Raw genomic sequence first — 70949 nt, 5'->3', positions numbered from 1 at the left:
AGCATGACTAAAGTGGAGAGAACTAGCTAGCATGACTGGAATAGCTAGCATGACTGGAGTGGGTAGACCAACTAGCATGACTGAAGTGGAGAGGACTAGCTAGCATGACTGGACTAGCTAGCATGACTGGAGTGGGTAGACCTAGCTGGCGCAACTAGAGTGGGTAGGACTAGCTAGCGTGACTACAGTTGGTAGGCCTAGCCAGCATGAGTGGGTAGGGTTAGAGCAGACTGCTGTGGGAATGTTGCAGGGTGCAACAACCCAGTTCTCATATCCTGTTTCGGGTGCTTTCCACAGAAGTAAATTCTCGTCTTTGGCTTTTGTTCCACCGTCTACACACACACGCGTACACACAGTCTGCACCCCCCCACACACACACCGTCTGCACACACGCATAAATACGCACACATACACACCAACACACAGTCTTATGGAAATGTTTACACTAGCCTACATTATTGTGTAGCTTGCATCATCTTTTTTGCTTCGAGAGAAAGCTACAGTTCCACAGAAGCCCTACTCACATCCCATCTCCACGGTTACAGCAGCATCCTGACCGTGGTGGGGCAGTGTGACTGGTCCCATCATCCTCACATTAGGCCTCACTCTCTCACCTGCTCAGCCTCACCTGCTCAGCCTCACCCTCTCACCTAGGAGGCCTCACTCTCTCACTTGGGAGGCCTCACTCTCTCACTTGGGAGGCCTCACTCTCTCACTTGGGAGGCCTCACTCTCTCACTTGGGAGGCCTCACTCTCTCACCTGCTCAGCCTCACTCTCTCACCTGCTCAGCCTCACCCTCTCACCTGCTCAGCCTCACTCTCTCACTTGGGAGGCCTCACTCTCTCACTTGGGAGGCCTCACTCTCTCACCTGGGAGGCCTCACTCTCTCACTTGGGAGGCCTCACTCTCTCACCTGCTCAGCCTCACTCTCTCACCTGCTCAGCCTCACTCTCTCACCTGCTTAGCCTCACTCTCTCACCTGCTCGGCCTCACTCTCTCACCTGCTCGGCCTCACTCTCTCACCTGGGAGGCCTCACTCTCTCACCTGGGAGGCCTCACTCTCTCACCTGGGAGGCCTCACTCTCTCACCTGGGAGGCTTCACCAGGCCCATACGTAATACGCAGATTTTTTTCCCCATTTTCTGAGGTTATTCAGACTGAAACTCTGCGGAATCTGCCCCCCCCTCCCCCCCTGACGGCAAACCCCACCCAACTACCTTAACTAATACATTTTCTGCGGGAAACCCTGCATCTTCATGAAGATTGCCTGAAAACTCCCTGGCCCTGTCGCTTGCTGTAATTTTGGTCGATAAGCGTTTCTTTTTCAATTCTTAGCATTTTTTGTGTTTTTTGATGTTTTAATAATAGATACGTAATATGAATTTAATCACCATGAAAGTTTGCACAGACAAGGAATTTACTTTGGCAGGAGGGTGCATACATTCAACATATAGGAGTAAATCTAACTGTACTATAAAAAAGGTGCAAAGTCTAATTAACTTATACTAACTAATACTAAGGGGACAGGTATGTAGAATAAAATAAATATAAGTATAAAATAGCTATAATGTATATAATGTATGTTTAGTGCAAATATGACATAGGTGCAAAAATGACAATGGTTTAAAGTCTGTGGTTTAAAGTCAGTGTGAACCCTGGGCCTTGTTGATGAGGCCAGTGGCTGAAGGAAAGAAACTGTTCTTGTGGCGTGAGGTTTTGGTCCTGATGGACCTTCTGCCGGAGGGGAGTGGCTGGAACAGAGTGTGTCCAGGGTGGGAGGAGTCGGCCACAATCTTCCTCTCTCGCCTCAGGGTCCTCAAAGTGTGCAGTAGGGCTTTCCCCACTCAGTAGACTAGTCGATTTTCTGGTCGATATGCTCTTGGTCGACTAAGATTTTTTTAGTCGAGCTGCCGTATGGCAGTGTGAGATCTGATTCCCGCTTGTGTCATCATTGCTGAATTAACTAAATGTTATACAGAAATTGTAGATTATATTATTTAAGACAAATAAAGCAACTCTAAAAATATATAATTTAAAAGAAAAGGTGTTACTGTTTTCTTTTTCGTTAATCTGCGCTTTGTTTTGGTTTGGTATTTTGCACACGGCACGAGCACAATTGGCTGCCGAACTACAAACTCTGCCATAGACTACTTTGTCTTTGTGTTATTAGTCAAAATGACAAAGAAATCTGTGGTATGGCAACATTTCATTAAAGTACATTTACAAAGTACCGGGTGACTCGAAAAACGTTGAATGCAAACTCTGCCAACAACGGTTTATTTTTTATAGTTTGACGTTGAATATGATGTAGCTTACCACCTGAAAAACGTAAGTTGGCCTAGCCCTACTTCTCTCATGCTAACGCGCTGGGTTGAAAAATGAATATGCCTATTATAAGAATCACATCCAAATCGAATGACATTATTTACATTTTTACATTTACATTTTAGGCATTTAGCAGACGCTCTTATCCAGAGCGACTTACAGTAAGTACAGGGACATTCCCCCGAGGCAAGTAGGGTGAAGTGCCTTACCCAAGGACACAACGTCATCTGGCACAGCCGGGAATCAAACTGGCAACCTTCTGATTACATTTACATTTAGTCCTTTAGCAGACGCTCTTATCCAGAGCGACTTACAGTAAGCACAGGGACATTCCCCCGAGGCAAGTAGGGTGAAGTGCCTTGCCCAAGGACACAACGTCACGATTACAAGCCCGCTTCCCTAACCGCTCTGCCACCTGACTCCCTACACTCCCTACATATCTTCTCCAGCCAAGACAACAAAATCTTTCTCTGTTGCACCGTTCCCCACTCATCTTCTACGTAAGTTCGCATGCTGCAAGTTTTCAGACAGTGATAAGCGCGCTCTGATGATTTGCATGTTAAACAAACAATATTTTTAATTTGTAGTACATTGTAAGAGATACTAAATACGATCGGCATTCGGTTACAACAGGACTGGTGATACGAGTCTTATTATTAGTAGGCTATTAGCGGCTGAATCTGCGATGTCCAGCAGCCATTGAGTCAGATCGGGAAAATGTTTGTACTTTCTTTTTTGTAAAAAAAAAAAAAAGGGTTTCAAATTCCGATTAGTCGATTTTCAGACGCTTTAGTCGAGTCTTGGTCGACCAAAGAAAATCTTAGTCGGGGACAGCCCTAGTGTGCAGGTCCTCGAGGGCAGGCAGATTGCAGCCGATCACCTTCTCAGCAGTGCGGATGATACGCTGCAGTCTGCTCTTGTCCTTGGCAGTGGCAGCGGCGTACCAGATGGTGATGGAGGAGGTGAGGATGGACTTAACCCTTGTGTTATCTTCGGGTCATTCTGACCCATCAGTCATTGTGACCCACCGTCGTATTGCGACAACTTTACCGCATACAAAAACAAAGTTAAGCATTTTCTTTTAACCGTTGGGCTGTCTCAGACCCCCCACATTGCGAATGTTAAAAGAAAATAATTTTTGTTTTTGTATTGGGTAAAATTGGGTAAACACAACGATGGTTCGTTATGAGCCTTTGGGTCATGTGACCCGAAGGCAGCACGAGGGTTAATGATGGCTGTGTAGAAGTGCACCATCACTGTCTTTGCCTCGGACAAATGCGTTCTATTTGAAAATCCGCAGGTTTTCGTCTGAATTCTGTGGATTCTTGCCCCTTGCTTGTTTACCGTTCTTTCATGTCGAGAGGGAGAGAGAGGGAGAGAAGGAAGGAGGGAGAGGAAAAAGGGGAGATGGGGGAGGGGGAGAAGGAGAGAGTGAGATAGTGTGGAGGGAATCACCAAGAAGGAGCTGGGAATCAATGCGCTGCTACAATGAAATATTTTTGTGCGATGTTAAACCGTAAAAATACATAAATACAGGAGTAAATAAATAAACGCCACCACAAATAAATAATTGTGTGTGTGAGAGAGAGATGAGGGGTGTAGTGTGTGTGAGAGATGAGGGGTGTAGTGTGAGAGAGTGTGTGTGTGTGTGTGTGTATAGCTCTATACATGGGACCAGAGGACAGCTGGGAGAGTAGTGTTTGGCTGGAGCTCAGAGTCCTAATTCCTCCTCTAACACTAACAACAGCTGTCCTTCCATACACCCCTCCCCCTCTCTCCCTCTCCCTCTCTCTGTCTCCCTCCCAGCTCTCTGTCTCCCTCCCAGCTCTCTGTCTCCCTCCCAGCTCTCTGTCTCCCTCACAGCTCTCTATGTCTCCCTCCCAGCTCTCTATGTCTCCCTCACAGCTCTCTATGTCTCCCTCCCAGCTCTCTGTCTCCCTCCCAGCTCTCTGTCTCCCTCACAGCTCTCTATGTCTCCCTCCCAGCTCTCTATGTCTCCCTCCCAGCTCTCTATGTCTCCCTCCCAGCTCTCTATGTCTCCCTCCCAGCTCTCTATGTCTCCCTCCCAGCTCTCTATGTCTCCCTCCCAGCTCTATGTCTCCCTCCCAGCTCTATGTCTCCCTCCCAGCTCTATGTCTCCCTCCCAGCTCTATGTCTCCCTCCCAGCTTTCTGTCCTCCTCCCAGCTTTCTGTCCTCCCAGCTTTCTGTCTCCCTCACAGCTCTCTATGTCTCCCTCCCAGCTCTCTGTCTCCCTCCCAGCTCTCTGTCTCCCTCACAGCTCTCTATGTCTCCCTCCCAGCTCTCTGTCTCCCTCCCAGCTCTCTGTCTCCCTCCCAGCTCTCTCTGTCTCCCTCCCAGCTCTCTATGTCTCCCTCCCAGCTCTCTGTCTCCCTCCCAGCTTTCTGTCTCCCTCCCAGCTCTCTGTCCTCCTCCCAGCTCTCTCTGTCTCCCTCCCAGCTCTCTGTCTCCCTCCCAGCTCTCTGTCTCCCTCCCAGCTCTCTGTCCTCCTCCCAGCTCTCTCTGTCTCCCTCCCAGCTCTCTGTCTCCCTCCCAGCTCTCTCTGTCTCCCTCCCAGCTTTCTGTCCTCCCAGCTCTCTGTCCTCCTCCCAGCTCTTTCTGTCTCCCTCCCAGCTCTCTGTCCTCCTCCCAGCTCTCTCTGTCTCCCTCCCAGCTCTCTCTGTCTCCCTCCCAGCTCTCTATGTCTCCCTCCCAGCTCTCTATGTCTCCCTCCCAGCTCTCTCTGTCTCCCTCCCAGCTCTCTCTGTCTCCCTCCCAGCTCTCTCTGTCTCCCTCCCAGCTCTCTCTGTCTCCCTCCCAGCTCTCTATGTCTCCCTCCCAGCTCTCTATGTCTCCCTCCCAGCTCTCTATGTCTCCCTCCCAGCTCTCTATGTCTCCCTCCCAGCTTTCTGTCTCCCTCCCAGCTCTCTGTCCTCGTCCCAGCTCTCTGTCTCCCTCCCAGCTCTCTGTCCTCCTCCCAGCTCTCTCTGTCTCCCTCCCAGCTCTCTGTCCTCCTCCCAGCTCTCTCTGTCTCCCTCCCAGCTCTCTCTGTCTCCCTCCCAGCTCTCTATGTCTCCCTCCCAGCTCTCTATGTCTCCCTCCCAGCTCTCTATGTCTCCCTCCCAGCTTTCTGTCCTCCCAGCTCTCTGTCTCCCTCCCAGCTCTCTATGTCTCCCTCCCAGCTCTCTGTCTCCCTCCCAGCTCTCTATGTCTCCCTCCCAGCTCTCTATGTCTCCCTCCCAGCTTTCTGTCCTCCCAGCTCTCTGTCCTCCTCCCAGCTCTCTATGTCTCCCTCCCAGCTCTCTGTCTCCCTCCCAGCTTTCTGTCTCCCTCCCAGCTCTCTGTCCTCCTCCCAGCTCTCTATGTCTCCCTCCCAGCTCTCTGTCTCCCTCCCAGCTCTCTGTCCTCCTCCCAGCTCTCTGTCTCCCTCCCAGCTCTCTGTCCTCCTCCCAGCTCTCTGTCTCCCTCCCAGCTCTCTGTCCTCCTCCCAGCTCTCTCTGTCTCCCTCCCAGCTCTCTGTCTCCCTCCCAGCTCTCTATGTCTCCCTCCCAGCTCTCTGTCTCCCTCTCCCTCCCAGCTCTCTGTCTCCCTCCCAGCTCTCTGTCTCCCTCCCAGCTCTCTGTCCTCCTCCCAGCTCTCTTGGTAGGAAGGCTTTTGAGGTCCTCAGTGTTGGTCAGGAGAGAGAAGCATGGCCAAGAGTGATGACTGGAGGGATGTAGTGCTGGTTAGAGAGAGGGATGAATGCAGGGATGGTTAGAGAGAGGGATGGTTAGAGAGAGGGGTGGATGCAGGGCTGGTTAGAGAGAGGGATGGATGCAGGGCTGGTTAGAGAGAGGGATGGTTAGAGAGAGGGGTGGATGCAGGGCTGGTTAGAGGGATGGATGCAGGGCTGGTTAGAGAGAGGGCTGGTTAGAGAGAGGGCTGGTTAGAGAGAGGGCTGGTTAGAGAGAGGGCTGGTTAGAGAGAGGGCTGGTTAGAGAGAGGGCTGGTTAGAGAGAGGGCTGGTTAGAGAGAGGGATGGATGCAGGGATGGTTAGAGAGAGGGATGGATGCAGATATGGTTAGAGAGAGGGATGGATGCAGGGATGGTTAGAGAGAGGGATGGATGCAGGGATGGTTAGAGAGAGGGATGGATGCAGGGATGGTTAGAGAGAGGGATGGATGCAGGGCTGGTTAGAGAGAGGGATGGATGCAGGGCTGGTTAGAGAGAGGGATGGATGCAGGGCTGGTTAGAGAGAGGGATGGATGCAGGGCTGGTTAGAGAGAGGGATGGATGCAGGGCTGATTAGAGAGAGGGATGGATGCAGGGCTGGTTAGAGAGAGGGATTGATGGTGTTAGGGTTAGAGATGCTCTGTAGTATAAAGCAGCTTTATCTGTCCTCAGATTAATGTATCTGTCCTCAGATTAATGTCCTTTTTCTAGTCTAATCCTCGTCTGCTCCGGTCTTCAATCATGGCACTGCCCCCTGACCTACCTCACTCCTCCATTCTGCCCCCTGACCTACCTCACTCCCCATTCTGCCCCCTGACCTACCTCACTCCTCCATTCTGCCCCCTGACCTACCTCACTCCCCATTCTATTCTGCCCCCTGACCTACCTCACTCCTCCATTCTGCCCCCTGACCTACCTCACTCCTCCATTCTGCCCCCTGACCTACCTCACTCCCCATTCTGCCCCATGACCTACCTCACTCCTCCATTCTGCCCCCTGACCTACCTCACTCCTCCATTCTGCCCCCTGACCTACCTCACTCCTCCATTCTGCCCCCTGACCTACCTCACACATTCCATCTCTCCCTTCTTCAGTTCCATCCAGAGATGGGTGGAGCTCAGTGGTATACCATTTCACTGCAGATCAAGAAGTTGAGGGTTCAAATCCTTCCCTGGATGGATTGAGATAAATGTGTCAGCAAATTAACAGTTTATTACTTCTCTTGTCCCCATCCCCCCTTATCTCATTGTTGGTCTGTCTCCGCTACTTACACTATACTGGTGGAAACCTGTGTGTGTGTTGGTGTGTGTGTGTTGGTGTGTGTGTGTTGGTGTGTGTGTGTGTGTGGTTTGGGTGGAGATAATCCTTTTCTTCAGTCTCTATTGTGCTCAGATTACAAGTTGAAGTGATGGTGTGTGCGTGCGTGCGTGCGCGCGCGCGTGTTTGTGGATGGTGCATCCATTTAGTCTGATGTTAGGGTATGGTTAACTTCTTTCTTTCTCCCCCTCTCTCACTCTCTCTCTCCAGGTATTAAATGAAGAGTGTGATCAGAACTGGTACAAAGCTGAGCTGAATGGAAAAGACGGCTTCATCCCAAAAAACTACATAGAGATGAAGGCCCATCCGTACGTACCTGCCTCACCTGTCTCTCCTCCTACCTGTCTCTCCTCCTACCTGTCTTTCCCCCAAACTCAAAAAATGCATAGAGATGAAGGCCCATCCGTACGTACCTGCCTCACCTCACTCAATGGTGTGTGTGTGTGTGTGTGTGTGTGTAGGTGGTTCTTTGGGAAGATCCCCCGGGCCAAGGCAGAGGAGATGCTGAATAAGCAACGCCACGACGGAGCCTTCCTCATCAGAGAGAGTGAGAGCGCTCCAGGAGACTTCTCTCTCTCAGTCAAGTACGAGCACACTCACATCACCACCATACACATACACTTGTGTTTCCTGTCAGTCATCAACTCTCTCACTTCCTCAGTCTGCTCTGCGGAGTGCTGCCCCCTGCTGGCACTCCGGAGTCTAGCTGTCTGTCTCACTCACCTGACTGTCTGTCTGTCTGAGCTGTTTGTGTGATTATCTGTCTGTCTGACTCACCTGTCTGTCTGTCTCCCTGCCTGTCTCTGGTCCAGGTTTGGTAATGACGTGCAGCACTTCAAGGTTCTGCGTGACGGGGCAGGGAAGTACTTCCTCTGGGTGGTGAAGTTCAACTCCTTGAACGAGCTAGTGGACTACCACCGCTCCACCTCCGTGTCTCGCAACCAGCAGATCTTCCTCCGGGACATAGAGCAGGTCACCCAGGTACGAGGGGGGGGACATAGAGCAGGTCACCCAGGTACGAGGGGGGGGACATAGAGCAGGTCACCCAGGTACGAGGGGGGGGACATAGAGCAGGTCACCCAGGTACGAGGGGGGGGACATAGAGCAGGTCACCCAGGTACGAGGGGGGGGACATGGAGCAGGTCACCCAGGTACGAGGGGGGGACATAGAGCAGGTCACCCAGGTACGAGGGGGGGGACATGGAGCAGGTCACCCAGGTACGAGGGGGGGACATAGAGCAGGTCACCCAGGTACGAGGGGGGGGACATGGAGCAGGTCACCCAGGTACGAGGGGGGGACATAGAGCAGGTCGCCCAGGTACGAGGGGGGGACATAGAGCAGGTCACCCAGGTACGAGGGGGGGGACATAGAGCAGGTCGCCCAGGTACGAGGGGGGGACATAGAGCAGGTCACCCAGGTACGAGGGGGGGGACATAGAGCAGGTCACCCAGGTACGAGGGGGGGGACATGGAGCAGGTCACCCAGGTACGAGGGGGGGGACATGGAGCAGGTCACCCAGGTACGAGGGGGGGGACATAGAGCAGGTCACCCAGGTACGAGGGGGGGGACATGGAGCAGGTCACCCAGGTACGAGGGGGGGACATAGAGCAGGTCACCCAGGTACGAGGGGGGGGACATAGAGCAGGTTGTCTTTAGGATGAAGGATGATACACGTTGTTGACCTGTATTTTGTGGAAGTTTGGAATTAATTCTGAAATTCCAGCACTCAAATGCTAACCCTAAGTGTGTGTGTGTGTGTGTTTCTCCCCGCAGCACCCAACCTATGTGCAGGCGTTGTTTGACTTCGATCCCCAGGAGGACGGGGAGCTTGGCTTTAGGCGTGGAGACTACATCCAGGTCCTGGACAACTCCGACCCCAACTGGTGGAAGGGAGGTTGTCACGGCCTCACCGGCATGTTCCCCCGCAACTACGTCACTCCTGTTAACCGGAACATGTAAACACACGCACACCAGGATAACAAGGACCACCATCTCCACCCCCTCCCAGACATCAGGAGAACGTAGGAAGAGAGGAGGAGGAGAAAGGTGTGTCTCCTAGCAGGGGGGGCAGGTGAAGGGGGTGCTCAGCTGAACCACCTAGAACTTTCTCTGATTGTGTGTTTCCATGGCGATCGTAGACAGTCAGGATTGAACTGTGTCCCTGGGAGGAGAAAAGTTTCCCTCCATCCTTTCCTCCACCTCTTCCAACTCCTCCCCATCCCCTCCTCCTCCCCATCCCCTCCTCCCCCCTCCCCTCCTCCTCCCCATCTCCTCCTCCCCCATCCCCTCCTTCCCCATCCCCTCCTCCCCCCTCCCCTCCTCCTCCCCCATCCCCTCCTCCCCCCTCCCCTCCTCCACCATCCCCCCCCTCCTCCCCCATCCCTTCCACCTCCATCCCCTCCTCCCTCCATACTCTCCTCACCTCCATCCCCTCCTCCCTCCATACTCTCCTCACCTCCATCCTTTCTACCACCTCCTCCCTCTTTCCATCCCCTCCCCCTCAACTTCTAAACATTCTGCCTTTCTTTTGTCTGGTTTATCTTTTGTTGATGCATGTTTTAATCACTTAAATGAAATACCCATTAATCCCCCTAACTCTGTTTTAAAGAAAAGAAAATACTTGTGAAAAAAAAATCTAAGTATTAAAAAAAAGAAATGTAAAAAAACAAAAACAGTTCAAAGTATAAAATAACAAAAATACGAATGTTTATGCAGTTGGCATCAGTCCCAAGCTCCATACATCACCTTGAAACAAAATCCAGTTTTTAAGAATATATATTATATATTTCTATGTGTTTGTCCTGTTTTCCTCCTTTTTTTTTTTTTCTTGTCCATTTGTTGTAAATGATGTTTGCTGGGTATGTGTGAGAGGGCATGAGGGGGGATGTGCACACGAACAGATGCAGGGTATGTGTGAGAGGGCATGAGGGGGGATGTGCACACGAACAGATGCTGGGTATGTGTGAGAGGGCATGAGGGGGATTTGCACACGAACAGATGCAGCTCTGAGAAACAGTTCTAGAATGAACTGTGTTCTTGGTTCGAGAACTTTGAGGGTGGTTTTGTTTTTTGTTTGTCTTATTTTTTAAAGATTGAACAAACTTCAGTCATCTAATGTTCATAAAGCTTCTAAGATCAGGATCTGCAGGAGGTTTGGGTCCTGGGAGGATCTCTGATCAGAATATCTGAATGTAGCACAGCCTGTAGTGTTTGGGTTGGGGGGGTAATGGTGTTGGGGGATAGGGTTAGGTTGTGTCAGGGTTTGGGAGGTCGTCTTTGTAGTGTTAGGGTTAAGGTTAATATGATTAGAGGTTGGGTCTGCAGGGTTAAGTAGTGTTGGGGGTGGGGTCTGCAGGGTAAGGATGCCCAACACATGCTGAATGTGCGACAAGGGGTCCATATTCCTTCTGGAGAGTTGTGAAGACATGCATTCATTCTGTTCACACATACAGTCACACACACACCTTCACACACACACACACTCTTTCTTTCTCACATACAGCCATCCTGCAGGTGAGAAGGATAATCACATGATGTAATCCTGGCCAAGGTGGGGCCAGACCAACCCTGTTGCCAGGGTAACAACCTGAGCCCCCCAGCTGTGTTGGGGTGTATTTGTTTCGTCACTCTGCTCTCTCTGGTTAGTGCCTTCCTCTCTGGTGTCTCCTGCCTGCTGTCTGGGTGGAGCTAGTCAGTCCTGCAGAGGTATTCGTGTGTACATGACCCACCCTCCGCTGCCCCCCTCCCCTGCCCCTCACCCCTCCTCCCCTGCCCCTCACCCCTCCTCCCCTGCCCCTCACCCCTCCTCCCCTGCCCCTCTCCCCTCCTCCTCCCCTGGTTCCCCCCTGTATCTCCCCCCATCATGGACCTCCTTACTGAAGTGTCTCCTCCTGCTCCGTTTTTGTTTTTTGCTCTTTTTTTTTATTTGCATTGTTTTTTTTCTCGTTTTTGTTTCAATTAATAAAATGCAATTATTAAAAAATGACCAAACCATGTGGTGTGGTTTTATTGATTGTGGTCAACTGAATGATTCCTGTGAGGGGAGCGTCTCCTCGTGTATTATAGCCTGACTGTCCTTTTACCAATAAAACACTGTGATGCTCTCCACGCCTCCTGTTTTAACAGCTTCAAACGTCACCATCACAGTCCCCACAATATGACCACAACACGGCCCCCACAGTATAGAGCAGACCTGGGCACCACAACACGGCCCCCACAGTATAGAGCAGACCTGGGCACCACAACACGGCCCCCACAGTATAGAGCAGACCTGGGCACCACAACACGGCCCCTACAGTATAGAGCAGACCTGGGCACCACAACACGGCCCCCACAGTATAGAGCAGACCTGGGCACCACAACACGGCCCCCACAGTATAGAGCAGACCTGGGCACCACAACACGGCCCCTACAGTATAGAGCAGACCTGGGCACCACAACACGGCCCCCACAGTATAGAGCAGACCTGGGCACCACAACACGGCCCCCACAGTATAGAGCAGACCTGGGCACCACAACACGGCCCCCACAGTATAGAGCAGACCTGGGCACCACAACACGGCCCCTACAGTATAGAGCAGACCTGGGCACCACAACACGGCCCCCACAGTATAGAGCAGACCTGGGCACCACAACACGGCCCCCACAGTATAGAGCAGACCTGGGCACCACAACACGGCCCCCACAGTATAGAGCAGACCTGGGCACCACAACACGGCCCCTACAGTATAGAGCAGACCTGGGCACCACAACACGGCCCCCACAGTATAGAGCAGACCTGGGCACCACAACACGGCCCCCACAGTATAGAGCAGACCTGGGCACCACAACACGGCCCCTACAGTATAGAGCAGACCTGGGCACCACAACACGGCCCCCACAGTATAGAGCAGACCTGGGCACCACAACACGGCCCCCACAGTATAGAGCAGACCTGGGCACCACAACACGGCCCCCACAGTATAGAGCAGACCTGGGCATTTTAAGGTCTGTCGCAGTCCGGCGTCCCGCGTGAGGTAAAATAAAAAATAATCTGTAGTCTCTAAAATCTGTAGTCCTGAAAGACTCCAGTGATCAACCCTTTGGTTGTTCACAATGTGTGCTTCATGTTTTGGCTATCTTGTTGTTATGATCAGTGACCTATGCACTTTGTAAAGCTCTCTCTTGGAAGTCGCTTTGGATAAAAGCGTCTGCTAAATGAATAAATGTAAATGTAAATGTGATCAGGCGATGTACGTATGTGTGCTTAAACAGCCTCACCGACAGGAGACACTGAGTTAGCTGTTGGTAATGCTGGGTACAAAAATCTTTAAAAAAAAAAAAAATCCTTCTCTTCTCACATAACTGGTGCTAAAACCCTCTACTTTCTGAACAAAATTAACTCTGCTTCAAACCCCCACAAACTTTTCTCTACCTTCTCCACCCTTCTTAACCCACCTCCCCCACCCCCTCCCTCCACCCTGACAGCAGACGACTTCTCCTCCTTCTTTGAGAAAAAAGTCGCCGACATTAGCAGTCGGTTCCCTAAACCCACCTTTCCTACCCTCTCACCCTCCATGACTGACCCAACTAAATGTCTAAACTCTTTTTCTCCCCTGTCTGAGGCAGAGATCTCTGACCTCATTCTCTCTCATCGCCCCACCTCCTGTCCCCTTGATCCTATACCCTCCCCTCTCTTTCAAACCATCTCCCCCTCCATCATAACTTTTCTTCTCCATGTCCTAAACTCCTCTCTCACCTCTGGCACCTTCCCCTCTGCCTTCAAACAGGCTAGAGTTACCCCTCTACTCAAAAAACCCTCCCTTAACCCTGCCGTTCTCCAGAACTACAGACCGGTATCACTGTTACCCTTCCTTTCAAAAACAATTGAACGTGCTGTATCTAACCAACTGTCTAACTTTCTCTCTCAGAACAACCTGCTTGACCCCAACCAATCGGGCTTCAAGACTGGCCACTCCACAGAGACTGCCCTCCTTTCAGTCACCACTGCCCTCCAGTCTGCCAGAGCGGCTTCCAGGTCATCCGTTATCATTCTGCTGGACCTTTCTGCAGCGTTTGATACGGTTAACCACCAGATCCTGCTCGCCAGACTTTCTGAGATGGGCATCACTGGCACTGCACTCCAGTGGATCTCATCCTACCTGTCGGGAAGATCCTACCAGGTTTCCTGGGGAGGCAAACTGTCGGGCCCTCGCCAGCTCTCCACTGGTGTCCCACAGGGCTCCGTCCTTGGACCCCTCCTCTTCTCTCTGTACACCACCTCACTTGGACCAATCATCACCTCCCATGGCTTCTCCTACCACTGCTACGCTGACGACACGCAGCTGTACCTGTCGTTCCCCCCGACCGATCCGGGGATCTCAGCTAGGATTGAGGCCTGCCTCACAGACATCTCCGCCTGGATGACCGAGCACCACCTCCAGCTGAACCTCGCCAAAACAGAACTTCTCATCATCCCGGCTAAACCCTCCATCTCCCACGATCTCTCAATCACCCTGGGATCTGCGACGGTGACCCCTTCATCCTCTGCCAGGAACCTTGGGGTTACCATGGACGACGAGCTCTCCCTCACGGCCCACATTGCTGCGGTCTCCCGGTCGTGTAGATTCACCCTCTACAACATCCGGAAGATCAGGAGATACCTGTCTGAGCACTCCACCCAGCTGCTAGTCCAAGCACTCGTCCTCTCCAAGTTGGACTATTGCAACTCTCTGCTCGCTGGTCTCCCAGCATGTGCAACCCGCCCTCTTCAGAGGATTCAGAACGCGGCGGCCCGCCTGGTCTACAATCTACCCAGACGCTCCCATGTTACCCCGCTCCTCATCTCTCTCCACTGGCTACCTATCATGGCCCGTATCAGATTCAAGACCCTGGTATTGACCTTCCGAGCAGTGAACGGGACTGCACCCGTCTACATCAAGTCTCTCCTGCAGCCTTACACCCCCACCCGCCACCTACGGTCTTCTTCAGACAACCGCCTGGTGGTCCCACCGCTCAAGACCGCCCGGTCCCAACACAAGCTCTTCTCCTGTCTGGCCCCCCAGTGGTGGAATCAACTCCCCACCTCCATCAGAGACACTGACTGTCTCTCCACCTTCAAGAAAAGGCTCAAGACGCACTTGTTCCGGGAGTACAACGGTACTTAGGAACGGTTCGCTTGACCCGATGTTAGTTTCCTCAAGGATCACAATGACTCTTGCTTAGAGACTTGTTGCTCTTGTGGTTAGTGGTAACTGATTTAAATTTTTGGTTCTCGCTGTGATATATTGTTTTATTACTGTTGCTTGCTTTTTCCCACAGGTACACTTGCACTTATAGCTGTTCATGTTGTTTGGTTGTGACTTGTTTAACTACATGCTCTTATGGTTCTTCCCTTTGGCACTTACTTTGGTTGTTCACAATGTGTGCTTCATGTTTTGGCTACTCGCAATGTTTTTTGGCTATCTTGTTGTTATGATCAGTGACCTATGCACTTAAAGCTCTCTCTTGGAAGTCGCTTTGGATAAAAGCGTCTGCTAAATGAATAAATGTAAATGTAAATGTGGCCTTTCGGGAAAATTAACTGCCCACCCCTGGTCTAGAGTCTATAGTCTAGACCAGTGTTTCCCAACCAGTGTGCCGCGGCACACTAGTATGCCGTGAGAGATCGTCAGGTGTGCCGTGGGAAATTATCTAATATCACCTAATTAACCTATAATAAAGTGTGGCATGTGGCAGATAAAAAAAACGCATTTATTACAAAACAGAAAACAAATATTTCCCCCCAAAAAAGCTCTACATGCTTTGGCTTTTGCCTACTATACACTTTGTGAGTGCTTTGGTTCGCGTAAGTTCTAAATATTACCGACGCTTCACCAGAGTGAGTTATTTTTCCAAAACGGAAGCTAGCTAGCTTTAGTTAGCTTCCGTTACCTAGCAACCTAGCATAATACTCGTACCAATGCTACTACCTGCTAGTTAGCCTCCTGATTTTAAATTTTGAAGCCATACTATAGCGTTTGTCATATAGTTTTCGTCTATCGGAAAATAGTCGGTTGGAATGTTCAGAATCACACGTGCGACGTTACTCTGTGGGGCCCGCTTTCGAACGATCACATATGTGCAACGCTACTCCTTAACGGGTTAAGGAGGGTAATCCTTGTCGCGACACGTGACAGTGGAAGTTTGGGATCACAGCAAGACGAGCAAGTGACAGTGATGGAGAAGTTTTTGAGAAAAGAAAATGCAAATGCCAAACAGGGCCCTGGACAAAATTCGGACCCAGATGAAGGCCCTAGTATGAGTGGTATGGTATATGTAATGTGTTAGAGTGTCATTTTGGTTGGTGGTGTGCCCCAGGATTTTGTAAATGTAAAAAATGTGCCGCGGCTCAAAAAAGGTTGGGAAACACTGGTCTAGACTAACACAACCACTACAGTCGAGACTAACATGACCACTACATGTTTAGAGTAAAGAGGACTGACAAACACACCTGTCCTGCTGTCAATCATTATGACTGTATTATATATCAATTAGTGCTGTCAGTTAAACGTGTTATTAACGGCGTTAACGCAAACCCATTTTAACGGCGTAAATTTTTTTATTGCGAGATTAACGTTTTTTTTGGCCTAGCAAATTTAGTAGTTTTTTTCACATGTTGTTGCAACAACTACTCACGGTAGAAAAACGACAACACCACACCAATGTTGTTTTCAATAAAAAAAAAACATTTGCACTAAGCAATCCGATCCACTTTTCCATGTTGATAAGAGCAAAATTATGGGACAAAAAGAAATCAAGGGACATTTAGAATAGATAAAAATGTGCGATTAATTGCGATTAATCGTGAGTTAACCATAACATTAATGCGATTAATCGCAATTAAATATTTTAATCGTTTGACAGCACTAATATTTTTTTATTTTATTTGTTTATTTGTCAGGGACAATGCAGCGCACATTATTACATACATAGATAATGTTGTAGATGTGTTGCATAAAAGGTTTTTAGACAATAGGCTAATTTGCAACCCCAGTCCCTGGTCAGACCTTTCTAAAAAGTTAGGCAAATACAATTTACTGCATAGTGTGAGTTACACAATCAATATCAATATAAATATTAGAACTAGAGAAAAGCAGCCAGTAGGCCGCAGCCAGTCCTTAGCCCCACCTTCTGGTGCTCACATCCTCTGGGGTCTCATTTATAAAAGTTGCGCACGCACAAAACAGGGCTGAAAATGTGCGTACGCCACTTCCCACGCAAAGGTTGTGATTTATTAAAAACAAACTTGACGGGAGAATGTGCGGTCCTCCACGCAAACTCTGACCCATTCGTAGGCCTACACACATTTTGGAGACAGTGGGAATTGGCGACGCAGATGACCGTATGTAGTCAGACTGCAGAAAGTAAATGTGGGAAGAAGGATTACTCGTAATATTTATACATTTTGTTTTCCTCACAAACCTTTTTTTCACTCCATTTCATCATTATCATGAAGATTAAATCCAGCAGTGTTATTTGCGCTTGTACTGAGTGATAATTGTTCCATAAACACCTTGTACAATCCAACTCAAATTTTAAATCAAAATTTAGCGCTGTCTCACCATCAGATTGTCCACTACGGGAGTGCATAAGATGCAGGATAACATCACATATCCTACCTTTAGGTAACTGCGTATAACAAAATATATTTCTTTAACACTGTGCCAATATCATATGTCAAAAACTGGAAATAGAGTCGTTAAGCTCCCATGCAATCGCTAAACTCTACATCCTCGTTATCAGTCCAGACTTTAATAGACTACTACTGTTCATAACAAAACTCTTTTGTTTTCAAATTGTATCTCGACTCGGGTATCACTGGCCCAGTTGACGCCACTCGCACTGTTTTTTTTTATTGGTGATCCACCGGCCACCAAATAATGTGTTTTTCGGGCCTCCACCAATAGGCTAACAGCTTCTGAGAAGTTGCGCTTTTTTGTTTTTTTCCCACCGGTCGCCATGATTCACCGTAAAGAACTATTGCATGCCAGCTCTGGTCACCTTCTGGTGCTCACACCCTCTGGACACCTTCTGGTGCTTACATCCTCTGGACACCTTCTGGTGCTCACATCCTCTATCACCTTCTGGTGCTCACACCATCTAGACACCTTCTGGTGCTCACATCCTCTGATCACCTTCTGGTGCTCACATCCTCTGGACACCTTCTGGTGCTCACATCCTCTGGACACCTTCTGGTGCTCACATCCTCTGATCACCTTCTGGTGCTCACATCCTCTGATCACCTTCTGGTGCTCACATCCTCTGGTCACCTTCTGGTGCTCACATCCTCTGGACACCTTCTGGTGCTCACATCCTCTGGTCACCTTCTGGTGCTCACACCCTCTGGTCACCTTCTGGTGCTCACATCCTCTGGTCACCTTCTGCTGCTCACATCCTCTGGACACCTGGTGCTCACATCCTCTGGTCACCTTCTGGTGCTCACATCCTCTGGTCACCTTCTGGTGCTCACACCCTCTGGTCACCTTCTGGTGCTCACATCCTCTGGTCACCTTCTGCTGCTCACATCCTCTGGACACCTGGTGCTCACATCCTCTGGTCACCTTCTGGTGCTCACATCCTCTGGACACCTTCTGGTGCTCACATCCTCTGGACACCTTCTGGTGCTCACATCCTCTGGTCACTTTCTGGTGCTCACATCCTCTGGACATCTTCTGGTGCTCACATCCTCTGGTCACCTTCTGGTGTTCACACCCTCTGGACACCTTCTGGTGCTCACATCCTCTGGTCACTTTCTGGTGCTCACATCCTCTGGACACCTTCTGGTGCTCACATCCGCTGGACCCCTGCTGGTCACATTCTGGTGCTCACACCCTCTGGTCACAGTATTCAGTAATATGCCTTTTAATGATTCCCCAGCCTCAACTGGCCCCTTTCGACGCGGAGGAGCAGCGGTTCTACTTTGAGCCCCTCCCGGATGACCGAGCTTCTCACCCTATCTTTAAGGGAGAGCCCGGACACCCTGCAGAGAAAACTCATTTTGGCCGCTTGTATTCGCGATCTCGTTCTTTCGGTCACTACCCACAGTTCGTGACTGCGTCGAAAGGGGCCAGTTGAGGTGGCTCGGGCATCTGATAAGGATGCCTCCTGGACGCCTCCCTGGTGAGGTGTTCTGTGCACGTCCCACTGGGAAGAGGCCTCGGGGAAGACCCAGGACACGCTGGAGGGACTATGTCTCTCGGCTGGCCTAGGAACGCCCCTGGGTCCCCCAGGAAGAGCTGGTGGAAGTGGCCGGGGAGAGGGAAGTCTGGGCCTCCCTGCTTAGGTTGCTGCCCCGCGACCCGACCCCCGGAAAAGCGGAAGATGATAGATGGATGATTCCCCAGTGATTGGGTGGTTGATAATGGGCAACGTTGGGCCCACATTGCTGCAGTGCCCACATTGCTGCAGTCTCCCGGTCGTGTAGATTCACCCTCTACAACATCCAGAAGATCAGGAGATACCTGTCTGAGTATTCCACCCAGCTGCTAGTCCAAGCACTTGTCCTCTCCAAGTTGGACTACTGCAACTCGCTACTCGCCGGTCTCCCAGCATGTGCAACCCGCCCTCTTCAGAGGATTCAGAACGCAGCAGCCCGCCTGGTCTTCAATCTACCCAGACGCTCCCATGTTACCCTGCTCCTCATCTCCCTCCATTGGCTTCCCATCACAGCCCGTATCAGATTCAAGATTCTGGTACTGACCTTCCGAGCGGTGAACGGGACTGCACCCGACTACATCAAGTCTCTCCTCCAGCCTTACACCCCACCCGCCACCTACAGTCTTCTTCTGACAACCGTCTCGTGGTCCCACCTCTCAAGTGTCTGGCCCCCCAATGGTGGAATCACCTCCCCACCTCCATCAGAGACACTGACTGTCTCCCCACCTTCAAGAAAAGGCTAAAGACGCACTTGTTCCGGGAGTACAATGGTACTTAGGAATGATTTGCTGGACCTGATGTTAGTTTCCTCCAGGAAAACAATGACTCTTATTGAGTATTATTGCTCTTGTTGGCTAGTTGTAACTGATTTCACTTCTTGTACTCGCTTTGAATTAAATTATTGTTGCTTGCTTTCCTACAGGTACACTCGTGCACTTTTGAGGTTCATGTTGTTTAATTGTAACTTGTTTAACTACATGCTCTTATGTTTCTTCCCATTGGCACTTATTTGCTTTTCACAATGTAAGCTTCATGTTTTGGCTACCCACAATGTTGTTGGGGCTATCTCCTTGTTTATGATAATTGACCTATGCACTTTTGTAAATCTCTCTCTTGGAAGTCGCTTTGGATAAAAGCGAAATGTAATGTAAACGTGGGTTAGAGCTCCGACTCCAAGTTTGCCGGTAAAAGTGAAATCAACGTCGACACTTTTCCCACTCACTTGTTCTCGAAGTTATTGTATATCGGTCTTTTTTGGAGGTGTTTTGACGGATAGTAAAGTGTAACATTGGTGTTTACTATTAAAGACTGCAATTTCATACTTCTGTTTCATTTTTAATCTTTTTGATTTCATAGAAGATACACGGGCTAGTAAGACGTAACTGTAGGCCTACAGTACAGTAGTCTTTTATCTTGGTTAGCCACCGGTTGTTCTTGGCGTGCGTGTTTGTACAAAGAAAAACATTTTATCATGCATCGATTTCTGATCCCCAAACCATCTACTACTGCCCCTGAGACAAGGGATATTGGATTATTACAAAAAACTCCAGAGTAGGCAGAGCGTGCTGGTCTCGTGGAAGAACTTCCCTGTCTCTCGGTACCAACTTTACCGCTGCTGAGTGTGAAGGCTAGCATGGTTTGAATGACAGCACTCCAATGCAGCCTGTTCTGCAAACGTACCCCATGCGCATTTACAGCCAAGGTTCTCGGGCACTCAACCCAAGTTGGTATCGCTCCCGAACTTGGTTAGAGAGCTAGATGCATGTTCTGCTTCCCCTGTCGAAAATTTGGAGCCAGAAATAATAAAGACATCACTCTCACTAGACAAGGTTTTACCAATTGGAAAACTGCAATGTTTTTTTACATAAAGCTCAAAAAACGAATGAATGCCAATTGTTTTTGTTTAAATAAAAAATTAAAACGTTTTTTTTTTTATGTATTCTACTTTCAATATTTTTTTATTCCTGTTCTTGACTCGATGTGCTCGAAAATTAGGATGAATTACATAAATTCTTATGTAATTCATGTAATTCATTCATTCATACAGTAGGCTCGGCTAGTGTCGTAAGGGGTGAACTAGCCAGTGAACTAGCAAAATAAATGGAAAATGTATATGATGTAGCAATTGGTTTGGGGCTATCTCGTTGTTTATGATCATTGACCTATGCACTTTTTGTAAATCTCTCTATTGGAAGTCGCTTTGGATAAAAGCGCCTGGTAAATGAATACATTTTAAAAAGCGTCTGCTAAATTAAGAAATGTTAACTGCACCCCCAGTCAAAGCAGGCTGCATCCGGCCCTGCTGGTCACCCCTGCTGACAAAGAGATCCACGGAGTGCTGTCACCTCCTACTGGCGGCTACGGTAAGTAATGGGAGGGGACGATGCATGCTTGCCTTGTGCTGTCTACAGTCAAGTTACTGTAACATCTCTCTAATAATGCCAGGAATCTCTGTATATCGTGTGTCTTTTTAATAGTATTTTGAATTAGATTTTAGGGCAGCGAGTTTGTGCACATTGCAAATGTGCACAAACTCTTAGCACCAAATCACCTGCACATCATATTCACCAGCGCGCATCACGGACATGGTCATTAGTGATTACAGTTGTGCATGTTGTATAGAATAACAACAATCGGTGCATGGTATTGTTCTCGTAGCATCAGCACTGCTTAGAAAATAGATATGACACATAAAAATTTCGTTGTCGGCAGGATTCGAACCTGCGCGGGGAGACCCCAATGGATTTCTAGTCCATCGCCTTAACCACTCGGCCACGACAACATAAAACTAAATTGGAAAACGTGACAATTTTCACTTGAAACAAGTTTGAATTAGTTTTAGTTAGGTCTGGTTCGCATGTTATCGCGTGCAATTATACTGAACGTTTGATATCAAGCCCCCCCCGCGCGGAGCAACCGAGGGTTCCTTAGCTAAAAAATCCCTAAAACGTTTCCCATTCATTCTCAATGGTAGTGTTAAACCACTACGGATGTAATATTCTGACGGCCTCTGGTAGTTTTTTGGGCGCTGTTCCGATTTTACCATAGACTCCCATATAATAACATTTTAATATTACATATAGGCCTAATATAAAGAGAGAGGAAACTGTCACTTCATCGAACGAAGGAGCCATGGATTTTTATCAACGATTAAATTCAAGCTTCATCAACATCAAGTGGAAAAAACAGGTAAATCGTTTTGTTTTACATCCAGCTACTCTGCCAATATTGTTTGGAGATGTCACAAAGTGTATATATTAGGATTTAGTTGTGGGAAACTATCGTAACTATATTTTTTATAAAACACTTTCTGAAGTTCGCTACTGTAGCTCACGTAGTCTTAACTGTACAGTAGTCGGCTAATATTTAATATTTTACTTCACATAATATGTTTACTAGTCTAAACACACGGACTGTAGGTTAGACCTATTTAGATCGCTTGCACGTTACTAGTCTGCTAAAATGGACGGTACAGTAGCTTGCTTGATCATGTAATGTTACAGTAGCCAGCAAAACACGGTCTGACTGTATCGAGTAGAATTTGCAAGCTATTCGTACAGCAGCCGGTTAATAACGATAACACGGGTAGTAGGAGGAGGGAATGGTGCGTAAGGAAGAAAAAAAAGAATGTCAATGAAACATTTTCTAACAACTAGACTATTTAGCTCATGGTCTGTATCTAGCAATCTAATAAATTGTGTATAGAGTATGTTACAATAAATGCTTGTGTGTTTGGAGAGGGGAAGTGTCTAGGAATCAAGAAGAGTAGCCTATTACTGAAGTACAGTACCGTTCATATACATCAGCTGTTATCTTCTGATATTGCTCAATTGACATGGGTACATCATGAAGTGTTTTATGAGTAGGCTACTTTGGGAACTGTTGCAGAATTCTGAACTACATTAAATGTGTACCATGTGTGAGAGAGTGGGAGTCAGGTGGCTGAGCGATTAGGGAATTGGGCTAGTAATCTGAAGGTTGCCAGTTCAATTCCCGGCCATGTCAAATGACGTTGTGTCCTTGGGCAAGGCACTTCACCCTACTTGCCTCAGGGGGAATGTCCCTGTACTTACTGTAAGGCGCTCTGGATAAGAGCGTCTGCTAAATGTAAATGTGTATCAGTTTTAGTACTACAGTATATTGTTAAATTGAAACAATGTAGATGAAAGCATTTGTATCACTCTATGCCCACTGTCTTTTGTACAGACCAACATGAAGAAGTTAAATGTTGTCCCAGGAAGGATGCAAGTGTCCTTCAGAAAAGGAAGGCAGCAGATGTGCCACCACAGGGGCTGCTGTGCAGGTGCTGCCACCTTGTCCTAAAACAAGGCCCCGATAGCCACCACATCCACACAGGATTCCAAGGAGTGGCAGCGAAGTATGTATACCGCCCTGCTCAGGTGTTCTCTCTATACCAGGCCCAAGGCATGGAGAAGGGTTTGACCTGGAGGGAGCTATGGAGAAGGGTTTGACCTGGAGGGAGCTATGGAGAAGGGTTTGACCTGGAGGGAGCTATGGAGAAGGGTCTGACCTGGGGGGAGCTATGGAGAAGGGTCTGACCTGGAGGGAGCTATGGAGAAGGGTCTGGCCTGGAGGGAGCTATGGAGAGGGTCTGACCTGGAGGGAGCTATGGAGAAGGTCTGACCTGGAGGGAGCTATGGAGAAGGGTTTGACCTGGAGGGAGCTATGGAGAAGGGTCTGACCTGGAGGGAGCTATGGAGAAGGGTCTGACCTGGGGGGAGCTATGGAGAAGGGTCTGACCTGGAGGGAGCTATGGAGAAGGGTCTGGCCTGGAGGGAGCTATGGAGAGGGTCTGACCTGGGGGGAGCTATGGAGAGGGTCTGGCCTGGAGGGAGCTATGGAGAAGGGTCTGACCTGGAGGGAGCTATGGAGAGGGTCTGACCTGGAGGGAGCTATGGAGAGGGTCTGACCTGGAGGGAGCTATGGAGAAGGGTCTGACCTGGAGGGAGCTATGGAGAGGGTCTGACCTGGAGGGAGCTATGGAGAGGGTCTGACCTGGAGGGAGCTATGGAGAGGGTCTGACCTGGAGGGAGCTATGGAGAGGGTCTGACCTGGAGGGAGCTATGGAGAGGGTCTGACCTGGAGGGAGCTATGGAGAGGGTCTGACCTGGAGGGAGCTATGGAGAGGGTCTGACCTGGAGGGAGCTATGGAGAGGGTCTGACCTGGAGGGAGCTATGGAGAGGGTCTGACCTGGAGGGAGCTACGGAGAGGGTCTGACCTGGAGGGAGCTCAGCCTTGTATGAGACAGAGACATTTAGATTACTGTAAATACTAACCCTAACCCTGTAAATACTAACCCTAACCCTGTAAATACTAACCCTAACCCTAACCCTAAATAGTGGAGTGTACGTAAAGGTGTGTAATCAGTAATGTGCACATAATCTTGTGTTAATAATAGTGTATGAATAATGTGATGTAAATAGTGATGTAACAGAACGGTGTGTTAATAATAATTTCCTTTGATCTTGAGACTTTTTTAATAGACAATAATACTGTGTTAATAGTGATATGAATGAATGATGTGTAAAAAGTGTTTTGCTTTTGTGTAAATAGTGTTTTGCCTTTGATCTTGAGACTTTAATAAACTATAAAACAAAGTTCAGATTTCAGTATGAGTCTTGGATTTATTGGTATGATCTATCCGAACACACAAACCCATTGTGGATGACTAAAGTTTCTTATTTTGACTGACTTGATTACTTGACCAATGTAACCTCAATAAAGAGCATGACAATCGGATTGGAATTACCTATGTGCTCAAGAAGTCTCTTATATACACGACTTGAAAGCACCAAGTCAATGAAGACATTACATTACGTCATTTAGCAGACGCTCTTATCCAGAGCAACTTACAGTAAGTACAGGGACATTCCCCCGAGGCAAGTAGGGTGAAGTGCCTTGCCCAAGGACACAACGTCAGTTTGCATGACCGGGAATCGAACTGGCAACCTTCGGATTACTAGCCCGATTCCCTCACCGCTCAGCCACCAGACTCCCTGACAGTTGCCAAGTACAAGTTCAAAACAAAATCTAAGTATTTATTACAGATCTGTAAGGTGCAGGTGTCTGATACACTCAAGCTGAGCATCTCAAAGGACTGGACAAAGAATACAGGAATGAAGGGCAGTTAAATAGTATCACAATATGGGATGTTTTACTCTCACTAGAAATGTCAGGGGGTGATAATCAACAATGCTTTGCAAGCACAGACAGAAGACGCTGCATTCATGGTGCTGGATAGCTGGTGTTTAGTCTTTAGATCGGGCTCCTAGAAATGACCTTGACGTTTCTCCTATTTTTCTCATTCAAAGTTGCCTGGCGCTATACACTTTGGTAACATTGTGACCTCTGACCTACAATCTAGTGTCACAGACAATGATACAAGCAACATCATTCATAGATAGGCATATTTCTCTCCTGGACATGACCAAATGTCATGTTCTCATGAGCTAATATGGCAGGGTATAGATCAAACATTGTTTATTATATTCAGAACATTATAAAATTAATATAGTAATCATTATTTGTAATCTTTATTGTTGTTAATTGATTCAGTGGTTAAGTACAGACCTTTTAACTACATAACAATAACTACATAGACAAATTGTAAAGAAGTGAATTTCAAACTTCAATATTTGAAGTGTAAGTCCATTTTGATTATAAACCAGATCAGCACTTAAAAAGGAATCTCCCTTCAGGGTATTGAACCCTGATCTCCGGCATGATACAGAACAGTCACTTGAGATGTTGTTTTTTTCGTTACACCTATACGCGACTGGCCACCCTTCGGCGAGAGTGGTAAATGCAACTATACAGCCAGGAGCACAATATTATGCGTGTGGCATTAAAGCATACACATTCTACCCAGCGCCTGCTGTACAGTGGACATTTAACATTTATTTGGTTTGAAGACTGATGCCCAAGCATGACGTGTTTGAAAACTAACTTGCTTCCTGCTTCACTTCGCTGAACTTGCTAGAAGAACGGGTACCACGTGACGCCTAGGGCCTCCGGTCTGTTTTCCTCTAGTGTCGGAGAGAAGAAAGATGGCGACTGCATGCAATCGTAAACGGAACGCTGTTCATTCGTTTTGAGCGTTACCACTCAAACCAAAACCGGGGATTCACGGGACTACAGCTTCGACACCTTAACAAGACAAGCTTTCCTACGGTGCCCGTTTCCTGGGCTCTGTTTAAACTGAATAAAGCTACAATTGATACTAACAATCCCAGGTTTATCCAGCATGAGGGGGAGGAGAGGCAGGCCGCCCAAAACCCCGCCGGCCGAGGAGGCTTGCACCGGGCCGGTAAGAGGTCTGAGACCTCGCCGAGCGGTGCGGGAGAAGCCGAGCAGCAGTCCCGAACCCGAGCTTGAGAGCCCCAAGAGAGGCCGTGCCAGCACGCGGGGCAAAAGGAAGGCACGGGCATCATCGGCGGGCAGGGGCAAAGGGAGAGGCCGGGTTAAAGGTGGCAGAGGCAGGAGCAGGAGGACTGTGGCAGGATCGGTGGTCTATGATGACCACGAGAGCGATGAGGAAGACGATGCCGTGAGTTTGAGATCTGAAGAGGAAGAGTTTGTTGAAGAGGACCCTGTAACAGACGTGGAAGAGGAGACGGTTAACGAGGAGTCTGACTGCCTTGAAGACGTTCTCGAGGAGGATGGTGATGATGCTAGCTTCTGCACCGACAGCAGCTTTCGTAGCCAAAGCACTCTCGCCAGTACTCCAGGTAAGCACACAGTAGCGCGTTAAGCGCTAGAGGTTAAAATCACAATGCGATGAGACTTTAAGTCAACGTCTTAACGTGTAGTTACTTGACAGTTACTTTTCGAGGAGAGCAGGAAGCTGTATCTTTGTTGTTCAAAATGGAGAATGTCGTGTTTGAGCGAGACTACTACGGGGGCCTTGCTAGAACCCGAGTTGCTGCAGAGATGCGCGGCCGTAGCTTTAGGGCGCGAGAGCCCCTGTTATCCACTTAACCATCCCGTTAAGACCCATTTTCAGATGTAGGCTACACCACGTGTAATGATGGACAATTCTTTGTAAAACATATTGCAATTGCGTAAGCGTCATTGACGCTAACTGGTCAAAGTAGCTAGCCAATGCTACAAATGATCTATACACCAATTATGATCACGAGATTATCTATTCTAGTAAAACGCCAAGATATAATGAGAAAGTAACAATTCCAAACGGAGCGTGTCAAATCACGACACCGTTTCCTATCAGGGACGTGCCAGGGTGCTTTGCGAGCTACAATGCTACCGTAGTTACCTGGAACTTCTTGTGTTAAAATAGAAAAAAAATCCACACCGTTCATAGCCATTTGTGGCTTTATCACGTTCTGTGGTGAATCCATGTAGGGTTTTCCAAGCAGAGTGTATTTGCGGAGCATTTGACGGGCTGGTGTTAATTCCCCGTCTCATCAGAATAATCTAGATGAGGAGACTAGCCGCCGAGCTAGCGGCTAATGACAGAACCACATGGTCTGTGTTTTGAAAACAAGCGCCCTGCCGTTCACCTGGGGCCTCGTGCCACGTCCCAACATCTTCCATCCTCCAAGCGGTATTAACCACAATACAGGACGTGTTTGTCCAAATATGAGGATTTTATCACGTACTTGTTTATAATATCCTTTGGTTTAGGAGTTGATTTTGTTCGTAACAATATAATTTCTAAAGACAAAATTGATAGGACGCTAATACATTCCATGAGCATGGCAGCGCAGCATTTTCATCCCATAATAATGGTGCGGCTCTAACAACGATGACTCACGTGACTAAGTCTGTATCTGCAGACGTGTTTTGTGTGTTTGTCTAACTGACTGCTCTGTGTGTGTGTATATATTGTGTGGTGTGTGTGTGTCAGGCCGTAAGAAGAGGGTGTCCAGAGCGATGTGTCCAGTGTTGGAGGAGAAGAACGTCCCCCCCCTGGTTCTACCCCCCAGCTCAGAGGACCTGCTGCTCCCACCCCCCCTGCTGCTCCCTGTGGCCTCTGTCTACGAGGCCCTTCGCACCTTCTCCTCCGCCCTGCGACTCTCCCCCTTCCTGTTTGAGGACTTTTGCGCGGCGCTGGTGGGACTGGAGCAGGGCCCCCTGCTGGCCGAGACGCACACTGCGCTGCTCAGAGGCATACTGCGGGAGGAGGAGGCCAGCAACACCTGGTTCGGCCCGGCCGACCTGAGGGACAGCGCCAACTCCACCCTGTTCTTCCTGGACGGGATGACGTGGCCCGAGGTGGTGCGGGCTTACTGCGAGAGCGACCGTGAGTTCCACCATGTCCTTCCCCACCAGGAGGGGGAGGGCTATCCCTGTGGACCTCCGGCCAGCAAGGTGAAGGTGCTGCAGTTCCTGGTGGACCAGTTCCTCACTACCAGCCTGGCGCGAGACCAGCTGATTTCCTCAGAGGGAGTGGTTGCCTATGACGACCACTGCCGCGCGTGCCATCGTCTTGGCGACCTGCTGTGCTGCGAGGCGTGCTCGGCTGTGTATCACCTGGAGTGTGTGGTGCCTCCGCTGGCCGCTGTGCCGGAGGACGACTGGCAGTGTGAGGTGTGCGTGGCACACCAGGTGCCGGGCGTGTGTGTGTCTGACGCCCAGCGGTCCAGACCTTACCTCCGCCACGAGCCCCTGGGATATGACCGACACCGCAGGAAGTACTGGTTCCTCAACCGCAGGATTATAGTGTGAGTAGGTCAGGGGTGAGGATGGGTTGGGTATCGTTTAAATGTTATCGATTCCAATCCCGATTCTGGTTTTCGAATACAGTTCTTATCGAAACTTGGTTCAGATTCCAAAAATAGAATGATATAAGAATATAATGTTCTTTTAGCCAGCTCTGATGTGCAAATAGACACAGGAGAATATCCATTGATATTTCTGTGAAAAACTAAGTCTGTTGTTGCTTTCTGTATTTATTCAACAACGTTTGTAGGAGGTTTCATCCGCCCTGTCGCTTGTTCTCCCCGGTTAGGGTTACGGTTGAGTCTTTCACATGGCTACAGGCTGATGGGCTGACTTGACAGCTGAAATATGAAGCCAAATCAAGTCAAATATAGAGCCTACTGCCTCTCCATTTAATTTGGATGCTTTTTGTAGTTATATAGTGTATAGTAGCAAGATGAAGTTAGGAACCAAAGTGAGGAATTGAAATGCGCGTGTCTTATTGAATCCACGGTTCATGTGTGTGTGCAGGGAGGAGGAGGTGTGTGTGGTATTGTACATGTGAAACTGTGTGTGTGTGTGTGCGTGTGCATGGAGGAGGAGGTGTGTGTGGTACTGTACATGTGAAACTGTGTGTGTGTGTGTGCGTGTGCATGGAGGAGGAGGTGTGTGTGGTACTGTACATGTGAAACTGTGTGTGTGTGTGTGTGTGTGTGTGCGTGTGCATGGAGGAGGAGGTGTGTGTGGTATTTATGATGACCACTCGTCCCGCTTTGCGTTGTCGCACAGCATTTTCACCCCTTGTCCCGCACGTTGCATATTTTCGCATATGAATCTTGGTTTTAATTATCATATTAAGAAACATGCATGCGTTCTTTTGCCTTTTTAAGAATGCATTTATTTATTCTTTTTGCGACTTAGTTTTTCAAATTTTTAACAGCGCTTCATCAGAAATAAATACAACAGACGTTTTTTGAAATCCAAAGGTTGAAAAGAAAGGAGTAAACCAATCTGACGGCTGTCAATCAAAATGTGGAGCGGAGATTTGTGTTCCCTGACATGTTATTTTACAATGAAGCATAATACAAATGTTTTTAAGTTAGATAAAAATGATATAACAGTCTCAGGTTATGTGTTAGTTTTGGTAACATGTCCCGCACAAACTTAAAATGATTTGATGGTGGTCATCCCTGTGGTACTGTACATGTGAAACTGTGTGTGTGTGTGTGCAGGGAGGAGGTGTGTGTGTGTGGTACTGTACATGTGAAACTGTGTGTGTGTGTGCAGGGAGGAGGTGTGTGTGTGGTATTGTACATGTGAAACTGTGTGTGTGTGTGTGTGTGTGTGTGTGCAGGGAGGAGGTGTGTGTGTGGTACTGTACATGTGAAACTGTGTGTGTGTGTGTGTGTGCAGGGAGGAGGTGTGTGTGTGGTATTGTACATGTGAAACTGTGTGTGTGTGTGTGTGCAGGGAGGAGGTGTGTGTGTGGTACTGTACATGTGAAACTGTGTGTGTGTGTGTGTGTGTGTGCAGGGAGGAGGTGTGTGTGTGGTACTGTACATGTGAAACTGTGTGTGTGTGTGTGTGTGCAGGGAGGAGGTGTGTGTGTGGTATTGTACATGTGAAACTGTGTGTGTGTGTGTGCAGGGAGGAGGAGGTGTGTGATCTGGAGGCCGGTGGGGGCGTGTGGTACTACAGCACCAGACTGCAGCTGCAGGAACTGCAGTCCCGGCTGGACCCTGCGTACTGGGAGGCCGATCTGGTCTGCAGCCTGGAGGAGCAGATGCAGGAGATCCACCATCACATGGATGTCACCATGGAGCTCACCTGCAATGCCCGCAAACACAACCCTGACTTCCTCTCTGCTGCCGATGGTAACCAGGCCTGTCCCACACACACCTGGGGTCACATGCAGACACACACACACACACACGCATGTAGGGACACACACACGCATGTAGGGACACACACACGCATGTAGGGACACACACACGCATGTAGGGACACACACACACACACGCATGTAGGGACACACACACGCATGTAGGGACACACACACACACACGCATGTAGGGACACACACACACACACGCATGTAGGGACACACACACACACACACACGCATGTAGGGACACACACGCATGTAGGGACACACAGGGACACATGTGGAGGGTGGCGGTAGGTGACCTGATGTGTCTCTGGATAAGAGCGTCTGCTAAATGACTAAATGTCTGTCTGCAGAGGAGGTACAGAAGCGACTGAGGGCCAGAGAGGAGGAGAGGAGACGTGAGGAGGAGAGAGAGAAACTGTCTGGAGAGCAAGACAACACACACGGTATCACACAAGACTATCCTCTTTCTTCCCCCCCTTTCTCTTTCTCTCCCTCTCTCCCCCATCACCCCTCTCTATGTTTCTTTCTCTCTACTTGTCTCCTCTCTCATCTCTTTCACCTCCCCTCTCCCCCCTCTCTCTCTCCCCCCTCTCTCTCTCCCCCCTCTCTCTCTCCCCCTTCTCTCTCTCTCCCCTATCCGCTCTCCTCTCTCTCTCCTCTCCCCCCTCTCTCTCCCCTCTCTCTCTCTCCCCTTATCTCTCTCTCTCCCCTCTCCGCTCTCCCCTCTCTCTCTCCCCCTTCTCTCTCCCCCTTCCCCCCTCTCTCTCTCCCCTCCCCTCTCTCCCCTCTCTCCTCTCCCCCCTCTCCTCTCCGCTCTCCCCTCTCTCTCCCCTCCCTCTCTGAAGATGATGACATGTGCTTCTCTCTCATCCTCTGACTCATGTTTTCTCCTCCACAGAGAAGCAGTTGGAATCAGAGTCCCGTGATGAGAACGACCCTGCACAGCCCCAGTCTGACTCTGCAGGCCCCAGGAGGCCAGAGAAACCAGACTTGTGTGACGGCCTGTCCCAGTCCTCCTTCACCAGCCAGGACGTGTCAGGTATCAAGTCACTCACAGGATTCATTGATCTATAATCGCTATAGAAACAGGAACACACTAATGGTGTGTGCTTGGCGTGCGTGTGTGCATCAGCTGAAGGTCGGGAGCAGGTAAATGGACAGGTGAGCCAGCAAAGGAGTCTGCAGAGCAGCCGAGCAGGAAGCCCCACTCCCCGGGACAGTAAGGAGGTGAGGACACACCTGATCACTTGACACACCTGGGTACCTGGAACCGGTCACATGTATACCTGGCTAGAGGTCACATGTATACCGGGTCTGAGGTCAACTTCACTCTAGCCTGTCTAACCAGTTCTAAAGTCAGGAAGTTCTGCCTGTTGGTACAAATCTGTCATTAACATCCCCGTTTCTCCACAGGCCTCCTCTGCCCTGGCTGCGGGCTCGGCCCAGGGGCAGAGGTTGGCGCAGGATGGCCTGTTCAGGCTGGGCCAGGAGGGGCAGCACCGACAGTACCAGAACCAGTACAACACCAACACACTGGCCCTCAACAAGCACCAGCACCGTGAGGAGCAGGATAAGCGGCGCCATCTATCCCACAAGTTCAGCCTGACACCGGCGGCTGAGTTCCAGTGGAGCGGCTCCGTCCACGGGAGCCAGCCCCAGACCGTGTCCACTCTCAGGCTCACCATCGTGCAGCTGGAGAGCAGCCTGCCGGCCGTGTTCATGCACCCCAACTGGGCCTCGCACAGGTAGGCCTCTAGCACCTGTCCTAGGTAGGGATCTAGCAGCTGTCCTAGGTAGGGATCTAGCAGCTGTGCTAGGTAGGGATCTAGTTCCTGCGCAGGTGGGTTTTCTAGACGGGTTGACCTGTCAGTAGCCAGTGAGATGTCCTGTGTTCCAGGAACAACTGGACCAGGGCGGTGCACATGTGCAGCAAGGCCCGGGAGTTCTCCCTGGCACTCGCCATCTTGGAGTGTGCCATCAAACCCGTCGTCATGCTGCCGGTCTGGAGGGACTCGCTAGGGCACACCAGGTAACCATACACCTGGTAACACACCTGGAATTACATCAGACAACACACCTTCTCACCTGGTAACTGCCCCCCCAGACTGCGTCGTATGACTGCGGTGGAGCGTGAGGAAAAGGAAAAGCTGAAGAAGAAGGAGAAGAAGCTGGAGGATGAGGAGACCATGCAGCAGGCCACATGGGTCAAATACTCCTTCCCTGTCAAACACCAGGTACCACACATGCACACACCAGGTACCACACATGCACACACCAGGTACCACACATGCACACACCAGGTACCACACACCAGGTACCACACATGCACACACCAGGTACCACACATGCACACAAACACCAGGTACCACACATGCACACAAACACCAGGTACCGCACATGCACACACCAGGTACCACACACACGCACACACCAGGTACCACACACACACAAACACCAGGTACCACACACACACACACACCAGGTACCACACATACACACACCAGGTACCACACACACACAAACACCAGGTACCACACACACACCAGGTACCACACACACACACCAGGTACCACACACACACGCACACACACCAGGTACCACACACACACAAACACCAGGTACCACACACACACAAACACCAGGTACCACACACACACAAACACCAGGTACCACACACACACAAACACCAGGTACCACACACACACAAACACCAGGTACCACACACACACACACACAAACACCAGGTACCACACACACACACACAAACACCAGGTACCACACACACACACACAAACACCAGGTACCACACACACAAACACCAGGTACCACACACAAACACCAGGTACCACCGACACGAACACACACACACACAACAGGTACCACAAACACCAGGTACCACACACACACTCAGACACCTGTCCTCTGACCCTAACCCTGCGCTGTGTGTCCCAGGTGTGGAAGCAGAAGGGTGAAGAGTACAGGGTGACGGGCTACGGGGGGTGGTGCTGGGTCAGCAGAACCCATGTGCCTCGCTTCCTGCCCCGGTTACCTGGCAACACCAACGTCCACTACCGATCTGCCTTGCAGGGTAACTACGCACTACATAATACAGATTATATTTGTGTGGAGGATACTTTTATCCAAGCAATGTAGGGTGGATTTGAACCAGCAACCTCTTAAATTGCAGTCAGAAGCTCTACCACTACACCTATTTGCGGCTCAGGCTGCAAACTGGATTAGAGGCTACAGCGGCGTTAGAGGTTGCAGCGGCGTTAGAGGTTGCAGCGGCGTTAGAGGTTGCAGCGGCGTTAGAGGCTGCAGCGGCGTTAGAGGCTGCAGCGGCGTTAGAGGCTGCAGCGGCGTTAGAGGCTGCTGCGGCGTTAGAGGCTGCAGCGGCGTTAGAGGCTGCAGCGGCGTTAGAGGCTGCAGCGGCGTTAGAGGCTGCAGCGGCGTTAGAGGCTGCAGCGGCGTTAGAGGCTGAGGCTTTTGAAGGATTAGAGGCTGAGCCCGCCCATGGCTAATGCCTACCTGTGTTGAAGTGCAGATTTATGTTTTTTGTTCCAGCCTCAACCCCGGCTCCAGCCTCTTCCTGCCCTTCAGAGAAGGATGGACAGAGCAGGACGGAGGAGAAGGATGGACAGAGCAGGACGGAGGAGAAGGATGGACAGAGCAGGATGGAGGAGAAGGATGGACAGAGCAGGACGGAGGAGAAGGATGGACAGAGCAGGACGGAGAAGATGGAGGATGACCCAGTAGACACTTGTCCTGATGAGCCGAAAGGTGACTGTTACTACGGCTAATACAGTTACTGATGTTTGATACTGACATTACTGTGTCAGGTAATCACTTTGATATTACTGTTATTATGATCTAATATCCTCAGTATTACTGTGATATTATGATGTAATAACCTCAGTCTTTCTGTGATATTATGATGTAATAACCTCAGTCTTTCTGTGATATTATGATGTAATAACCTCAGTCTTTCTGTGATATTATGATGTAATAATCTCAGTATTACTGTCTTATTACAGGTGAACCACATGGCATAGGACCCTCCCACCAGGCTGTGAAGGAGGAGCCTAGCGATGATCAGGTGACCAACATGGAGGTGGAGTCTGGGGCCCAGAGAGACTCCAGACCAGGGGAGTGTAGACCAAGCTGCCCGCCAGGCTCGCGTCCCGGCAGCTACGACCTGGTGAACGTGAGCGAGGGCCTGCAGCTGAGGACGGCCTACAGGAAGAAGGTGAAGTCCTCCCGCCTGGACGGCCTTCTGGAGCGCAGGGTCAAGCAGTTCACCCTGGAGGAGAGGCAGAGGCTGGAGAGGCTGAAGATGTCCTACACCCAGCCCAGGACCTCAACCCTCTCCCTGGACACCCAGCCCAGGACCTCAGCCTCTTCCCAGGCTATGGGGTCACTCCAAGCAGTACCGATGGCACGAGACGAGGTGGTCAAATGGCTGGAGTTTGACCAGGAGAAGATGGCCGATGACCAGAAGATTTCAGGAGAGACAGACACCCTGGATGTGCGGTTAGGCTCCGCCCAGCCCACTGCTAAAGGACCGATGGGGGAGCTGAGAGGAGGAGCCACTGGGACAGCCAATCATGTCCATGGGAATGGAGAGTCCCAGAGGTGCTTGGCAGCAGAGCGGACGGCGTCTGGAGCAGAGAGGACCGCTGTGCCCTGCCAGACAGGAGACAGCGGACTGAGAAAAAGCCAGGTGAACGGGGGGGGTGGGACCAGCAGCCTACAGGCAGGTGACGGAGCCCAGCCTGGCCTGGGGGCGGGGCCAGGAGAGGGGGCGGGGCCTGTCCCATCCCTGATGAATGGCGGCCATCAGGACAGCCTTAAGATCAGCAATCCTACACTTCCCAGCAGCCCTGCGGTGGTGGCCGGGGCTAGAGACCAGAGAAGCCCTGCGGGTGACCCGCCCCCGGCTAAGGTCCCCAGACTGGACCCCTACACAGAAGCCGTGATGAACCGCACAGATGGTGCCGTGCTTCCCCGAGAGACGGGAGGGACCTCGTCCAGCAAGGCCCTTCCCAGCGAGGACTCGGCAGAGAGTAGGCGGGCGGGACGGCAGCTCAGCTCCTCAGCTGTGTCGACACAGGCTAGGCCTCTGCGGCCAGCCCTGCCCTCCCTCACCTTCTCCCCCCAGAACATGGTCCCTCACCTCCACTCCCCTGCCCTGGGGGGCGTCTCCCAGGAGACCAGAGCCATCGCCACGGCTAGCGTCTCACGGGGCGGAGCGGGGAGCTCCATGTCGGTCTCCAGGGAGTACTCCACCAGGGGACGGGTGTGTCTGCTCCGCCCTGCCCGCGGCCGCAGGGCCCGCTCGGGCATCGCCTTGCCCTCCTACCGCAAGTTTGTGACCAAGAGCAGTCAGAAGAGCATCTTCGTCCTGCCGAGCGACGAGCTGCGGCGTCTGGCTCGCAAGGCGGGCGTCAGAGAGGTGCCCGTCTTCAACTACAGCGCCAAGCCAGCGCTGGACGTCTGGCCCTACCCCTCCCCCAGACCCCCCTTCAGCATCACCTGGAGGTGAGGGTTCTGCTTCAGAAGGATACCTGTGTTATGTACCTGTGTTAAACTTAGATAACGTGGTTACGTACCTGTGTTAAACTTGGACAACGTGGTTAGATAAGTTAGTAAAACCATGGGTAGGTAGACTAGTTGAGATAGATGGGCAATAGACCATCCCCATTAGGGTTGTCACGGTACCAACATTTCAGTAGTGGTACCAATACCATTTCAATACCAAAGCAAAAAACGGGTTACTGAACAAAACTCATTTGTTGACAATCACTTCAGTCAACAGTCACCTACAATATTTAAGGCTGTACTGATGACAACAACAGAACTTTACTGTGTGCACCTGCCCACCATTGTAAATTCCTTGTTTGTGAACACAAAACTTAATGCTGATTCTGATGAATACAATCACTATGCATGTAGGCCTAAAGGCAAATGTATGTGGACTGAGTGTAGACATTAAGTGAACTCTGCAGAGGACTTAAAGATCATTTGTAGAGCTCAAAAATATAAATCTTGACTTGAACATAATTTATAAGAAGTATAAAGAGTGGATTCAACACGCTTCATGGGGCTCTTTACATTTTGGTCACGCTACAAGATAGGGGTGGGCGGTATACCGGTATGAACGCGAATACCGGTATTGCGTTGTGCCATGATATGGATTTTGCCATAACATGGATATCATGATATATTAATAAATGTATTAAGTAAAGTGTCTCTGTTTTGTATAAAATATAAGAAAAAGTGATACAGCCTAGTGGGCTAGTTCAAATGTGTATCTTTTACAAAAAAGAAACATGCAGCATGGACGCTGCACGCATTGTGCCAGCCAATGAAAGTCAACAAACAAGCTAGCGCAACTCAAGAGGAAGCAAACATTCATTGGAGTAAAGTGCTTTTGTTGGCAAGTGTAAGCAAGTGTTAAGGATGTCTGAAAATAACGCCAGTGGGGTTGATTTGCTGGACGAAGAAGAATTGGTATAAAAAGGGGGCCTCTTCCGTCGTTTGGAAATTGTTTGGTTTCAAGTTATCCGACATCGACCAACAAAAAACAGTAGCCTACTCTGTAAGTTGTCGTTGAATTGTACTAGCCAAAGGTGGAAACACTAGCAATCTTTTTCACCACCTGAAAGCCGTGCATGTGTGCGAAAATGAATCTACCAGAATGTGTTTAACAAATCCAATGCCAGGTTGGTTAGAATTGTGAAATGTTTATTGTAGGCCAACAGAATCGAGTATTCAGCCATGTAATAATTGTTAATAGCTAGAGCTAACTCACTACAAATATTTAACAGAGTTTTCTTAAATCCGATAAACGTAGGCTACTGTTGAACGTGTAGGCTACTGAGAAGTCGCTCTTCCGTGGCAATTAAACACTGCAAAATTTGGAAAATTCGATTCATGCGGCACACCGGAGTTACCCAATCCAAATCCATCCGAGTGCGGTAGATTAGCCGCTGCAGTGTGGATTGCATTGTCATGACATTTTAAGAATAACTAATATATCGTGATATATACCGATACCGTCAGTGCTTATGAATTATACCGTGATAATCATTTTAGGCCATACCGCCCAGCCCTACGAACAAAATATAAATGTACATGCCAAACTCCTGAACACAAAGCCCTGGTTTTTGTTCCTTCATCAGGTAGTTGGATGTTAGTTACATATAACCTCCTGTGCTGCCTTGCAGGTACCGTCTCCAGACTGTACGTTCCTTAGCAGGGGTCAGCCTGCTACTGCGGTTGCTGTGGGCATGTCTCCGCTGGGATGATATGGCCGTCAAGCCTTCCTCCACTGCAGGCACCTCCAGGAAAGGTGAGGAGTAAGGAGCGTAGTGGCTACCTCTGTTTTTCACCAGCTGCTTCCCTGCTCGTCTTTCTCACCGCTGCCTCCCTCTTCTCCACCTCTCCCCTCATCCTTTCCCCTCCCTCTCTCCCCTCATCCCTTCCCTCTGTCTGGCTCAGAGACCACGGACACTGAGAGCACCACGACAGAGATCATTAAGCGCCGGGACGTTGGCCCCTACGGTATTCGCTCTGAGTTCTGCATCCGGAAGATCGTCTGCCCTCTGGGTGTCCCTGACGCTCCTAAAGGTATCTCTTAGTCCTAGGTCCTAGTCCTAACCCCAGCACCCAAAGCTAGGTCTTAGCCCTAACCCCAGCACCCAGTTCTAGATCCTAGCCCCAGCACCCAGTGCTAGGTCCTAGCCGTAGCCCTAACCCCAGTGCTAGGTCCTAGCCCTAACCCCAGCACCCAGTGCTTGGTCCTAGCCCTAACGCCAGCACCCAGTGCTTGGTCCTAGCCCTAACGCCAGCACCCTGTGCTAGGTCCTAGCCCTAAACCCAGTGCTAGGTTCTAGCCCTAGATCATAACGCAAACCCCAGAACAGGGGGAACAAGGCCAAGTCCTAGACCCAAGCCTTTGGTCTTAGCCCTAGGTGTTAATTTTGCTGGTACTGCCTCTCCCAGACACACCGACCCCCCAGCGCAAGGGGCTCCGCTCCAGCGCCCTGCGCCCCAGAAAGGCCACCCCCACCAAGCAGACGGGCCCTGTTGTCATGGAGACCTGGGTGGCGGAGGAGGAGTTGGAGCTGTGGGAGATCAGGGCCTTCTCAGAAAGGTGAGTACTTCCTGTTCTGAGCCTGGCCTGGGGAGGTGACACACTTCCTGTTCTGAGCCTGGGGAGGTGACACACTTCCTGTTCTGAGCCTGGGGAGGTGACCCACTTCCTGTTTGAACCACCTGCGGTGCTGCTCCTCAGGGTGGAGAAGGACCGTCCGCACACATCAGAGGAGGTGAAGGCTGAACTGGAGATGCAGCTTAAACAGCAGAGGCTGGCGGCTCAACAGGTAGAACTCTCTCCTTAACCCTAACCATGTAGACTCTCTTTATGTAGACTCTCTATAGGTAGATTGTGTACAGGTAGAACTCTACAGGTAGACTCTACAGGTAGGATTGTATACAGGTAGAACTCTACAGGTAGAACTCTACAGGTAGGTAGGGCTGTAACTCCCCAAATGCCCCAGAGGTAGCAAGTAGAGATGCTCCGATCAGGTTTTTTGGTGCCAATCACTGAAATCAGTATCTGCCGATCCGATAATACCGATCACGGTGTCGATTGAAGCATTCTATTTATTGTGTAGCATTATTTATGAAATTAATTATTCTTAACAACATTGGTATTGTATTTTAAGTATTTAACCCTTGTGTTATCTTCGGGTCATTCTGACCCATCAGTCATTGTGACCCACCGTCGTATTGCGGCAACTTTAACGCATACAAAAACAAAGTGAAGCATTTTCTTTTAACCGTTGGGCTGTCTCAGACCCCCCACATTGCAATGGTTAAAAGAAAATTATTTTTATTTGTTTTTGTATTGGGTAAAATTGGGTAAACACAACGATGGTTCGTTATGAACCTTTGGGTCATGTGACCCGAAGGCAGCACGAGGGTTAAATTACGAGACGAGAGAGTATCATGAATTGACAACCATCCGTTCCGATCCATTGCAGGGAACGTGCAACATTCCAGTGTAGAAGCTCTCTTGCTTACTATAAAATGTGTAAATAATAATAAATATTAAAATAATAATAAAAATATAAATCTGTAAATAAAAATCACAACAATAGAATCACATGTGCAACATTCCACTCTCTAGAGGCTCTCAAGAGAACTTGGAGCTTATACAGTAGCTTTCCTGTGGAAAAATAATACAAACATAAACAGGCTATAGCCAAATATATATGTTTCAAGTCAGTCAGTTTCAAGTCAATTTGTCTGCATTTAGGAGGAGATAAGACAGAATAAAGATAAAACGTGCACAGGAAGTCAGCAATAAAAAATAAAAAAACATGTATATATATCTGTATAGTGTCTCACTCACTCTCACATCCTTTACTCACTCTCACTTCACTCACTTCACGCACGTACTCACTCGGAGAGGGGGTATAAAAAAACGATAATGGGAATATCGGCCAATATGGATCGGCGCCGATCAGATCGGAGCATCCCTAGTAGCAAGGGTCTTTTCTGCTCTGACTAATAGCGACTTATTTGTAAATGTGCATTCTGCATTCACTCTCCTCATTGGCTAAGACCCTAAAGGTTCTGACCCCTCACACCTTCCCCTCACACCTTCCCCTCACACCTTCCCCTCACACCCTCCTCTCACACCCTCCTCTCACACCTTCCCCTCACACCTTCCCCTCACACCCTCCTCTCACACCCTCCTCTCACACCCTCCCCTCACACCTTCCCCTCACACCTTCCCTTCACACCTTCCCCTCACACCCTCCCCTCACACCTTCCCCTCACACCTTCCCTTCACACCTTCCTCTCACACCCTCCCCTCACACCTTCCCCTCACACCTTCCCCTCACACCCTCCTCTCACACCCTCCTCTCACACCTTCCCCTCACACCTTCCCCTCACACCCTCCTCTCACACCTTCCCCTCACACCTTCCTCTGACACCCTCCCCTCACACCTTCCCCTCACACCTTCCCTTCACACCTTCCCCTCACACCTTCCCCTCACACCTTCCTCTGACACTCTCCCCTCACACCTTCCCCTCACACCTTCCCTTCACACCTTCCCCTCACACCCTCCCCTCACACCTTCCTCTGACACCTTCCCCTCACACCTTCCCCTCACACCTTCCTCTGACACCTTGCTCTCACACCTTCCCTTCACACCTTCCCCTCACACCTTCCCCTCACACCCTCCCCTCACACCTTCCCCTCACACCTTCCCTTCACACCTTCCTCTCACACCCTCCCCTCACACCTTCCCCTCACACCTTCCCCTCACACCCTCCTCTCACACCCTCCCCTCACACCTTCCCCTCACACCTTCCCCTCACACCTTCCTCTCACACCTTCCCCTCACACCTTCCCTTCACACCTTCCTCTCACACCTTCCTCTCACACCCTCCCCTCACACCCTCCCCTCACACCTTCCCCTCACACCTTCCCCTCACACCCTCCTCTCACACCTTCCTCTCACACCTTCCTCTCACACCCTCCCCTCACACCTTCCCCTCACACCTTCCTCTCACACCCTCCCCTCACACCTTCCCCTCACACCTTCCCCTCACACCCTCCTCTCACACCCTCCCCTCACACCCTCCCCTCACACCTTCCCCTCACACCTTCCCCTCACACCCTCCCCTCACACCTTCCTCTGACACCCTCCCCTCACACCTTCCCCTCACACCTTCCCCTCACACCTTCCCCTCACACCTTCCCCTCACACCTTCCCTTCACACCTTCCTCTCACACCTTCCTCTCACACCCTCCCCTCACACCTTCCCCTCACACCTTCCTCTCACACCCTCCCCTCACACCTTCCCCTCACACCTTCCCCTCACACCCTCCTCTCACACCCTCCCCTCACACCCTCCCCTCACACCTTCCCCTCACACCTTCCCCTCACACCCTCCCCTCACACCTTCCTCTGACACCCTCCCCTCACACCTTCCCCTCACACCTTCCCCTCACACCTTCCCCTCACACCCTCCCCTCACACCCTCCCCTCACACCCTCCCCTCACACCCTCCCCTCACACCCTCCCCTCACACCCTCCCCTCACACCCTCCCCTCACACCTTCCCCTCACACCTTCCCCTCACACCTTCCCCTCACACCTTCCCCTCACACCCTCCCCTCACACCTTCCCCTCACACCTTCCTCTCACACCCTCCCCTCACACCTTCCTCTCACACCTTCCCCTCACACCCTTCCTCTCACACCCTTCCCTCACACCTTCCCCTCACACCTTCCCCTCACACCTTCCCCTCACACCTTCCTCTGACACCTTCCCCTCACACCTTCCCCTCACACCTTCCTCTGACACCTTCCCCTCACACCTTCCCCTCACACCTTCCCCTCACACCTTCCTCTCACACCTTCCCCTCACACCTTCCTCTCACACCCTCCCCTCACACCTTCCCCTCACACCTTCCCCTCACACCTTCCTCTGACACCTTGCTCTCACACCTTCCCCTCACACCTTCCTCTCACACCTTCCCCTCACACCTTCCCCTCACACCTTCCTCTGACACCTTCCCCTCACACCTTCCCCTCACACCTTCCCCTCACACCTTCCTCTCACACCTTCCCCTCACACCTTCCTCTCACACCCTCCCCTCACACCTTCCCCTCACACCTTCCCCTCACACCTTCCTCTGACACCTTGCTCTCACACCTTCCCCTCACACCTTCCTCTCACACCTTCCCCTCACACCTTCCCCTCACACCTTCCCCTCACACCTTCCTCTGACACCTTGCTCTCACACCTTCCCCTCACACCCTCCTCTCACACCTTCCCCTCACACCTTCCTCTCACACCTTCCCCTCACACCTTCCTCTCACACCTTCCCCTCACACCTTCCCCTCACACCTTCCCCTCACACCTTCCCCTCACACCTTCCCCTCACACCTTCCTCTCACACCCTCCCCTCACACCTTCCTCTCACACCCTCCCCTCACACCTTCCCCTCACACCTTCCCCTCACACCTTCCCCTCACACCTTCCTCTCACACCTTCCTCTCACACCTTCCTCTCACACCTTCCTCTCACACCCTCCCCTCACACCTTCCTCTCACACCTTCCTCTCACACCTTCCCCTCACACCTTCCTCTCACACCTTCCCCTCACACCTTCCTCTCACACCTTCCCCTCACACCTTCCTCTCACACCCTCCCCTCACACCTTCCTCTCACACCCTCCCCTCACACCTTCCTCTCACACCTTCCCCTCACACCTTCCTCTCACACCTTCCCCTCACACCTTCCTCTCACACCTTCCCCTCACACCTTCCTCTCACACCTTCCCCTCACACCTTCCTCTCACACCTTCCCCTCACACCTTCCCCTCACACCCTCCCCTCACACCTTCCTCTCACACCTTCCTCTCACACCTTCCTCTCACACCTTCCCCTCACACCTTCCTCTGACACCTTGCTCTCACACCTTCCTCTCACACCTTCCCCTCACACCTTCCTCTCACACCCTCCCCTCACACCTTCCTCTCACACCCTCCCCTCACACCTTCCTCTCACACCTTCCCCTCACACCTTCCCCTCACACCTTCCCCTCACACCTTCCTCTCACACGACCGGCTGGTTCACACTGTGCTGGAAAACTGAAACAGCTCTGACCTCTAACCTGTGACCCTCTGTGTTGCAGAAGCGTTTAGAGCAGCAGAGGTATGGCTCCTCTGTCTCCTCCTCCACCCCTGGGGGTCAGAGATTCATGGGGGGGTCATCAGCACCCCCCAGCTCCAGGCTGGCCACGCCCCCCTCCCCCCAGCCCTCCAGGAACTTCCAGCAGAGTTTTGCTTCCTGGGTGTCAGAGGGGCACAGCAGCACTCCGGGTGAGGATCGGCAGGGCGGGTACAGCTCTGTGTGTGCGTGTGCGAGACATGTGGTTAGCATGGGTATAGCTGGTGTTTAGCATGGGTATAGCTGGTGGTTAGCATGGGTATAGCTGGTGGTTAGCATGGGTATAGCTGGGGGTTAGCATGGGTATAGCTGGTGGTTAGCATGGGTATAGCTGGTGGTTAGCATGGGTATAGCTGGTGGTTAGCATGGGTATAGCTGGTGGTTAGCATGGGTATAGCTGGGGGTTAGCATGGGTATAGCTGGGGGTTAGCATGGGTATAGCTGGTGGTTAGCATGGGTATAGCTGGGGGTTAGCATGGGTATAGCTGGTGGTTAGCATGGGTATAGCTGGGGGTTAGCATGGGTATAGCTGGGGGTTAGCATGGGTATAGCTCGGGGTTAGCATGGGTATAGCTGGGGGTTAGCATGGGTATAGCTGGGGGTTAGCATGGGTATAGCATTTGACTGCATGTCTAGAGGTCCCAGATTCCTCCTCTGTACGTTGCTTTTGATAAATACGTGCACAGCAGCTCTATAAAGTAGGGGTGGGAATCTTTTGGTACCTCACGATACAATTCGAATAGATTCTTGGGGTCACGATTCGATTACAAATCTATTCACGATTTTTCCAAGAAAAAAATAAAATTAAAAAAAATAAATATATATATATATATACCCCTACTATAAATACATGCAATTTACAATGTATCATTTTACATTAATCAGAGCATGCATGGCTGCATGGAAACATGAATATTAGTGGAATATTAATTTTCACTTCATTAGCCATGTAAACGGCTAAGTCGAAATATTGTATTTTTTCGGAACTTGAATATTTAGTGTGTGTTCTCAGATGGGGCCCAGCAGAAGACTCCCTCTACCCTGCGCACCTACAGCACCCGCCACCCCACCACCACCTTCTCACCCCGGCCCTCCACCCTGGACAACACAGGTAACCTGTCTGCCTGGATACCTGTCTGTCTACACGTCGGTCGGTCTACCTGCTTGTCTCTCCACCTAATTGTCTACCTTGCTGTCCGTCTGTCTGCCAGTCTGTCTGTACCTGTCTGCATGTCTGTCTGTACCTGTCTGTACCTGTCTGTCTGTACCTGTCTGTCTGTGCATGTCTGTCTGTATCTGTCTGTCTGTCAGCCTGTGTCTCTGCCTGCCTGTCTGTACCTGTCTGTCTGTACCTGTCTGCCGGTCTGTATACTTGTCTGTCACCTAGGGGTGGACGGTATAGAAATATCCCGGTATGAATTTGGCCTATGATATGGTTTTTGACTATACCGTGCTAACCATGGTAGAGCCTTCCAGAAATAAGATTTGTTACAGCCACATTCACACCAGGCTTTAATACAAATATCGCAATCAATCTATGCAAACATTGCAAGCAGTCGTCCGCATCCTCATAACCAGTTTTGCAGTGTTGCAGTAGAGCATAGTTTTTGGGCTTTGTCGCTCAGTTTTATATGACACAACTTCCAACGTATACAGTAGGGATGTGCATCTCCATCACTGAGGACGATGCGATACACATCTTGATGCACTGCCAACGATCCAATACATTAAAGATGCATAAAAGCAACTACTAATGCGATACGATTCACCCCTATTTTGATGCAGTGCGATTCGACACAATGCGATTCAACGAGAGTTGAAAGAATATGATGCTATGCAATTTAATATGGTACATAATGATTTATTTCTTTGTCAGACAGCAAATCATCAATTAACTAAAAAAGTGAACATTTTACTTCACATATTAAACAAATTCTCTGACAAAAGATAAAATAAAATCAGGCCGGAATGTAAAAAAGGTAAACTATTCTTGTTAGGGGTACCGGTGGAGCTAGAGTGGCTAGCCATAGCTACGTCTCCACACAAATACCATTTAGCCTCTTCAGGTGAGTAGGCTACCTAAATTAGCGTGCTGCCTGTGTACTTTATAGCAGCACGATATACGTATCTTGCCAATTGCTTGAGTCTTGTCAAATTGCCCATCTTTCTTGGAAAATCTGAAGTGTTGCCAAACCTTGGATTTATTGCATTTCGTAAGAACGTTTAACTCTTCCTCCGCCATGATAACACTCGCCCGAACACGCCTCCAACTCGCATGAAACTAATCTGAGAGACTTGCCGAGAATCGGCCACTGACAGCAGTGGAGATGAGAGCGCGCTTAAGAAACATTTAGAGAGGAGGAATCTATCTAAATATAAAATTATTGGTCACAAATCATGGTCACATTTCTAAATACTAAAGGTGTTCACATACACATAATTCTATATAAATACATCGGATTATACCGATGGAAAGATGTTAAAAACGATGCATCCTGATTTCAGCCACATTGTATCCGGTGCACACTGTTTAGATCCGGGCCATCGCATCGTGAGCTTTTGAAATAAAATTTAAAACTGTCAGTCCACCTGTCTTACCTGTCCTCTGGCCCCTCCTCCAGACCAGAGTCATGTGACCCAGCGAGGCCAGTCTGCCTCCAGCCCTGCCTCGGCACCCACAGTGGGGGTCCCTGCGCCCCCTGCAACGGTCCCGGCCCCCAGTTCAGCGGCCCCAGACCCCCAGAGCCCCCGCCCCCAGCAGGGCCAGGTCAAGCTCACCCTGGCTCAGCTAACACAGCTTACGCAGGGTGCTCAGGTGAGTGGGTCCTGACCTCCGCACTCTAACTGTCCAATCCCCCAGACTATTGGTCAACCGGTCAAAACAGCTTCTTCAAATAATTTGTTAATGGTGTGAGGCAGTACTGTTAGCACTATGTCATGCTGTGTGAGGCAGTATGGTTAGCACTGTCCTGCTGTGTGAGGCAGTATGGTTAGCACTATGTCATGCTGTGTGAGGCAGTATGGTTAGCACTATGTCATGCTGTGTGAGGCAGTATGGTTAGCACTATGTCATGCTGTGTGAGGCAGTATGGTAAGCACTATGTCATGCTGTGTGAGGCAGTATGGTTAGCACTGTCCTGCTGTGTGAGGCAGTATGGTTAGCACTATGTCATGCTGTGTGAGGCAGTATGGTTAGCACTATGTCATGCTGTGTGAGGCAGTATGGTTAGCACTATGTCCTGCTGTGTGAGGCAGTATGGTTAGCACTATGTCATGCTGTGTGAGGCAGTATGGTTAGCACTATGTCATGCTGTGTGAGGCAGTATGGTAAGCACTATGTCATGCTGTGTGAGGCAGTATGGTTAGCACTATGTCATGCTGTGTGAGGCAGTATGGTAAGCACTATGTCATGCTGTGTGAGGCAGTATGGTTAGCACTATGTCATGCTGTGTGAGGCAGTATGGTTAGCACTGTGTCCTGCTGTGTGAGGCAGTATGGTTAGCACTGTCCTGCTGTGTGAGGCAGTATGGTAAGCACTATGTCATGCTGTGTGAGGCAGTATGGTTAGCACTATGTCCTGCTGTGTGAGGCAGTATGGTTAGCACTATGTCATGCTGTGTGAGGCAGTATGGTTAGCACTATGTCATGCTGTGTGAGGCAGTATGGTTAGCACTGTCCTGCTGTGTGAGGCAGTATGGTTAGCACTGTGTCCTGCTGTGTGAGGCAGTATGGTAAGCACTATGTCATGCTGTGTGAGGCAGTATGGTTAGCACTATGTCATGCTGTGTGAGGCAGTATGGTTAGCACTATGTCCTGCTGTGTGAGGCAGTATGGTTAGCACTGTCCTGCTGTGTGAGGCAGTATGGTTAGCACTGTGTCCTGCTGTGTGAGGCAGTATGGTTAGCACTGTGTCCTGCTGTGTGAGGCAGTATGGTTAGCACTGTCCTGCTGTGTGAGGCAGTATGGTTAGCACTGTGTCCTGCTGTGTGAGGCAGTATGGTTAGCACTATGTCATGCTGTGTGAGGCAGTATGGTTAGCACTATGTCCTGCTGTGTGAGGCAGTATGGTTAGCACTGTGTCCTGCTGTGTGAGGCAGTATGGTTAGCACTATGTCATGCTGTGTGAGGCAGTATGGTTAGCACTATGTCATGCTGTGTGAGGCAGTATGGTTAGCACTATGTCATGCTGTGTGAGGCAGTATGGTTAGCACTGTCCTGCTGTGTGAGGCAGTATGGTTAGCACTGTGTCCTGCTGTGTGAGGCAGTATGGTTAGCACTGTCCTGCTGTGTGAGGCAGTATGGTTAGCACTGTGTCCTGCTGTTTGAGGCAGTACTGTTAGCACTGTGTCCTGCTGTGTGAGGCAGTATGGTTAGCACTGTCCTGCTGTTTGAGGCAGTATGGTTAGCACTGTCCTGCTGTTTGAGGCAGTACTGTTAGCACTGTGTCCTGCTGTGTGAGGCAGTATGGTTAGCACTGTCCTGCTGTGTGAGGCAGTATGGTTAGCACTGTCCTGCTGTGTGAGGCAGTATGGTTAGCACTGTGTCCTGCTGTGTGAGGCAGTATGGTTAGCACTCTGTCCTGCTGTTTGAGGCAGTATGGTTAGCACTGCCCTGCTGTGTGAGGCAGTATGGTTAGCACTGTCCTGCTGTTTGAGGCAGTATGGTTAGCACTGTGTCCTGCTGTGTGAGGCAGTATGGTTAGCACTGTGTCCTGCTGTGTGAGGCAGTATGGTTAGCACTGTGTCCTGCTGTGTGAGGCAGTATGGTTAGCACTATGTCATGCTGTGTGAGGCAGTATGGTTAGCACTATGTCATGCTGTGTGAGGCAGTATGGTTAGCACTATGTCATGCTGTGTGAGGCAGTATGGTTAGCACTGTCCTGCTGTGTGAGGCAGTATGGTTAGCACTGTGTCCTGCTGTGTGAGGCAGTATGGTTAGCACTGTCCTGCTGTGTGAGGCAGTATGGTTAGCACTGTGTCCTGCTGTGTGAGGCAGTATGGTTAGCACTGTCCTGCTGTTTGAGGCAGTATGGTTAGCACTGTCCTGCTGTTTGAGGCAGTACTGTTAGCACTGTGTCCTGCTGTGTGAGGCAGTATGGTTAGCACTGTCCTGCTGTGTGAGGCAGTATGGTTAGCACTCTGTCCTGCTGTGTGAGGCAGTATGGTTAGCACTCTGTCCTGCTGTGTGAGGCAGTATGGTTAGCACTGTGTCCTGCTGTGTGAGGCAGTATGGTTAGCACTGTCCTGCTGTTTGAGGCAGTATGGTTAGCACTGTGTCCTGCTGTGTGAGGCAGTATGGTTAGCACTGTGTCCTGCTGTGTGAGGCAGTATGGTTAGCACTGTGTCCTGCTGTGTGAGGCAGTATGGTTAGCACTGTGTCCTGCTGTGTGAGGCAGTATGGTTAGCACTGTGTCCTGCTGTGTGAGGCAGTATGGTTAGCACTGTGTCCTGCTGTGTGAGGCAGTATGGTTAGCACTATGTCCTGCTGTGTGAGGCAGTATGGTTAGCACTGTCCTGCTGTGTGAGGCAGTATGGTTAGCACTGTGTCCTGCTGTGTGAGGCAGTATGGTTAGCACTGTGTCCTGCTGTGTGAGGCAGTATGGTTAGCACTGTCCTGCTGTTTGAGGCAGTATGGTTAGCACTGTGTCCTGCTGTGTGAGGCAGTATGGTTAGCACTGCATTGGTATGAGCAGCATGGCATGCTCATATAAAGGCTTATGTAATGCCTTATTGCTAATCTTTATATGCTTTTAAAGTGTTTAAAAAAACAAAAATTAAGTAATTTCTTTGTTGTCTGCTGTTTGTGCGCTTGTTGTGCAGGGCTCCAGCCAGGGGCTGACGGTGGTGATCCAGGGCCAGGGCCAGACCAGGGGCCAGCTACAGATCCTCCCCCCAGGGGTGGCTGTCCTTCCTGGGCTGGGACAGCAGCTTATGCAGGCTGCCATGCCCAATGGCCAGGTGCAGCGCTTCCTCTTCACCCCTCTACCCCCTGCCTCTACCCCAGCCTCTACACCTGCCTCTAAAACCACCTCTACCCCCTCCTCTATCCCAGCCCCTGCCTCTACTCCCACCTCTACCCCCTCCTCTATCCCAGCCCCTTCCTCTACTCCCACCTCTACCCCCTCCTCTATCCCAGCCCCTGCCTCTACTCCCACCTCTACCCCCTCCTCTATCCCAGCCCCAGCCTCTACTCCCACCTCTACCCCAGCCTCTATCCCAGCCCTTGCCTCTAAAACCAACTCCAATCCTGCCTCTACCCCTGCCTCTACCCCAGCCCCTGCCTCTAAAGCCACCTCTACCCCCTCCTCTATCCCAGCCCCTGCCTCTAAAACCATCTCTAATCCTGCCCCTGCATCTACCACCACCTCTACCTCTAGCACCGCACGTGCATCCACAACCATCTCCGCCCTTGTTTCTACAACCACCCCTGCCTCTACAACCACCCCTGTCTCTACAACCACCCCTGCCTCTGCCACCGCCTCTACCCCCTTCCATATCTCTACCCCCAACCCTGCCACTAAAATCACCCCCACCTCTTGCACCGCCCATGCATCCACAACCATCTCCACCCCTGCCTCAACTACAGCTCCTGCCTCTAAAACCACCCCTGTCTCTACAACCACCCCCACCTCTAAAACCACCTCCACTCCAGCCTCTACAACCCCCCCTTCCTCTGTCTCTACAATCACCTCCACCCCCTCTCCTATAACCACTTCAGCCTCTACGACCATCTCAGCCTCCACTCCCACCACCTCCTCTGCTTCATCCTTGTCTGCCTCCACCCTGTCCCCGGCCTCCACCGTGGCTACAGCCTCCACGCTAGCCCCAGCCTCCACCCTGAACCCAGCTCCAGCCTCCACCCTGGTCCTAGCCTCTACACTGGCCTCAGCTCCAGCCTCCACCATGGCCCCAACCTCCACCCTGGCTCCAGCCTCTACACTAGCCTCAGCTTCAGCCTCCACTATGGCCCCAACCTCCACCCTGGTCCCAACCTCCACCCTGGCTCCAGCCTCTACACTGGCCTCAGCTCCAGCCTCCACCCTGGCCCCAACCTCCACCCTGGCCCTGGCCTCCACCATGGCTACAGCCTCCACCCTGAACCCAGTTCCAGCCTTCACCATGGCCCCAACCTCCACACTGGTCCCAACCTCCACCCTGGCTCCAGCCTCTACACTGGCCTCAGCTCCAGCCTCCACCTTGGCCCCAACCTCCACACTGGTCCCAACCTCCACCCTGGCTCCAGCCTCTACACTGGCCTCAGCTCCAGCCTCCACCCTGGCCCCAACCTCCACCCTGGCCCTGGCGTCCACCATGGCTACAGCCTCCACCCTGAACCCAGTTCCAGCCTTCACCATGTCCCCAACCTCCACCCTGGTCCCAACATCCACCCTGGTCCCAACCTCCACCCTGGCTCCAGCCTCTACACTGGCCTCAGCTCCAGCCTCCACCATGGCCCCAACCTCCAACCTGGTCCCAGACTCCACCGTGTCTCCAGCCTCCGTGGTGGGTTCTGCAGTGTCCTCAAACTCAAGATGGGCTGTGAGGCCCTCTCTGCAGCCCAGGTGGAGGGCAGCATTCCAGACCCCAGCTTCCTCCCAGCCTCCACCCAGCCTCCTCCCCCCAGCCTCCTCTCAGACACAGACTCAGCCAGCAGGGGCTCCTGTTCCTGCCCCTGTCTCCATACCTGCTCCTGAAGCAGCCCCTCTCTCTGTACCTGCCCCTGTCTCCTTACCTGCCCCTGTCTCCTTACCTGCCCCTGTCTCCTTACCTGCCCCTGTCTCCTTACCTGCCCCTGTCTCCTTACCTGCCCCTGTCTCCTTACCTGCCCCTGTCTCCTTACCTGCCCCTGTCTCTGTACCTGCCCCTGTCTCTGTACCTGCCCCTGTCTCTGTACCTGCCCCTGTCTCTGTACCTGCCCCTGTCTCCTTACCTGCCCCTGTCTCCTTACCTGCCCCTGTCTCCTTACCTGCCCCTGTCTCCTTACCTGCCCCTGTCTCCTTACCTGCCCCTGTCTCTGTACCTGCCCCTGTCTCTGTACCTGCCCCTGTCTCTGTACCTGCCCGTGTCTCTGTACCTGCCCCAGTCTCTAAACCTGCCCCTGTCTCCTTACCTGCCTCAGACTCTGTACCTGTCTCTGTACCTGCCCCTGTCTCTGCACCTGCCCCTGTCTCCTTACCTTCCACAGTCTCCTTACCTGCCCCTGTCTCCTTACCTGCCCCTGTCTCCTTACCTGCCCCTAAATCTGCCCCTGTCTGCTTACCTGCCCCTGTCTATAAACCTGCCTCTGTTCCCGCTTCTGTCTCTAAACCTATCCCTTTTACTTCCTCTGTCTCCACACCTGTACATGCCCCTGTCTCCTTACCTTCCCCTAAATCTGCCCCTGTCTCCTTACCTGCCCCTGTCTCCTTACCTGCCCCTAAATCTGCCCCTGTCTCCTTACCTTCCCCTAAATCTGCCCCTGTCTCCTTACCTGCCCCTGTCTCCTTACCTGACCCTAAATCTGCCTCTGTCTCCTTACCTGCCCCTGTCTCCTTACCTTCCCCTAAATTTGCCCCTGTCTCCTTACCTTCCCCTAAATCTGCCTCTGTCTCCTTACCTGCCCCTAAATATGCCCCTGTCTCCTTACCTGACCCAAAATCTGCCCCTGTCTCCTTACCTGCCCCTAAATCTGCCCCCGTCTCTATACCTGCCTGTGTCTCCTTACCTGCCCCTGTACCACCACCTGTCTCCTTACCTCCCCCTGTACCTGCCCCTGTATCTACCCCTGTGTCCGTAACTGCCCCTGTACATGCCCCAATTTCCTTACCTGTCCCTGTAGATGCCCCAATTTCCTTACCTGCCCCTGTACATGCCCCTGTAACCCCCCAAGTGTCCCCACATTGTGCCCTTGTTACTCAAGTCTCCCTCCCCAGCCTGTCCCCCGCCATGGTCCCGACGTTCCAGACCCCAGCATCTCCTCACCTGGTCTCCCCCACCATCACCCAGACCACAGTGAAATATCCCCAGGCCCAGCACCAGGCCAAAGTCCAGACCCAGCTGATCATGGTGCAGACAGGGCTGCACCAGCAGGTCCAGGTGCTGTCTGCCCTGCCTCCTCAGCCTCATTCCCAGCTCCAGCCTCACCCCCAGCCATCGCTCCAGCCTCACCCCCAGCCATCGCTCCAGCCTCACCCCCAGCCATCGCTCCAGCCTCACCCCCAGCCATCGCTCCAGCCTCACCCCCAGCCATCGCTCCAGCCTCACCCCCAGCCATCGCTCCAGCCTCACCCCCAGCCATCGCTCCAGCCTCACCCCCAGCCATCGCCCCAGCCTCAGCCCCAGCCTCACCCCCAGCCATCGCCCCAGCCCCAGCCATCGCCCCGGCCTCACCCCCAGCACGGAGGAGCCCAGCCGCTCAGCCTGCAGCTGCCCATCCAGGTCCATCCAGCACCAGCAGTCCAGGTAGAGTACCTCCAGCCAGGTAGAATACCTCCAGCTTGGTAGAGCACCTGCAGCCTGGTAGAGCACCTGCAGCCTGGTAGAGCACCTCCAGCCAGGTAGAATACCTCCAGCCAGGTAGAATACCTCCAGCCAGGTAGAATACCTCCAGCCTGGTAGAGCACCTGCAGCCTGGTAGAATACCTCCAGCCAGGTAGAATACCTCCAGCCTGGTAGAATACTTCCAGCCAGGTAGAATACCTCCAGCCTGGTAGAGCACCTGCAGCCTGGTAGAGCACCTGCAGCCTGGTAGAGCACCTCCAGCCAGGTAGAATACCTCCAGCCAGGTAGAATACCTCCAGCCAGGTAGAATACCTCCAGCCTGGTAGAATACCTCCAGCCTGGTAGAGCACCTGCAGCCTGGTAGAATACCTCCAGCCAGGTAGAATACCTCCAGCCTGGTAGAATACCTCCAGCCTGATAGAGCACCTCCAACCAACCAAAAACAACAATCACGTGTTCAGCATCTCCTTGCTGTTAGCACCACTGTAGTAGCTTATACACATAGCTAGCCATTACTAATGCTGTCTAAAAACAAATACTCAGTTATTACAGTTGTTAATTATTATATCTATCAAAACATTAACAAACTTTTTGCCTCTTCGGGGGGGTACTAATACCGTAACTTTTTATGGTTAGGCAGTACTGTTCGGGTTGGGGTTAGGCAGTACTGTTAGGTTAGGGTTAGGCAGTACTGTTAGGGTTGGGGTTAGGCAGTACTGTTAGGTTAGGGTTAGGCAGTACTGTTAGGGTTGGGTTTAGGCAGTACTGTTAGGTTAGGGTTAGGCAGTACTGTTAGGGTTGGGTTTAGGCAGTACTGTTAGGTTAGGGTTAGGCAGTACTGTTAGGGTTGGGGTTAGGCAATACTGTTAGGTTGGGGTTAGGCAGTACTGTTAGGGTTATTTACTCTCTAAACCGTCATATTATCCGTTCTTTTCTTTCACCGTCTTCACACACAGGGTTAGCACACCCTAAAACATCACACACGTCTCTATTTCCACACATCTCTATTTCCGTTTTAACCCGAGCCCCGCCTTCAGAATAAAAGCGTTTAACTTAAAACAGGAAATGCATAACGAAACTAAGAAAACAAGCAAAAAACATGTAACAAAGGCAAAACATTCATTGATACACACAAATTGGGTTAAATACAGCAGGACCTAAATAAATCATGTTACAGGTTATCAAATCAAATCTCAGAATAAGTTTAATCGCCAAGTAGTTTCCACAACAAGGAATCGACTTTGGTGGGCAGGTGCATACAGTAAACATATAAGAATCTTTAAAAAGTGTTAAATTTAAGAAGTAAGAAATATAAACAATTTACAACAAAACTGTACAATATAAAATTAAATATTAATACAAAGAGTGCAGCGAGGCTCTGTGCCAGAGGAGCGTTAATGTAACGCTCAGTATTTTATACGCAAGTTAGTGACAATTGGGGGTTCTGGGCCTTGTTGATGAGGCCAGCTGCAGATGGAAAGAAACTGTTCTTACATTTACATTTATTCATTTAGCAGACGCTCTTATCCAGAGCGACTTACAGTAAGTACAGGGACATTCCCCCGAGGCAAGTAGGGTGAAGTGCCTTGCCCAAGGACACAACGTCATTTTGCACGGCCAGGAATCGAACCAACAACCTTCTGATTAATAGCCCGACTCCTTAACCGCTCAGACATCTGACCCTCCCTTGTGGCGTGAGGTTTTGGTCCTTATGGACCGCAGCCTCGTGCTGGAGGGGAGTGGATGGAACAGAGTGTATCCAGTAGGGCTGGGCGATATATCAAATATTAGCAATAATATCGCAATAATTTTTACGACGATGTAAAATGTGAAAATATCGAATATAGGTTATTATTGATTTATTTTGCTGGTCCTTGTATTGCTTGTGTTTTAAGCTCACCGTCTGGCTCCTCTGTGTTCACAGACACACACACACACACAAACACACACTGAAAATTGCACTCGCACAGGCACTCTCTTTTGCTCTCTTTTTGTCCTGTCACATAAGGACCTCTGCATGAATTGTTCTATGTGAGGTCCATTTTGTCAAGTTGCAAGTACCATGTTATGGCAACTGCTTAAATTTGCACTACACATTTTGTACTTTGTAACAATAGCTGTTCTATCTAAATAGTTTGTTGTTTTCTAATGGGGGCAAAATAAAATAAAAATGAAAACATATCAAGATATATATCGAATATCGTAAAAATTTTGACAATATCGAGATATCAATTTTTTTTATATATCGCCCAGCCTTAGTGTCTAGGGTGGGAGGAAGTGGCCACCTTGCTTGCCTCAAGGTCCTAGAGGGATAGCAGATTGCAGTCGATCACCTTCTTAGCAGAAATTTGAAGACATTTTGTAAACTGAGCCCTTTTTACAAAAGGCCTGTAAAAACAAGATCTGTTGTTTACAAATCCTGTAATAAGTTGTCTACGAAGCCTAAATACTGTTATAAGGTGGTGGACATTTTGTCCTCTTTTTCTTCTCAGCTGCAGGCCCAACAGGCGCCAAACTTTGTGACCATTCAGCCATCTGCTGTCGCAAAACAGATCCAAGCTCAACACCTCCGGATCCAGTCAGCGCCCCAGCCCCAGCTCCAACACCTCCAGATCCACCAGCTCCAGACCCAACACCTCCAGCTCCAGTCCCAACCCCAGACAGGAACCCAACACCTCCAGCTCCAGACCCAACACCTCCAGCTCCAGTCCCAACCCCAGACAGGAACCCAACACCTCCAGCTCCAGTCCCAACCCCAGACAGGAACCCAACACCTCCAGCTCCAGTCCCAACCCCAGACAGGAACCCAACACCTACAGCTGAAGACCCAACCCCAGACAGGAACCCAACAGCTCCAGTCCCAACCCCAGACAGGAACCCAACACCTCCAGCTCCAGTCCCAACCCCAGACAGGAACCCAACACCTCCAGCTGAAGACCCAACCCCAGACAGGAACCCAACACCTCCAGCTCCAGTCCCAACCCCAGACAGGAACCCAACACCTCCAGCTCCAGTCCCAACCCCAGACAGGAACCCAACACCTCCAGCTGAAGACCCAACCCCAGACAGGAACCCAACACCTCCAGCTGAAGACCCAACCCCAGACAGGAACCCAACACCTCCAGCTCCAGTCCCAACCCCAGACAGGAACCCAACACCTCCAGCTGAAGACCCAACCCCAGACAGGAACCCAACACCTACAGCTGAAGACCCAACCCCAGACAGGAACCCAACACCTCCAGCTGAAGACCCAACACCTCCAACTCCAGACCCAACACCTCCAGCTCCAGTCCCAACCCCAGACAGGAACCCAACACCTCCAGCTCCAGACCCAACACCTCCAGCTCCAGTCCCAACCCCAGACAGGAACCCAACACCTCCAGACCCAACCCCAGACAGGAACCCAACACCTCCAGACCCAGTGTTTCCAGTCCCAGCAACACCAGGATGCTAAGGAGGCCAGTCGGCCTAGCTCCAGCATGCACACACAGGTATCTCCCAACCAGGTATCTCCCACCCAGGTATCTCCAACGGGCTTAGGGTTGATGGGCTCATCTACACCAACAATAAAAAGCAGTCACACCTGTATCACTGATCAGGGCAGGCGGACCTATACATATTCGTCACACCAAACTTATCTGAGTTTAAAATGTAATTATAATGCTCTGTGAGTTGAGAGAGATGGTCAGGTTTGAGGGAGGGGGGGGTGGAGGTTTAATCAAGCTTGTAGAGCAGTGGTCATTGACTAGTTCTTGTTGCAGGTGTTGGAGCAGCAGAAACAGAGGAAGATGATGTCACCTGCTGAGATAAAGGACAATCAGAGGTATGTACCAGATGGTCTAGTCTGACTAACACTATACCAGCCGACCATAACATCTGACTTAACACTATACCAGCCAACCATAACATCTGACTAACACTATACCTGCCGACCATAACATCTGACTGCACCAGCCAACCATAACATCTGACTAATACTATACCAGCCGACCATAACATCTGACTAATACTATACCAGCCGACCATAACATCTGACTAACACTATACCAGCCGACCATTACATCTGCCTAACACTATACCTGCCGACCATTACATCTGACTGTATGCTGGTAGCTAATGAAGTTCCTCCTGAACAGGATGGAGCAGGAGGAGCGCATGGAAGAGAAGAGGAGGATTAAGGAGGAGGACGTGGAGGATGAGGAGAAGTGGAGGAGGACGAAGGAGCAGGAGGAGGAGGAGGAGAAGAGGAGGAGGAGGAAGGAGGAGGAGGAGAGGAGGAGGAAGGAGCGCATGGAGGAGAAGGAAGAAAGGAGGAGGAGGAAGGAGCGCATGGAGGAGGAGGAGAGGAGGAGGAGAAAGGAGGAGCAGACAGAGGAAGAGAAGAGGAGGAGGAGGAGGAAGGAGGAGCACATGGAGGAGGAAAAGAGGAGGAGGAGGAGGAGGGAGGAGCGCATGGAGGAGGAGGAGAGGAGGAGGAGGAAGGAGGAGGCTGAGGAGAAGAGACGCTCTAAGCAGAGTGTCTGCAGAGTGTCGGCAGGGCTGTACAGACACAAGGAGCACCTAAAGCAGGAGATCCTGAAGAAGAGAGCTTTGCTGGACAAGGAGCTGAAGCTGGAGGTTCAGGTAAGGACCACACACACCTGATACTCCCACACACACACCTGTTACTCCCACACACACACCTGATACTCCCACACACACACCTGTTACTCCCACACACACACCTGTTACTCACACACACACACCTGATACTCCCACACACACACCTGTTACTCCCACACACACACACCTGTTACTCCCACACACACACCTGATACTCCCACACACACACCTGATACTCCCACACACACACCTGTTACTCCCACACACACACCTGATACTCCCACACACACACACCTGTTACTCCCACACACACACACCTGATACTCCCACACACACACACCTGTTACTCCCACACACACACCTGATACTCCCACACACACACACCTGTTACTCCCACACACACACCTGATACTCCCACACACACACACCTGATACTCCCACACACACACCTGATACTCCCACACACACACACCTGATACTCCCACACACACACACCTGATACTCCCACACACACACACCTGATACTCCCACACACACACACCTGATACTCCCACACACACACACCTGATACTCCCACACACACACACACCTGTTACTCCCACACACACACACACACACACACCTGATACTCCCACACACACACACCTGATACTCCCACACACACACACCTGATACTCCCACACACACACACCTGATACTCCCACACACACACACCTGATACTCCCACACACACACACCTGTTACTCCCACACACACACCTGTTACTCCCACACACACACCTGATACTCCCACACACACACCTGATACTCCCACACACACACACCTGATACTCCCACACACACACCTGTTACTCCCACACACACACCTGTTACTCCCACACACACACACCTGTGACTCCCACACACACACACCTGTTACTCCCACACACACACCTGTTACTCCCACACACACACCTGATACTCCCACACACACACCTGTTACTCCCACACACACACCTGTTACTCCCACACACACACACCTGTGACTCCCACACACACACACCTGTTACTCCCACACACACACCTGTTACTCACACACACACACACCTGTTACTCCCACACACACACACACCTGATACTCCCACACACACACACCTGTTACTCCCACACACACACACACCTGATACTCCCACACACACACACCTGTTACTCCCACACACCTGTTACTCCCACACACACACCTGATACTCCCACACACACACCTGTTACTCCTACACACACACACCTGATACTCCCACACACACACCTGTTACTCCCACACACACACCTGTTACTCCCACACACACACCTGTTACTCCCACACACACACCTGTTACTCCCACACACACACACCTGTTACTCCCACACACACACACCTGTTACTCCCACACACACACCTGATACTCCCACACACACACACCTGTTACTCCCACACACACACCTGATACCCCCACACACACACACCTGTTACTCCCACACACACACACCTGTTACTCCCACACACACACCTGTTACTCCCACACACACACACCTGTTACTCCCACACACACACCTGTTACTCCCACACACACACACCTGTTACTCCCACACACACACACCTGTTACTCCCACACACACACACCTGTTACTCCCACACACACACCTGTTACTCCCACACACACACACCTGTTACTCCCACACACACACACCTGTTACTCACACACACACACACCTGTTACTCACCCACACACACACCTGTTACTCCCACACACACACCTGGGAAACTTGACACACACACCCCTGACACACATGTACTTCTGAACATGCCTGACACACACTAATCTGGACTTTGTTGGCTGTGTCCTTCTCTCTCCCTCCCCCTACCTCCCTCCTCCCCTGTCAGGAGGAGTTGAGGAGGGATATCAGCCGACTGAGGAGGGAGAAGGAGAGAGCACAGGCAGCAATCAACCAGGCTGCTTCCTCCTCCTCCTCTCACTCCTCCTCTCACTCCTCCTCTCACTCCTCCTCCCACTCTTCCTCTCACTCCTCCTCTCACTCTTCCTCTCAGTCCGCACATAAACGCAAGGGGGAGGAAGAGAAAGATGGAAGCCGGCAAAGAGATGGAGAAAGGGACCGTAAAAGACAGAGAGATTCCTATATGGATGGAGACAGAAACACATATGTAGACAGGGACAGGGGTAAACCTAGAGATGGAGAGAGAGTCAAATACAAAGACAAAGAGAGAGATCGGGCCATGGACTCCTCCTCATGTTCTTCCAAGCCCAAAAAGACAGTGGTTTCTACCTCAGGAGATCCTAGGAGAGACACCAACCTGTACTGCGTCTGCAGAACACCGTATGATGAGTCTAGGTGAGACATGTTTACCAGCCCTGAGCAACTACAAAGTTCCGCCCCTTCATAATTTCACAAAATGCTTTCATGAATATTCATTTTGGTTCTTTCCCATTCTCTATGTGACGCATTAACACGGGCAGTTATCACACACAACCCTTCCCTGTGATCCGTCAGAGGGCAGAGTAGTGTTCTAAGTTCTTACGGTGTTCCTGTTCTAGGTTCTACATTGGCTGTGACCTGTGTTCTAACTGGTTCCACGGTGCATGTGTGGGGATCACCGAGCAGCAGGCCCGTCTCCTGGACGACTACGTCTGTGCCGACTGCTCGGGTGCGCAGGAGGGCGGGGCGGGGCAGGAGGGCGGGGCCAGCACGGAGGAACTCTACTGCATCTGCAGGACTCCTTATGATGAAGCACAGTAAGACCTCACCCTGACTCCAGCACCCTGACCCCACACTGCATCATCCTGACCTGAACACTGACCCCACACTGCATCACCCCAACCCATCTGACCCTCTCCCTGGCAGGTTCTATATTGGCTGTGACCGGTGCCAGAGCTGGTACCATGGGCGCTGTGTGGGCATTGTGCCAAGCGAGGCAACGCACATCGACACGTATGTGTGCCCACCGTGCCAGGCCACGCAGGACACCACCGTGCTCACGCCGCTCACCGCTAAGGACTACGAGGGTTTGAAAAGAATACTGCGAGCCTTACAGGTAGGGGAGCGTAGGGGAGCATGGTGTAGCATGGTGTAGCATAGCAGGCCTTACAGGTAGGGGAGCATGGTGTAGCATAGCAGGCCTTACAGGTAGGGGAGTGTGGTGTAGCATGGTGTAGCATAGCAGGCCTTACAGGTAGGGGAGCGTGGTGTAGCGTAGCGGGCCTTACAGGTAGGGGAGCGTGGTGTAGCGTAGCGGGCCTTACAGGTAGGGGAGCGTGGTGTAGCGTAGCAGGCCTTACAGGTAGGGGAGCGTGGTGTAGCGTAGCGGGCCTTACAGGTAGGGGAGCGTGGTGTAGCGTAGCGGGCCTTACAGGTAGGGGAGTGTGGTGTAGCGTAGCGGGCCTTACATGTAGGGGAGCGTGGTGTAGCGTATCAGGCCTTACAGATAGGGGAGCGTTGTGTAGCGTAGCAGGCCTTACAGGTAGGGGAGCGTGGTGTAGCATGGTGTAGCATAGCAGGCCTTACAGGTAGGGGAGCGTGGTGTAGCGTAGCAGGCCTTACAGGTAGGGGAGCGTGGTGTAGCGTAGCGGGCCTTACAGGTAGGGGAGCGTGGTGTAGCGTAGCAGGCCTTACAGGTAGGGGAGCGTGGTGTAGCGTAGCAGGCCTTACAGGTAGGGGAGCGTGGTGTAGCATAGCAGGCCTTACAGGTAGGGGAGCGTGGTGTAGCATGGTGTAGCATAGCAGGCCTTACAGGTAGGGGAGCGTGGTGTAGCATGGTGTAGCGTAGCAGGCCTTACAGGTAGGGGAGCGTGGTGTAGCATAGCAGGCCTTACAGGTAGGGGAGCGTGGTGTAGCATAGCAGGCCTTACAGGTAGGGGAGTGTGGTGTAGCATGGCATAGAATACAATAGCAAAGTATAGCATAGAATATGATAGGATAGTGCAGTTTAGCATAGAATATGATAGGATAGTGCAGTTTAGCATAGAATATGATAGGATAGGGTAGCATGATTTGCCCGGTATAGCAGAGGATAGGATACTTTGGCACAGCTCCCTATAGCATGGCGCATAGCATAGCACTGTATAGAGTAGTATAGCACAGCATAGAACTACTTTAGATTAGAACATATCATAGCATGATGAGCTCTACCCGCCTATCTGCTTTATCAGGCTCATAAGATGGCCTGGCCCTTCCTCGAGCCTGTGGACCCTGGAGATGCCCCTGACTACTATGGAGTCATCAAGGAACCAATGGGTGAGCCTTAAATCTATTACCTCTCTTTCCTCTGTACCAGAAGGCAGTTTCCTGTCTCTGACCTATAGCACATGGGAACTACCTAGTCAGTGGTAGTAGATGGTGACTGTGCTCCTCATTGCGGTAGTTTAAGTAGTTATTGGTGGTAGTTTACAGATGGTAGCGGTAGTTTATGAATGGTAGTGGATGATAGTTGTAGTTTGTGGATGGTAGTTGTAGTTTTTGTATGGTAGTGGATGGTAGTTTATGGATGGTAATTTAGTTTATAGGTGGTCGTTTACAGATGGTATTTTATGGATGGTTAGGATTGTTTAGCTTACGTTATGACTGTGCTCCTGTCCTAGACTTCTCTACTATGGACGCCAGGCTGCAGCAGCGCTACTACAGCAAGCTGACGGAGTTTGTGGCCGACGTGACCAAAGTTTTTGAAAACTGCCGCTACTACAACCCCCCCGACTCCCCCTTCTACCAGTGTGCCGAGCAGCTGGAGGACGTGTTCGTGCAGAAGCTCAAGAGCTTCAAAGCTGGCAGGTCAGTCCCACGAGCAGGGACTGTCCTCTCCTCTCTCCCCTCTCCTCCTCTCCTCTCTCCCCTATCCTCCTCTTCCCTCCTCTTTCTCCTCTCCTATGTCCTCAGTGGGACCAGCCATGTTGTCCTACCTGTGTGCTTGCTGTGCCTATGGTAGTGCTGCTGTAGACTCACTATGACTCCTCTCAGATCAGCATGTGGGCTTCTGGGTGCACATTCCCCTAAAAGCTGTATGTGCACGTGTGTGTCTGCATGTGTACGTTTGTCTGCCACATCTAACCATGCATCATCCCCAGTGTGTTCAAGTTGCATGTCTGATTTACACCTCATTCTCTCTGTTGCAGGTGGTCTTCTCAGGTGTGAGGGTGTTGATGGGACAGGCAGCTCCGTAGGGACACTAGCTCCGGACTGGTGGCTTCCTTGACAGTGGACATTCTGTGCCCTTGTAGAAGATAGTAGAAGCAATCCAAACCATGTTTTTGAGTTTTAGGTGAAGGAATTCCAAAGATGCCTTTAGTGGCTATCTGTAGTTGGCAGCCACCTAGACTCATCTCACAGAAACCAGGAAAACGCTGTACATTTATTTTCACTTCATTGAATTTTAGTGTTTAAATCTGGCATGTACAACTCGGCAAAGCATGAGTTGTTTATGAATCTGTTTTAGTTGGTTGGTGGTTCATTCAATTGTCAGTTGGATTAAAGATCCAGATTTCTCAACCGTCGTTGTAAAAGTGAGTGTTTTATTGTAGGCCGTTTTGTGTTGCCTCCTGGTGGCCTTGCTAACAGTTAAGATGTGATGTGTTACTGGGTAGGCAGGCCGCCTGCTCAGTGGGGAGGAGACATCCAGCTCCACTACTTGATTGTTATTATTTTGGGGAGTTTTAAATAATTTTGTGATTGATTAAAACAATAAATGTAATGGTTGTATGGTTTTTAAAATCCTTTTGTGAAGGATTGTTGTATAGTTCAAACATCCTGTGGTCCTGGTTCAAGAAGAATTAACCCCTCATTCCCACCTGCAGCCCCCTGCTCCTAAGTCCACGGGTCACTGCATTGATCTGTTTGTCCATGTTCATGTCACTTGTGTTTAGAGAGTACTAAATAAAAACCTGTAAAGTTTCTAACCTGTCCTCCACCTCCCTTTCTCTCCCGTTCTGTAGGGCTCATAACCACAAGCTTCAGATGTCCTCTCTGGCCTCTTAGAGCTGCTTCTCAAGGACTGGTGCTGCACATTGGCACCTGGGGGTCAATACTGGCACCTGGGGGGGTGAATACTGGCTCCGGGGGGGGTCAATCTGGCACCTGGGGGTCAATACTGGCACCTGGGGGGGTGAATACTGGCTCCGGGGGGGGTCAATCTGGCACCTGGGGGTCAATACTGGGTCCTGGGGGTCAATAAATAGTTTTGTTTTTCTTCAGACGCTTACCTCGGACAGTCCACATACTTCCATTAAGAAATGTTCTTTCTTGATCATTCCTTTCTATTACTCTCTCCTTTCTGGACCACTGTTTTGGTTGCGCACACAGCCTTCATGTGTTCAAGACAGACATTTTAGTGCTGATACACTCAGCTTACTGAGCAAGGCTGGATACTAACTGGATAGTTCCACATTATGGCCCTGGGACATCGAGAAGGATAACTAGAGTGGACGTAGCGGTCTCCTTTCTTTGTGAAGCATCTTAACTCAATTTTTTCTTATTTTTTGGGGTATTTCAACTGATTAAATCTTGATGTAGGTTAAATGAAACTGAATAAAGGAAGAAGCTCTTCACTCAAATGTGTCTGAACTTTTTTCTGGAGGTGAGGTCATACTGTGGAGGTGGTGGCCGATCGAATGGTTTCTCACAGGAATGTTTATGGAAGACAAAATGCACATTGGTTCTTAGCTGACCTGTAACAGCTGACAACATCTTCAGGGTCATCCAAGATAAGAAGTTTGAATCATTGTTAGATTCGGTTCACTTGGAAAAATGTCTGGGAGTTCAAACCATCACAGACAACATAAAGGGCACGGATATTTCACTTTTAAGTCATACTTTGTTTTTGCAACAAATGCATCACTTTGCTGACCAGAAAACAAACTGAACTACCACATATTTAGTTGTCACTGTTTAAAAGCTGTAAACGTGGCAAGTACTTGGACAAAACGGCATAAGCCTGCCGAGAGAAGCTCGGTGTGGCCCACGCACAAGACAACGTGAGCCTCTGTAAACTCGCGATGAAGCTCTGGCATTGCGTCATATCCGGAGAACCCTGTGATTTTTCAAAACAGTCCAATAGGACCGTGCTTTGACTCGAACAGGCCAATCACTGGAGATTGTGGCACGAATTTAAAGGTCTGTACAGTTTCTTTTTCTAACAGAAATTTCTAAACAAGTACCAGGAAGAGGTAAGTGGATCAACTAGCTTACTTACTACATAAGTTAATTTATTTTAGTATTTTCGCGTCATATTAATATAGCTAATTCATTTGCTGTAGTGGAACTAACGATTGCTTTGACGATAGGCTCTCTTGTTTGCAAAGGAATTCCCAGTTGGCTGATATGCTGATAACACACTGTATTTATGCTTTTCAGAAATTATAGGGCCTACAGTTTTAAGATCAATCTGCAGTCAAACGCGACAAGATGTCTGAGAACGCAGATCGTCTGAATAAATTCAAGAACAAGGGCAAAGATGCAAATGTACGTCGAGTGTATAGTAAAGTACTGTACACGTATGCTTCATGAGTAACTAATGCACCAAGCTTCACTTGGGCGAGAATCATTGATCCATCATCTGTGATCTCTTATCAATTTCACTTTTCTCCAGGAACTTCGTCGACGAAGGGTCGAGGTAAACGTGGAGCTTCGTAAAGCCAAGAAGGATGATCAGATATTCAAGAGGAGGAACGTGACCACTCTGCCTGACGAGGCTACCTCGCCTCTGCAAGAGAAAAGTCAAAATGCACAGGTAAGACGGTGTTTAAAACAACTTTTATCGGTAAGCTTAATTGCACTACTTGTGTGATCTCTCAAGTATTATTCAAGCCGACACTTTGATCTACTGTAGCCGAGTTGGATCACATGTATTAGCTGCAATTATGGGGATCACAAAAGACAAAGGTGTGGTTACTGTCGCTTGATCTTAATATTAACAGCCCATTCTATAGCTTTACTACTGCTGATCACCCATAATCTGTTTATTTATTAAACACTGGCCAGAGATGGCGTTGTACCCATTAATGTAGTAATTTAACCTGAATTTATTTACATAATTTTACATGGCGATCGACGAGCTACTGGCACTGTATCGAAGCCGTTGCGATATGACGACTATGAATCTCGCATATTATGGTCAGCAATTACAGGGCCTATCAATACGTGTTAGTCTGCTCGGCAAAGTAATAACATATAAGGCTATTTACTTAAAAGAGACTGAGTGGCCGTGTCACCTGGAGACTGACTAGTTTACTCATTGTGTTGCATGAACGCAGCCGTCTCGGCACTGGACGGTAGCGGAGATCGTAGCAGGGGTGAACAGCGCGAGCCTGGACGTGCAGCTGCAGGCCACTCAAGCCGCCAGGTAAGGAGCTCTGCCGCATGTGCAGGCTGTATGACGGACTCGGGATGAAGGAACGTGATCTCACACTCTGTGCCGTTTCTGTGTTAACAGAAAGTTGCTGTCTCGCGAGCGGCACCCCCCCATAGACCACATCATCTCCGCGGGGCTGATCCCCAGGTTCGTGTCCTTCCTGGGGCTCGAGGAGTCATCTCCCATCCAGTTTGAGGCTGCGTGGGCGCTGACCAACATCGCGTCCGGCACCTCGGACCAGACCACAGCGGTGGTGGAGGGGGGGGGCATCCCAGCCTTCGTCAGCCTGGTCCGCTCCCCCCACCCCCATATCAGTGAGCAGGCCGTTTGGGCGCTAGGCAACATTGCTGGTAAGGACTTCCTGGAGTCACTCTTGGTGTGTGTGTGTGTTCGGCAACTTATATTTTATTTGATTGTATATTTAATTCTATTCTAATCACACTTAGTACTGCTAGTTCATGTACCCTTAGTATAGATAGTCCACATATTTAAATTTTAGGTCCCTATATGTTTATTGTATGCACCTTCCTGCCAAAGCAAATTCCTTGTCTGTGCAAACTTTCATGGCGAATAAATCCCATTCTGATTCAGATTCTGTTCTCATGGTGTGTGTGTTGTCATGGTGTGTGTGTTGTCATGGTGTGTGTGTTGTCATGGTGTGTGTGTTCACTGTGGTGTGTGTTCCAGGGGATGGCTCAGCCTACAGGGATCTCGTCATCAAACACGGGGCGGTGGCTCCGCTGCTGAGCTTGCTGGCTGTCCCTGACCTCTCTGTCCTCTCGGTGGGTACCAGGACACTCACACACACTACACACAGAGGGGGGAGGAGGGGATCTGGGGTTAGGACAGCAGGCACAGCTGCATCCACCAATCACAGATGAGGACCTCTTCCCTATTCTGGTTTCAAATTCAAACCTTCAAACCCCTCTCCCCGTTTCCTGTCTGAAGTGCTGGCCCGGCCACTAGGGGGTGTTGTAGTAGCTGTAGTATTTATAAGGTTTGGCAGTAGTACATTTCACCAGATTTTAATAAACAAATAGTGCTTATCGACAGTAAGGGTGGGAATCTTTTGGTACCTCACAATTCGAATTGATTCTTGGGGTCACGATTTGATAAAAACTGTATTCACAATTAGATTTTTAATCAAATTTTGATTCAATATATGCTTACATTTGATTCCAGTTTGCTGTTTAGTGTTACTTGTTTCTATTTGACTGTGATAGGCAGTTAAGTGTTGGAAGAAAAAAATCCCAATGCATCAAAACCTTGAAATGTATTGTTTTTCTTGCAGTTTAGTAAACTCATTGTTATTATTATTTTATTTTTTTAAGAACAAAATATAAACGATTTTTGACATTTGTAAATCGATATGAATCGCTAGAAGACTGAATCGCGATTCAAATGCAAACCTATTTTTCCCCCCCACCCCTAATAGACAGTATATAAGGTTCAGAAGTGTGTGTGTGTATAAAATTCAGAAGTGTATATAGAAAGTTTATAAGGTTCAGAAGTGTTTGTGTATAAGGTTCAGAAGTGTGTGTGTGTGTGTATATAAGATTCAGAAGTGTATATAAGGTTCAGAAGTCCTGAGCTGGTCCTAACTCTCCCCAGGCCGGCTATCTGAGGAACGTGACGTGGACGCTGTCCAACTTGTGTCGGAACAAGAGCCCCGCCCCCCCGCCAGGCGCCGTGCAGCAGCTGCTGCCTGCGCTGGTGCGCCTGCTTCACCACGGCGACCGAGAGGTTCTGGCGGACGCTTGTTGGGCCGTGTCCTACCTGACGGACGGACCCAACGACAGGATCCAGGTGGTGGTTCAGACCGGCCTGTTGCCACGTCTGGTCACCCTGCTGGGCTGTGGAGAGCTGTCTGTCCTGGTGGGTGCATGTGTGTGTATATACGTGAACACACACACAGCTACAACACACACACTGTGACTTACACAAAAATGTATACACACACTGACCATAAAAGGTTCTAACGGCTATAGCACTGTAAACACGGAACAAATGTACCTTACTCACCTTAACCCTTGGAGTGTGTTTGATTTGCCCCTGCAGACGCCCTCCCTGCGCGCCCTGGGCAACATCGTGACTGGGACGGACGAGCAGACCCAGGCTGTGCTGGATGCAGGTGTGCTGGCTGTGTTCCCGCCCCTGCTGCGCCACGCTCGGCCCAGCGTGCAGAAGGAAGCGGCCTGGACGCTGTCCAACGTGACGGCTGGCAGTGAGGGGCAGATCCAAGCAGTGCTGGACGCAGGCCTGCTGCCCCTGCTGGTGGACCTGCTGAGACAGGTGTGCTTGTTTATGTCTGTCTGGGCTGGGCAAGTAGGGGGGGCGGGGGCACTATTAATGATGATATTTAATGACCGTATTTCTTCGAATAAACGCCGCACCAAAAATGAACATTGTGTAATAAATGCCGCCCTCGATTAAACGCTGCACCAAAAAAACAAAAAACGGTTATTTAATTGGTTAAATTAAAATACAGTATTTATTAGGGTTGGTGTACCAGGTAGTTCATCGAAGCGAGGTAGCTGACTGCCACTCGCAAATTCACCTTTCATCAACCCCAAGTACTCGTGCTACAGATCTGTTGCTGCTGGTGAGGGCTTTCTGCACAGCTTTCTGTTTGACAGCTGAAGTGTAAGAACTTTTCGGCATGCTGCTTCAGATTTCTGCACAATGTAGAACACGCGTATTTGAGACAGTTAAAGTACTACCCACGCACACCTAATTGACCACAAAGCATTGTAAGTGGGGTCTTCGTAAAAGCGTTGTGAATGGTTCGCACTTGTACTCCCGACTGAACACGCGACTTAAATTTTACACTAGGCTTTGTGTTTGACCTCCTTGTCTATTCTTTGTTTGTCTATGGCCGCACTGCAGCTATAATTCACTGCATTTAGTCATTTAGCAGAAATCTCTCTTACTAATTAAACGCTGCCCCTCGAATAAACGCAGCACCAAAAATGAACATTGTTTAATCGAAGAAATACGGTATTTCTTCTTGCCGTGTTTCCCCCAAAAATTTTTTTAACTGACTCGCAAGATAGTTTGTTACACATAAACATCGGGGACGTCATCCTTGGAAGAGGGCAGGGGACTGTCAGGAAGTGCTTGGCAAGTGATTGGTTGAACCATCAGTCTGTCACAGGCTGACTTCAACCACGTCTGTAGCTGCCAGTAGTTCCTTATAAGACAATTATTGGTCCCAACCCCTGTGGTTCAGGCACACACAGATAACTTGGAGCTTGGCAATATGTATTTCTGATTGGTCAATGTTTATCTGAGGTTATTCAGTTGAGGGGTGATACTCTGGCGCACTCATGCATAATACCATATCTCAAACACTCACAAAGACTTCTTAAAAATATTGATGATCTTTCCCCTCCTCCCCTCCATCTGCAGGGTGACTTTAAGACACAGAAGGAGGCGGTGTGGGCGGTGACCAACCTGACCAGCGGGGGCAGCGTGGAGCAGGTGGTGCAGCTGGTGCAGAGCAGTGCTTTGGATCCCCTGCTGTCACTGCTGTCCTCCAAAGACACCAAGACTCTGCTGGTCATCCTGGATGCCCTCACCAACATCTTCCTGGTGAGGCTCACCCCCCCCCCCCCCCCCCCCCCCCAACATCTTCCTGGTGAGGCTCACCCCCCCCCCCCCCCCAACATCTTCCTGGTGAGGCTCACCCCCCCCCCCCCCCCCCCCCCAACATCTTCCTGGTGAGGCTCACCCCCCCCCCCCCCCAACATCTTCCTGGTGAGGCTCACCCCCCCCCCCCCCCCAACATCTTCCTGGTGAGGCTCACCCCCCCCCCCCCCCCAACATCTTCCTGGTGAGGCTCACCCCCCCCCCCCCCCCCAACATCTTCCTGGTGAGGCACACCAACACAGAAACTACACATAGTGTTCTTAGTGCTTGGATGGCTCGAACAGTGAAGTGTGTGTGTCCAGGCTGGGGAGAAGATCGAGGAGACAGACAAGCTGTGCCTGATGGTGGAGGAGTGTGGGGGGTTGGACCGTATCGAAGCCCTGCAGTCTCACCAGAACGAGATGGTCTACAAGGCCTCGCTGGCACTCATAGAGAAATACTTCTCTGCAGAGGTGAGGAGACTCGCCTGTTCAGACTGTTCTGTCCTTGATGTTGTGGCTCAGTCATGCAGCATTCTGAAGCTTTTCCCGATATTTTTAAATAGCCAAGCTACTTTATCTGCCGATAATATGTTTATAATTCACTGGAATAATCAGTTAAATGGCAACCTGCAAAATCATGCCTATAGAGGAGGTGCATTTGTTCTGTTTGGTAGCTGATAAAAGGATTGTGTGTGTGCGCATACGCGCGCGTTGCATTGAAGACCACGTTACAGCAGTTTCATGCGTTGTCACTATGACGACCAGCAAGATGGAAGGGGTGCCATCTACAGCGGAGGACAGAAGTACAATACTGTACATTTAACCCAACCTGTACTGTGACAAATGACTAAATGACTAAATGTAAATGACTAAATGTACTGTACAGTTGAGCCGGTGTTCTGTGCTACCGGTTCTAACATGTTACCTGTGTTGCAGGAGGAGGAGGACCAGCAGGTGGCACCTGCAGCTATGACTGATGGTTACGCATTCCAGATCAACGACAACCAAACAAGCACTTTCAACTTCTAAACTCATCCCATCTCCCCCTGCCTACTGCTCTGTGTTCTGTTTCTACTGTCTTATGTCTCTACTGCTCTGTGTTCTGTTTCTACTGTCTTATGTCTCTACTGCTCTGTGTTCTGTTTCTACTGTCTTATGTCTCTACTGCTCTGTGTCTCCTGTTACTACTGTCTGTTATGTCAATGTGACGATGGAAGTCAGGCATGTATATTACCTTTTAATCAGGTTTAAACTGTAAATAAAGTTTTAAAAGAAGCCCTTTTGTACGTTTTCAGCATGAAATAAAACGCTTGTTCCATAAAGAGTTTACCGAGTAAGCCAGACTTATGTCAGTGAGTCTGACTCATTTCTAGTTCATTCGGTTCCATAAAGCTAGTTACTTCGAACTCAATTACTATGACAACTTAGGCTGCGAAACTAGCCAGGTCTGGGGCAGGCTAACTGTCAGGCTTAGCCTGAGTTGGTGCTTAACCAGACCTTCCTGTAATGCTGACCCAATGGGAAAACGATTATTCACTATGATTTTCTGACATGACGCTAAATTTTACTTTATATCAGTCCAAAAATGTAACTCAACAAAACACAAGCCGCAGTCTTTGCGGGAGTGAAAATCAAGATAAACAATAATAAAAGTAATAAAACCCTTCTGAGAAAATTACTAAAATGCTTTGGTAAAAAGATAGGTTTTAAGCTGTCTTTTGAAAATTTCTATCATGTTTGCTTCTCTAATATTTATGGGTAATGTGTTCCATAATTTTGGGGCGTAGTTGGTAAGGCTGCATCACCAATCTTCTTCTGACTGCTCCTGGTGACCTCTAATAGGCCTGTGTCTGATGATCGCAGTGTTCTATCTGGTGTGTAGTTAGTAAGAGAGTTAGCAATGTAGCTAGGTCCTTGTCCATTTAGAACTTTGTATGTGAGTAAAAGGACCTTAAAGTCAATTCTGAAGGTAACAGGGAGCCAGTGTAAAGTAGCTAGGACAGGACTAATGTGTT

The 70949-nt window shown here is 50.3% G+C and overlaps 3 protein-coding genes and 1 non-coding gene across 5 annotated transcripts in view; 3 read left to right on the top strand and 1 right to left on the bottom strand.

Annotated features, from left to right (window-relative positions):
- The window catches only part of grb2b (growth factor receptor-bound protein 2b), an 18079-nt gene extending 8498 nt beyond the window's left edge, over nt 1-9581 (top strand). Inside the window, exons 3-6 of the mRNA XM_067233019.1 lie at nt 7564-7661; nt 7815-7937; nt 8166-8334; nt 9128-9581. Coding sequence (XP_067089120.1) covers nt 7564-7661; nt 7815-7937; nt 8166-8334; nt 9128-9313 — 576 coding nt within the window. The 3' untranslated portion in view covers nt 9314-9581. The remainder of the gene's footprint in view (nt 1-7563; nt 7662-7814; nt 7938-8165; nt 8335-9127) is intronic.
- An 11648-nt stretch (nt 9582-21229) lies between these two features.
- Nucleotides 21230-21311, bottom strand: trnas-aga (transfer RNA serine (anticodon AGA)). The gene has a single exon. It is a non-coding gene; the product is annotated as a tRNA-Ser (tRNA).
- Nucleotides 21312-25625: 4314 nt separating this feature from the next.
- On the top strand, nt 25626-62209 carry bptf (bromodomain PHD finger transcription factor). The gene is made up of 29 exons (XM_067231100.1): nt 25626-26278; nt 27418-28234; nt 29859-30085; nt 30453-30545; nt 31001-31141; nt 31235-31329; nt 31516-31847; nt 32000-32131; nt 32207-32336; nt 33055-33190; nt 33667-33882; nt 34137-35640; nt 37329-37453; nt 37603-37731; nt 38107-38257; nt 38399-38486; nt 42823-43009; nt 43870-43968; nt 45479-45672; nt 48677-51931; nt 52154-52297; nt 54829-55857; nt 56714-56959; nt 58838-59304; nt 59508-59705; nt 59815-60004; nt 61119-61203; nt 61548-61734; nt 62076-62209. Exons 1-29 carry the CDS (start codon nt 25795-25797, stop codon nt 62092-62094), a joined length of 11100 nt encoding a protein of 3699 aa, XP_067087201.1. The 5' UTR covers nt 25626-25794; the 3' UTR covers nt 62095-62209.
- Nucleotides 62210-64057: 1848 nt separating this feature from the next.
- On the top strand, nt 64058-70261 carry kpna2 (karyopherin alpha 2 (RAG cohort 1, importin alpha 1)). Of its 2 annotated transcripts, XM_067233434.1 has the most exons (11): nt 64058-64121; nt 64309-64416; nt 64544-64684; nt 65208-65296; nt 65387-65655; nt 65993-66087; nt 66917-67180; nt 67364-67597; nt 68714-68896; nt 69256-69405; nt 69871-70261. In XM_067233434.1, the coding sequence occupies exons 2-11, from the start codon at nt 64360-64362 to the stop codon at nt 69961-69963; spliced, it is 1575 nt and encodes a 524-aa protein (XP_067089535.1). In that variant the 5' UTR covers nt 64058-64121; nt 64309-64359; the 3' UTR covers nt 69964-70261. The 2 variants fall into 2 exon arrangements, with proteins under 2 accessions (XP_067089535.1, XP_067089534.1); XM_067233433.1 differs by lacking the exon at nt 64058-64121 and having other exon boundaries at nt 64169-64416.
- Nucleotides 70262-70949: the final 688 nt, after the last annotated feature.

The sequence above is a fragment of the Osmerus mordax genome, chromosome 3 (assembly GCF_038355195.1).
Source record: "Osmerus mordax isolate fOsmMor3 chromosome 3, fOsmMor3.pri, whole genome shotgun sequence".
In the NCBI taxonomy this organism is placed as follows: domain Eukaryota; kingdom Metazoa; phylum Chordata; class Actinopteri; order Osmeriformes; family Osmeridae; genus Osmerus; species Osmerus mordax.
This window is presented reverse-complemented; position numbering and strand designations above follow the sequence as displayed.

Excerpts from the sequence above, each read along its gene's own strand:
- bptf (XM_067231100.1), top strand. The coding sequence starts at position 25,795 with ATGAGGGGGAGGAGAGGCAGGCCGCCCAAAACCCCGCCGGCCGAGGAG. Across the intron at positions 31,848-31,999 it reads CCCAACTGGGCCTCGCACAG|GAACAACTGGACCAGGGCGG; the intron begins GTAGGCCTCTAG and ends CCTGTGTTCCAG. Across the intron at positions 38,258-38,398 it reads ATCAGGGCCTTCTCAGAAAG|GGTGGAGAAGGACCGTCCGC; the intron begins GTGAGTACTTCC and ends GCTGCTCCTCAG.
- kpna2 (XM_067233434.1), top strand. The coding sequence starts at position 64,360 with ATGTCTGAGAACGCAGATCGTCTGAATAAATTCAAGAACAAGGGCAAA. Across the intron at positions 64,685-65,207 it reads AGAAAAGTCAAAATGCACAG|CCGTCTCGGCACTGGACGGT; the intron begins GTAAGACGGTGT and ends GCATGAACGCAG. Across the intron at positions 69,406-69,870 it reads AGAAATACTTCTCTGCAGAG|GAGGAGGAGGACCAGCAGGT; the intron begins GTGAGGAGACTC and ends CCTGTGTTGCAG.